Here is a 58,743-nt window from a genome sequence, read left to right on the forward strand (position 1 = left end):
CTGTGCGACCCATATCCGATCATGGTGTGACAGTGTGAACGGCACAAATCTGATATTTTCAAATCCGACCTGGGTCACTTTCGTATGTGGTACTGAATCCGATACATATCTGATGTTTTAGAAAGCGACTGCTGTTTGATGGTCATGTCGCACTAAATCCGTCTTTTACGTCACTGACACAAGACAGACGCCAATTATCAGCGCCGGAGAAGACATCGTGAACGCTTCCTGGCCATCCAGCATAGATGTTAGTGAAACTGTTGGGAAGACCACGTTGGAGAAACGTGAACATTTTATTTGTACTGTATAATCTGCAGATTCTGACAGAAATCTGCAGCTATCCTTTGAAGCACTGCTCCTCTAAAACAGCAATAAGGATCATTATTAGGCCATATGTAAATAACAAAATAACTTAAAGCAAAATTGGGAAACGTAAAGTCCGAAACAAGTTTTTATATTAAGGCCATGAGTCAAACAATACTGTTGCTCTGGGTCTAAACAGAGCGCGTTGTGTGTGACGTCTTCTTTTGCGCATGCGGGCCGCTTTGAGGGTTCACACTAGAGCGCGTTTGCTGTCACATTTTATTTGTAGTGTGAACAAGCAGACATAAAAATCGGATTTGATCAAAAAAATCGTAATTGAGCATTAAAACCTGCAGTGTGAACGTAGCCTAAGAGGCCAAGCCAACTCCTGAAAACAACCACACACCGTGATCCTCCCCCCACCAAACTTTACACTTGGCACACTGCAGCCAGATAAATCCTGTTCTCCTGGCAACCACCAAACCCAGACTCATACATCAGATTGGCAGATGGAACTATAACTGGACTTGTTGCACAGGTGACATCCTATCACAGTACATCACTGAAATTCATTTAGCACCTGAAAGTGACCCATTCTTTCACAAATGTTTGTAGAAGCAGGTGTGCAGACTGCTTCTAGACTTGGCGATGAAAGTGATTGAATAACCTGAATTCAATGATTTGAATTGGTGAGTAAATTATTTTGAAAAGGTAGTGTATCTTTGTTAGATAATTTAAAATACATTTGAATTTAATTTCATCAAACTCTTCTGTTCTTTTTAGAGATGTAGTTTTTTATGGTCATTCATTGATCATTAACTTCACTACACTCCTGGACAATATGTGAGGTCTGAAGACAAAGGTCAGAAAATGTCTTCTCTGTTAATGATCATGCCGAAACAGCACTTTTTTTTTTTTTACATGTTTAAACATTGTGTCGCATAAATTCTGCTGATGTGTTGTTGGTTCAGTGAACTTGAGTATCTTACCAAGGAGCTGTCTGCTACTTATCTCTGTCTGAACAATATTTTACAACAGTTTTCAATATTCAAATCGGATAGATCATTTTCCAGGCTATAAGACTCTTGTAAAGCAGTTTAATCACTGAACCTGCTGTGCCACTTTTAACTGGCACATGAACTGCAAAGCCTTTTTATGGAGTTCATCGCTCACTTTCAGTCTAGTATTTCAGGAAATTACTGCACTGGTTAGCACTGTCCCTCACAGCAAGAAAATCCTTGGTTCAAATCCAGGCTGGGGCCTTTGCATGTTCTCTTTGCAAACTCTGGTTTCTCCCACAGTCCACTTAGTCCAACTCCTGAGTCTAGATTGACCATAGGTGTGAATATTAGTGCAAATGGTTGTCTGTCTTTATATATTCACCATGGATAGACTGACAGTTTGTCCAGGGTTAGTCTGTCTGTTGATGTGTTGTGAGGTCAGTGAACTTTCAGTGCTTCAGACAGCGACCTGCTTGTTACGTATCTCTGTGCAGATACAACACGGTACTCCAGTTTTCATTATTCAAATTTTATTTGAATAACCGCCATCATCACCACTGATACCACCACTATGTCTGGATAGAAAAGTCATATAAAACATTTATTTATTTATTTTTAGATTAATTTAAGAAACTGTCTCTAGCAATGTCACTTTTGTCAGCATTGTGAATGCTGAAGAGAAAATTTTGGCTGTTAAGTCAGGAAGACTGAGTTTACCAGACATCTGCAGCCAGCTCGCCCTCTCTGTTTCTCTGTATTTGAATACAAAAGAGCACAATGTCATATCTTTAAGTGTATATGTTGCATTATAGTTGAAGTAGGTGACAGGTGAGTTTTGGAAAGTAATAATATATTTGAAAAAAACAAACAAACATACTGCTGTGTTGAATTTCATCGTATTTACTGTTGGAGTGAGGAAAGGAATGCAGCTTGATGGTATGGATTACAAGACCAGACCAGTAACCAGTAGTTGATAGGGCTGTTAGGCTGAAGTCCACAAGTCATATAGATAAGCAGAAAATCCTTTACTTTGTGAAAAACAATCTATATGTTTGCTGAGTCAGTGAACGTTTTGTGGATGCAGATTGGATTTTCTTCTTCATGAACCTTACCAGTCACCAGCTTCAGATGATTTTAACTGAAGACCAAAACTAAAACATAAGAAAGTGAAAATGATTGTAAATCAAAAGATAACAAATAATTATTTTAAAACATATTTGAGACACTCCTTTGTTGTCTGTTTCTTATGTTTTATTCCAGTAAGTCCAGAGTTGCTGTGGAGCACACACAATTTTCTTGTACATTCTACAATGACAATAAATAGCTGTTCTACCTTTTATGTTCTATTATACTACTATTGGGCTCACAAACAGGAGGCCATCTTGGCCTGCAGGTTTGCTCTCATGGAGTTTCTCCAGCTCCCCCTCCTCCTAACTTGGCCAAAAGTCACAGTAAAACCGTAATGTTTGTCAGAGGTGGGGTAATCCGAGCCAAAGAGTTCATCTGAGTTAAAATGGATGGGAAACATTGTTGAAGGCAGTCTGGGTGTGTATAGGCAGGAGAGGGCTGTGAACCTGTAAACCTCTTGCAGAAATCACTAAGAGTTCATTTGTTTTGTCCAGGTTGGCCACTGGTTTGACCTCCAGCTTCTTCCTGCGGGTGTCTTTGCATTTCTTCAGGTTCACCTTTAAGTTTGGCTGCACTCTACTCAATTGCCAAGGTATTTCAGTTCACTAGTGCTTGTTGTTTGCCAAACAAAATACAGTCAGCCAGCAGTGGCATTGAAATTAAACGCTGATAAGAGGCTCAGAATCCAAGGATAACAGTTTGCTAAATTATCTTTTGAAATAATCAATAAAACTTTGCTTGGTGAAATGCTCTTTTCATTTTAAAAATATGGGAAAAATACAAAAAAGAAAGGATTGTCAGTCCTTCTGTCCTGTTATTGCAACTGGCAGTGAGGAAAACTCTATAATTCTTGCCAGAAGTGTTGCAATTGGAGGTGGTAAAGCATTAGAGAAGAACGAATACTAACCGTCAGAATCCACAGGAGCCTAACATATCTGATATTCACTGCAATGCTATTTTTTGCTGGACTAAATTCTTGATCCAAAAAAATGTTCCTGTTTTTCCTTCTCCAGGAAACAATGAGGATTTAGTTTGCCTGGTTGCTGCTCTCTGTCGATGGACTGTTAAAACCTGTAAAGATGCAAAATCAATAACCCCCTTATAAAAGGTTTAAGAGACAGCATGTAGATGCCACAGAGACTAAGGATAACTGTAATGCATGAATATTAAAGAGGAATATCTACAAAGAATGTAGCAAATCTAAGTATATCAGTCTATTTATCCTTAGTGATGATGGCACAGTCAAATTCATTTATAATGGTGGTGGAAAATTAGATCAAAATTGTTGTATGTATGTATTGTTGTATGACTAGGCATGGGAATCGAGAACCAGTACCCAGGTTTTCAATTGAATTGTTAGTCTGCCTGCCTATTGATTCTGCTTAGTTCCACTTGCACTTGCACTACAATTAGCTGATTTCAGTTTGTGTACCGGAGAAGGAAAATAGTGGTGCAGTCTGTAGCAGTGATATGCACAGTACTTTAATTTTTATTGCACTAAAGGACAAGAGCACAATGGTACACTGGAAACTGCAACGCACACAGAAACAACCACATTATGCTGCTAAGAAAACTTCTGCTCTTCATGCTAACACAAAGCTAGCCAAGAACCCAGGGTGACATTAGCAGCCAGACCTTGCCCTTGACGGTGTTGAGTGTAATGCGTTACTAAGTAATGCGTTACTGTAATTAAATTACTTTTCCACTGAAAAAGTAGAGTAACTAATTACTGTTCATTTTTAGGCATTTTAATTACAGTTACTTACAATGTACTTGCGTTACATTGTAAAATAATTAAACTTGCTGAATATCATTATTTAATTTCAATAATTTGTCCTCTAAACGTAGAAGTAAACTCTGCCGCTTTAACATCGCTGTAGTGCAGCTGCGCGTCATTTCGCGTCAGTTTGCTGCACAGTCATATTCTAAAGCGGAAGCTGTTGGACTCGACTGAAGCGAGTGGCTGTTTTTTGAAATGGACATATTCCCGTGTCTTCACTTTTCTGAAACAAGCAGACAAGAACATTACAGTAATATGTAAAAACTATTTTTACTCATGCTAAAACTGTTAATAGCACGAGTAATCTACTGAAGCGCCTGACACAAGAGCATAGACGAACACTTCTGAGTGATCCTTGTTCATCATCCACGGTTAACTCCGCGGCAACTCCTGCTAAGCAGGCAAAACGTGATTTTACTTCAGCAGCACAGAAAGCGTCTCAAGGTGAGCTTAAAAAAATGATTGCAGGCCACATTGTGGAAGAGATGCTACCGCTGCGTACTGTAGAGTCTCCGTCTTTAAAAAAAATTATTTATTATTACTTTGGAGTTGAGACACAAGATGAACTTTGATGGAAAGTTTATTGCACTTAAAAATTTAAGAAAAAAACAGAAAGAGAAAACTTCCACCGCAGAGACAAGCTTGCTTGTCAACACTGGTTGCAGGCAGATTCAAGTGCCGGTCCATCTGCTAGTGAAGAAATATCTAATATGTGTAAAATATGCCTTAGTAAGAGGCACTTTTATGTCAATTGATCATAGCACAGAAACAGTACTTGCTTGATGCTCTTGCATCAATGCCCTAAAGATCAATAGTGACTTACAAAGAGTTTCAGTTTAAGTTCTGCTCGATCTCACTGTTGCTTTCAGCACTGTTGACTGTCGCATTAGAATTCAAAGGCTTCAAAACTTTGTTGGTTTAGCAGATCAGGTTCTTGCTTGGCTCTCATCATATCTAAAGGGTACTTTTTATATTTCAATTAAATGATCTGTGCCAATAAAAATTTTCTCGTTTGGCTCTCGGCGAAGGCAGTCGCACTTTTCTCCTCTCCTCCTTACCTTATCTTCCCTGCTTAGCTTCTCTTGTCTCGTGTGTATTACTTTCCCTGGAACACTCTCTCACAGTCTGTTCTCTAAACCTAAAAGAGAATTATGGATTTGATCAACTGGTCTCTGAATGCTATTGACACCCTTTAACGAGAAGTCTGGGCTCGGGAGAGCCCGAGTGCCCTGGAGGGACTTTCCCTGCCGGATACATGATGGACGGGTGGCAGAGGATCGTGTGCCTGGTGGGACTGTCGATCGAGGACGCTGAAGATATCTACCTATGCGGAACCATGATAACAGGGTTCTTGCTGATCGGAGCTGGCTTGGCCCTGGCTTATCGGAGAATTAAGAAAGCGGAACCGGCTGTTCAAACCCCCCCAAGGCTGCCCGCTGGGATTGAAACGATGGGACGAGGCGCGACTTCTCAGAACGGGCTCATTGAGTGCAGCATGGTTAAGACCTTGGAGAAGCTTACGGCCAGTGTTGGTCAAGTTACTTGAAAAAAGTAATCAGTAACTAATTACTGATTACTTCCCCCAAAAAAGTAATCCCGTTACTTTACTGATTACTTATTTTCAAAAGTAATTAATTACTTAGTTACTTAGTTACTTTTTTAAAACACGATTTACAACCTGAATAGGTGATAAAGCGATAGATCTTTCAGCCCAATTCTACTTTTTCTGCATAATCCATCATACAAAATGTAATCAAATGGAAAAGTCTCTTTTTTTTAAACTTGTTTTATCAGTTTTAATCTTTTAACTTTATGCATCAAGCAAAAATTAAATTATCTGCAACATTCTCTGACTGGAAGAAATTAGTTTAACATTTAAACCTATTTTCTGCACATTCCAGCACATAAAATAAAATATTTTTTGTGTTTACACTCAGTCTTTCAAATAGATGCAAGTAAAACACAGCAGAAAATAAATAAAATCAAAGACTAGCGGTCCTGTTGCTCTATTTTCACCTGTAAAGCAGGAGCGGGGTAGGCGGAGGTTTACCCTGGTGCAGGTGTGCCGCAGCGCAGTTGAAGAATCCGCGAGTTTCTCTGTGAATTTCCCATTACCTCATAGCGCACTCGGTGCTTGCTCGGAAGTTTAGGGGTTTTTTTCCGCTGTAAAAAGAAGTTTTCTTCCCACGCACAAGGGACGCTAATGTTTTTGTCACTTTTTATGGAATCAAACTCAAAATAAGGTCAGTACTTAAATGCTGCACGCTCATACTCTCTCCGTACTCGATATATACTCCATTGTTGATCTGCACACAGCTGTTGTCATGAACGTCGCTTACGTCACTGTCATGAGACATTCTCGCAAAAAATAACGGTTTTAGTAACGCAGTAAGGCAGCGTTCCTACGGGAAAGTAACGGTAATCTAAATACCGTTTTTGCAATAGTAATCCCTTACTTTACTCGTTACTTGAAAAAAGTAATCCGATTACAGTAACGCGTTACAAGTAACGTGTTACTGCCCATCTCTGCTTACCGCTGCCGTGAATACTCAGAATAACACCTCTGAGCGAAAGTTGGATTACATCGTAGAACAGCTCACTGCAGTCGTGAGTTCTCAGAATCGGCTCTCTGAGCACAAGAATGCCAACACCACAGAGCGCAAGTTTGATAACATCATGGAGAACAGGGCTCGCAAAATCGCTAGCCCGACGTCCCGGGGCTAGCGATTTTGCCAGTCGGGCTACCAAAATCTATCTCTGCCCTGCCCGTCGGGCTATCATAGGAAGGAAAAATATATGTCAATGGTTTTGCATTCTTTCGGAAATGTAGCTGGGTAATTATGTCATTGGCATCGGTGAGCCACTGTCAATATGTGACATATTGAAATCGCGTTTGAATTTGCGCTTGTTTTTTGCTTTCACTTTGCAATCGCCCGAACTGTGTATAGAGAGCGACAGCACTGATTGGTGAGTGACGATAATTTGCGCACCAATTCCTCTGACATCGTCTTATCAATCGTTAGCTTACTATCAAACATGACAAGTGAAATCTCCCGCAGCTTAAACATGTGAGAGGTTGATCGCGCAGAGAATCGCTGAGCGTTATGTGAGTGCGTGTGTAAAAGCAGCAGGATATATATTTTAGTTCTGCTGAGCCAAATAAGACAGGTCAGGGTGAAGAAGTGACAGCCAAAGAAAAGCTTACCACAAAACGGAAAAGTTATGACAAATCAGACTATAAGGCAAAAAGAAAGTGCAGCTTTATGGTTTCATGGACAAAAGAATTTCTGTGGCTGCGATATGATGAGCTATATAACCAGGGCTGCACATAAGTGGTCCGCAGGTGCGCATTCGCTGTCAAAATAAAAAACGCGCACAAGATAAGAAGTTGCAACGGGTGTTTGCGTACATACGATTTCCTGGAGGAGGACAGACATTTGTTTAGAACTCTTAAAGATGTCGAAGAAGCTCCTTTAAGCAATTACTTTGGTGTTCCTCCACCTCCAAAGAAATGTCAGAAGGAGTCCGAACCACAAAAGAAGCGCGTATTCTCGGAAAAGTGGTTGCAGGAGGTGAGCTGGCTTCAAACAAATGATGAACGCACAGAGATGTGGTGCAGAATGTGCCGTGAAAATCCCACTCTAGCGGACAAAAACAGTGCCTTTTATATGGACGCAAACGCACGTTGCAACTTCTTATCTGGTGCGCGTCTTTTATTTTGACAGCGAATGCGCACATGCGGACCACTTATGTGCACCCGTGTAAATAACATAATGTTCTGCCGGGTGTGTTGTTGGTTTTCCCTCAATTTGAGTCGACAAGCGCCTTTGTTACTGGGACCAGTAATTTTAAGAAAGGCCCCCATTAGAACCCATGAGAAATGCAAGAAATGCATTACTGCTCAGTCTGCAATATCTTTCCCGGAACAAACACCAATTGCAAATAACATACTAAAAATAAACCTGAAAAATCTGTTTAGAACAGCGTACGATGTTGCACAATTTAGCAGTCTTTGCAAACTTCAAAAAGCAAATGGCCTCGATCTTGGTTCCACTTGCCTCTTACCCGTGACTTCAGTGGAAATTTCAAATTCAGGATCTGACACAGACTGATTCATGTTCTACACAGTTCTTACAAGTTCATAGAAATTTCTGTTCAATTAGAACCAAGTATTTGAGTTGAGTAATTGAGTAATTTTTATAGCATAGCATAGCATAGCATCTTTATTTAAAACGCACTTTACATCCAACAATGTTGACCAAAGTGCTACAAATATAAAACAGAGAGGAAACATTATACAATGTTGTAATTTGTGTTTCAATAATTTTTTCATTAATGTTTTGTTTCCGTTACAATATTATACTTTAATGTATAATATTGTAACGGAAACAAAACAGGAAACAAAACATCAATCAAAAAATTGCTCTCTTTTTTATTCGGGCTACTTAAATTTATTTTGGGCTACCAAAAACTGAAGAGTCTCTGCCCAAAGGGCTACCAGGGATTTTGAAATTTTGCGAGCCCTGGAGAAGCTCGCGGTTCTCCAACGGGAGATTGAGAGACCAGTGTCAGAGTGTTAAAGAACAGCTTTGAAATTCTCATGAGCTGCTCGCATAAAAGAAAACTCAACAACATCAACAACATCAACATCATAATGTGGATATCCCCTCGGCGCCAGCTGTGGGCTCAAGGCTGGAGCCGAACAAAAACTCCCTGATAATGACTGTGTGTGGACTGTTCTTCCCACTCTATGCAAGGCCACCTGGGTTGGCTGGTAGACTGTTTACTTAGCCTGATAGGGCGAAGGACACTGTCTCAGCTGAACTATGGACACGCACACACATACACTTACACTGATAAGCACTCACACATCCCCCCTCCCCTTCCAATGCCTTCAATGCTTGTTGGCTCCTGGGAACACGAGGCGGGTCTGGGCCCGTGCTGGAGAGACGGCGCAGTGGCAGGATGGCTGCTGTGTTGCCTGGGATTACTCCTTATCCCCTACCCAACCCTGTTGCTGGTCACGTGCTCTATAATGTTGTACTGTGGACATTTATGTGCTTTCTGTGCAGAGGAGTTTTTTTGTTTCCTGTTCTCATGCGGTCCTCCTATAGCCCAGCATGAGCAGAGGTCTGTTTTTTCCTCTTGTACTTTCCCATTGTAGTGTACATTTCAGTGTTTTTTCTGTACTGCAACCGTTCTCTGACTTGTATCCCCATGTGATGTCTGTGTTGTGTGTGTAAGGTCGGGGGCGGGTTGTTGGCCTCTGGGTCTTTGTTGTGACTATACCCCTTGATTTCAATAAAAAAAAATGGTAAAATGACCCTCAAGAGAATCATATTAATACATAAAAGGTTTTTGTGTTGCCAGACTATTACTGAGAGGTATAGAAAACATCTCTTACTTAAATTTGTTTTATTGATTTTTTATTTTTTATTTTTATATTAATAACTAAAGTGACATCCGTGGTGTTGCGGGTCAATTTACGGCCATAGATATTTACATAAAGAGAAGCAATAGAACTTTAATATAAACTGGGGGAAAAAAGGAAAAAAATCCATTCCTCCTTTGTTTTGGTTATAGTCGTGGGTAATTGTGGGCTTTTTATCACTTCCTGAAGGTACAGCTGCGTCTTTGAAGTTCTTGTCTGAGGTCATAGCTGGTAAAAAGAAAAATTGTCACAAGTGATATTGTGACCCTACAGTCCATATTGAGGACCACACATTTTCATGTTGGAGGTGGTCTCAGGGATGCCACTCGCAGCTTTGCCTGTGTAAATCTGTAGATCAGAATAGAATGGAATAGAATAGAATAGAATAAAATAGAATAATCATTTAATTGTCCCACAAGGGGAAATTTGGTTGTAATAGAAGCAAGAAAAACACATATACAAACAAACAGTACTCAGGACGCAGAACAGAAACATACACAATTTTTACATATTTACATCAAGGACAATAGTTACCAAAAACAGAGTACTGTACACTTATTAAATATAAATAAAATTAAATACAGATAAGAGGCAAACCCAGGTGGTAGTGTGAATCGTTCGATAAAATAGTGCAAGTTACAGCGCAGATGTAAACATCTATGTTTGTTGGGAGCAGTTTGGGTTGTACAGTCTGACAGCTGCAGGGAGGAAGGACCTGCGGAAACGCTCCAGATCTCAGATCTCACTCAGGTCTCTCTGTTGTCAAATCTGAGGACTCTTGATATCATTTGAAATGTCTGAAGTGACGTTGTTGCCCGTAAAATACGTCTGCCTGTCGAACCGTCCCATAGACTATTAGTGGCCTCATTGCAGCATCTGTACACTTCAGCAAGAAGAAGAACACCAATGAAAGCATCCAGCTATTCCTCATCAACGTCTTTCCACGTGTTGCCATGGACTTGTTTTTTCCTTCGAGGTCCACCATAGTAATGATGATCCTTTTTAGTGACAATGGCATAAATTGCTCAAAACATGTCTTGATGTTACTGACTCTGGTCAGTGCAAACCTTTTGATTCCAGGGGTCACTTTGATGACGTGTGCAGCAGCTGCCCTGCCATGTACATCATGAGGTACTGCGCTCCAAAAGATCTTACCATTTTTGGACTTGAATCTTTCAGCAGGAGCAGCTTCAGCACCAGCGACCTCCTCCTCTGATCAGATGTGTCTGTGTCTTCTGGATGATACTCCACATTGTCCTTCTCCTCAGAAACCTGCTCATCTGAATTGCTATGTTGTTCTGTGTCCTCTCTTTCATTTTCACCAAAAATATGATTCAGAACTTGGCTCACTGTAAATGTTCTTCTCATTTTTGAATGCTGCAAATTGTGAATGTGCACTCTCGAAGTCAAATGGCTGATGAATTCATCTCACATGTCTTGACATGCCTGTCTTTGTTTGTTTTTGTGCAGGTATACTGTACTGGAAAAACACGCAAAATGAGAATCCCCTAAAGCTCACATGATTAGGAAAGGAGCTGGCTGTCAGTGGGTCAGCTGACAGTGCACTGGACAGATTTCAGTTTTGGCTCTAATTATTGCTTTATACTCATATTATCATAACTGGGTGGAAACCGACCCTAACAACACAAAGGTCATAATTTCAACTAGAGCATTTTAGAATTTAGTGAAAAGATGTTTTTTGTTTTATTTTGTAGAAATAGAGGTTCCTGACAATGTCAAAAAGCCTTGATACAATAAACACATTTATGTGATTTTTTTTTATGCATTTAAAATTTAAAATGGGTCGGTGCTGACCCTAACACAAGAGGAAGGGTAGCCAAGGCAATACAACAATATAAAACTCGATTACTAAAATCTAATTATTTCACAAAAAAGATTTAAAACAGTTAAAAACACCCCTGGCCAGGGGAACACACAGTAAAAGCATAGAAAAAGTAAAAAGCACAGAAAAAGTCCAGTGGCATCAGCCACGGCATTAAAATCCACTAAAATCGGAATGGGCTAAAGAAAACCAGGCAGCCCTAGGCTGTCCTGTAGTGATGGGTCGTTCGCGAACGAAATGGCTCTTAGAGCCGACTCTTTGAAGTGAACGACGCGAGCCGGCTCCTTATTGGGAGCCGTGAGGGTTTTTTTTTTCTTTCTCTCACCCTCTCTCTCGCCCTTTTTTCCGCTAAACTCCGCACACGCGGCCTGTACTTTGCGCTGGGCAGAGGGGGGAGGGGCATTAGTTACACTCGCAGTAGCACAGGAACAGAGCCAGAGAGAAAAAGAGCAAGGGACAACAACGTCACATTAGAAAGGTATAGTAATCATCCACTATTTTCAGTTGCAGATGATAAAGGATTCAGAAATCATGCAGGCCCATATGACAGAGAATGTGCATCTTCTTTTTGGTTTAATATTTTAATTTATATTTAATTGTGTTGTGGTTTGCAGTGTTTTGTGTTGTTTCATGTTAAATTTGTTTAAAAGGAAAAAGCTGAAAATTTAAATAGTTAAAAGTTTAAAATGTAAATAGTTGATTTTTGTATTATATGATTTATTTATTACATTTTATGTGGAGTGAATAAATAAAGTATATTTATGGTGGCCCTTAGAGACAAAGCACGTACAAACTCCAAAACACGTACAAACTCCTAAGCATGTACAAACTCCAAAACGCGTAAAAACTCCAAAAAGCGTAAAAACTCAGATGCACTTACAAACCCCGAAGCATGTACAAACTCCAAAACACGTAAAAACTTAGAAGCACGTACAAACTCAGAATCACGTACAAAAGACAACAGAAGTGCTCCAGGATGCTAGGGCGCAGTGTTGAGCTTTTGTTACCTCGTGGCTACACAAGCCAGAAAGTATCAACAACCGGATTTGGTGTGTGGTAGTAACAGGTAAATGAACTTTTTTTTTTTAATTATTTGAATAAATATGAGTGCTTGTCTATAAATACACAAACAATACACACATGCTTTCAATTGTGTAATTTAAGTGATCTGGGTAGCTCTGTTTTGGAAGTTCAGTTAACGCTAGAAATGTGTTTTGGAGTTTGTATATGCTTTAGAGTTTGTACGTGTTTTGTCTCTAGGGGCCATATATAAACATATATAAATAAAACCACTTTTTTTACATTAGTAATTCCTTTTCTGCATAATTTTATATTATTGTTAATGATAAATTAATTAAAGCAACAAAACAACCTGAAGAGCTGGTTCGGAGCCGAACGAGCCGGCTCTTTTTAGTGAGCCGAGCCGAAAGAGCCGGATCTCTAAAAAGAGCCGGAAATCCCATCACTACTGTCCTGTGGTTTGTGCTTTGCTCCAGAATACTGGAAGAGAGAGGGGGCAGCGACAGTCACTGTTCTTTCCAGTGAAAGAGCAGCGACAGTCACTGTTCTTTCCAGTGAAAGGGATTTCTTGTAGCACGGTCTGTCTCGGGAGTTCCCCCGCAATCCAGGCCATCCATTGCCTCTTTGCGACTTTGGAAACATGAACAATTTTTCTTCCACGAAGGAATCCAATAAAAACCGATCTCTTTACCCGTCGGCTTCCCGTGGCTGTCATGCGACCAGCTATAGCAGTTAATAATACAACAGCTTCTTGCCATTCTTTGTGTCTCTGTTTATCTCTGTGTGACTGTTGTCTTGTAATAGCCCACGTGCACTAGCCACTTGTACCTACAATCCTTTGCGGTTTTACCCTGGAAATGATGTCGCATTTTCGAATTCTTATAGAGTTCGAAAGGATTACTGTAGACTGCCATTTCGCTAACTTTGTGGAACTTAAAAAGCTACAGAGGATCATTACCGGACTGGATAACGACAGACGGACTCCAGATAGTCACTCTGTGTGTCCACGTCGCTCAGAGTACCTCTGGCAACGTGAGAAACGAAAAGTAGCTGTGGAGCACGTGGAGATCACGGACCTTCCTCATCTTTGTGCTACTCTCGTGGTTCTGGGTCATTTTGGCCCAGCTTTTTTTGTTTCTTATATTTTGGTGTTTTTCTGGATTATGATTTATGTTCTGATTCTTAAGTTGTGCTGCTTTGATTTTGTATTACGGGTTATATTCTTTCAAGTCTGTCTCTCTGTGTCAAGTCCGCATCTTTGTAATTTGTTTCTTGTTTTACTTTGAAGGTCCATGTCTTATGTCAGTGTATTCATTTTTACTTCCCCTGTCTTTTTAGCCTAATTTCTCCCAGCTGTGTCTCCCTCTTGTTTCCCATTCCCTGATTACTCCCCTGTGTATATAAGCCCTGTGTTTTCCTTTGCTCTCTGTCATGTCTTTAATGTTGCTACTCTCTACATGCTGTATGTTTTGGCTCCTGTTTAGTTTCTCTGTTACCATTTAGTCTTTAGCACTTCTGTTCAGAGTTTTGTTTTGTGTTTTTGTGAGTTTATTTATAAGGAGTTTTTTCCCATCAATGAAACTGCATTTTGAGTTTAACCCCCGGTTTTGAGTCCTGCTCTTGAGTCTACCTTTCCCGCTTGCTTACCACACAGCCTATCATGACAGCTACTGCACTCAGAACAGCTGCTTCTGAAGGAGCTGAAAACAACCTGTTGCCTGGAGTAATGTGGTGGGAGTTGCACGTTTCACAAAGTACTGAGTTAATTTATTTTTTTCCTCTTTGAGTGAAGAACTTCTGGTTTGGAGATCTCATTGGATTGCTAGGTTTTTTAGCCTTAATAGAGGCTTGCAACATAGGATGTATTTGCAGGTGTTCCCGGAATCTATCCTACCTCAAAAAACATCCTACCTGTTGTTTCTGCGCAGACGCTGCGCATGCGCACAACACAAAACATTAACTTCATTTTTTTTTCTCACCCAACCGGAATACTTGTTAAGGTTGGTGTTAGGTTTGGGGCCTGTGGAATCACAATAATCACTGGCAACAGCCGTCTGGCCACTGTCGCCCATACCTCACCCCATGTGTCACATTAGGCTGCTGTCACGTTTATTCTAACAAATAGATGCGGCATGTCTAATGAGAGATTTAAAGACACTTTTTTTTCTTCTTTTTTTTTAACCCCACATGGTACATTTCTCGCTTTTATTGTCATGCAAAGAATTACAAATAGCAAATAACAAGTATCAATACATTTCCAAAGGAGCACTTTGATCTACGTTCAGGCCCTCCGTATGCTGGGTTCGTAGCCTGGAGATCCACATCCTCTCCTGCCTCTTCCTCTGGCCTTCCGTCCACGTCACACAGGCTTGGAGTCCCATTATGCTCAAGTATTGCAATGAATGCATTTGAAAGTACAAAATCAGCGGGGTGTTCAGTCTGTTTTCCCAATGCTATAATTGTGTTATTTTAATCTGTGTAGTAGTCTTTGTCCCCTCCCTCCCACATAAGATGGAAAAATTTAGAAGAAAAACCAGTAACAAAAACTAAACTAAAACCGTGATATTGACTAATCACTGGGTAGGGGAATGGGGTCCGTGAGGGAGTCTTAGGGCTGTCGCGGACCAAGGGGAGAACCCGACACCGGGTAACATCCAGAGCAGGAATGTGAATAAGATGGAAAAAGGGAGAGACTAAACACAAGGGAGGGGGGTGGGGGCTATGCCCATTTAAACTCCTGGTTGGGGTTAGATTTAAACCCCCCTTGTAAGGTGTCGCCCCTCTCTAGGTCAATCTAGGCTAAATTAAAGTAAAAGAAAGAGAGGGAGGGGGAAGAGGACAACTGAAAGACTGTAAAGGGAAGATGGCAACCATCTCATTTCTACACCATTCCCTGATGAGGTATGCAGGAGAATAAGCTAACGGCATTCCCTGTATTAGGTTCAATCTGAATTAAAATTTAATTGTAGCTCCCTGCACCAGTGTTTAAACAGTCGTTCCGCCGTTTCTTGAGTCCAATGGATATTATCCGTTACAGTATGGAATTGATCCTCGGCTAGTCGACTTATTACGGGCAAGTGGTTTACAGCAAACTCATTCAAAATGTCCAAATTTCGTTTTTGTTCCTGCGGTAAAAGATGTGAATAATTTATCAGTGGAAAGTAAATATCTGCGTTGGGAAAAACTGACTGAGCTTTTCAGTAAAGCATTCGAAGTTGTTTTATAGATGTTTTGTGTGGATCTTGGTCTCTGTTGTCAATGCCCACCGACAGCACCACCAGGTTTACTGGTGGATGTGTAGGTGTTTTCTCCAAGATCTGGTGGAAGTGATAAAATGACACTCCCAGATAGCTGTTGATCTGAGTCTCTCCAAAACAATGTGTTGGCATACAGTTCGAATTCGAGTCCCCTAGGAACCAAATTGGTTTATTGCTTCTAAAATGCCAATCTATGACCTTCTACCCTTTATGGGCCTTGTGAAGTTATCTTAGTGACTTATATATCATATTTAACCTGAGTAGCGAAAGACCGTGCCGGGAGTTCACTGTTCTCGCCCCGGCTGGCAAGCTGGTGGGAAACAGACATCTCCGAAAATGTTGGAGAACGTGATGTCTTGATAAACTGAGCAGATATTTAAAATTTACACAGCTACATTCTCGTCTGAAAATATCTTAAAAGTTTATTTTGTCAACCTGAAAACGTTATAAGAGTAAAATTGAAACTAAGTAGCTGCCACCATTGTTGGAAACTGGAATTGGCTTGGTCGCGCTATGAATTCTGGGATAGGTTGGGCCACGAAGGATACACCCGACTGTCACTACACGATCCAGACAGGAAACCCAATCTGTACCACGCATGTGTGAAAGGCATCTACTTCTGCTCGAAGCATTTTACGTTAGTTACGGGTCAGAGTATCTGTTAAGATGTTAACAATATTAAGCATCTCTTAAAATGTTTGCAATAATGAAACATTTTGATATAATATACAGGGTGGGCCATTTATATGGATACACCGTAATAACATGGGAATGGTTAGTGATATTAAAGTCCTGTTTGAGGAAAGAAAGAGGGCCATGTGACACATAACAAAAGCCATACATAGTTTAGCTTTACTAATCTATTCTTTATGCTTATTCTGTGTAACTTTTTAACTATTCTAACAAAATAACTCTTTTCCCCAAATCTTTGTGTAAAATAAATTATTTCTTTTGTAAACACTGTTTTACAGTGTTTTTTCTAACACTCAAACGGACAGATTCAAATTTCTCACTGTTTGTTTTGTTGAAGACCTTTGTAAGTGGGAGACCTGAGTGCACACACTGTGCATCTCCCCGCCCACTGGCGCAAGCTCTCTAGAGCTCTTTAGTGGACTTCAGTATATAAATCACTGACAAAAGAAAAAAGAACAGGAGCACCTATGAGGAGAAGCAGACGGGGTCAAAACGAGCTGAAGCTCTCTTTTCTGCTGTACAGGTAATTACCCCCATTTGCTTTGATATGATTTGATTTTCAAACAGTGTAAAAATGAAGTTAAGCCAGGTTAATGTTTGTTTGTTCTCAATGTAAAGAGTGCAGGTTATTGGAGAGTGGATGAAACTGTGTCTGTGAAGCACTCCTTCACTCCCAATATTGCGAGTCTTATTTCAATATTGTTTTCATATATGTTACAGCTGTGTTTGCACTAATATTAATAAGAGCTGCTGTGAGAAAAGTACTACAGTGAATTTATAGAAACAGCATTTGCTGCAGAATACTTTAATAATTAATTTGTTTTTCTGTTGAGCTCTGATGATGCTTTGATTTTTAAACATTTGTTATGAGGTGGTAATATCAGGGGTGGGTAATAGTGGGTTAACTGCCCTCTTAAGGGACAGCTCCCATTAAGGCTTAAATATCTGGGACACTCCACCATTTGGTCTTACAACTGAAGAAGCTTCTCCAATGAGAGGTGAAACATCTTCAAGAAAATAGAAGAAGTCCAGTCCCTTTGCTTTCCCAGCTCCTTGGATTACTATGACTATAAATGAGATCCTATACAGACGGTTGGTTGGTTGGTTAACCTGCAGTGGGTCAGGTACAAGTAGGTCATCTGGAACAGCAACTGATGAACTATCTGAATGAAACACTCTGAAGGTGATGAATGATTACAGTAAATCCATTATAAAACTGAATGGGCAACATCAGATGGCACACTTATTCTGAATGAAAACTAAAGATTATTTAAATATAAATCAATAAAGACAGGCTTTATCTACATATGCAAGTAATCATGCCAGATTTGACACAACTACATGAAACATACAACGCAATGCCCACATGACTGACCAACCATTTCAGCTGTAATTGGGAACCTAAGCCTTCAAACAACTCTGAAAGGTCTGTGTGAGTGGCCAGTAAATCTAACTCATGTCAGATTAGGTATAAACCTCACATTGCTTTAAACTCCTGGAATATCTGAAAGTCAGCAGTTTTTAGTGTTTGGTCACTTGCCAGTAAGGATCTTTGAGTTCATGATCTCCTTTCTACACACTGGTTAGATTTCTTGCTTTTAACTGAAACATGGTTATAGAACAACTACAGTGTAACTGTAAAGTAGTGTTTGTGTTGAAAGAGGTTAAGTGTTAAATTTATTGTCTAACAGCTTTTTCCATTTGCATAAAATGCAAAAGCATCTTTTTGAAAAAATAAACAGCAAAATTGAAACTTTGGACAACATGGAGCACACGAGAGGGGATTAACATTCAAGGTTGTAAATGCACAAAAGGGAATAAAGGAAAGTGTACATAACTAGGGAACAAAGAACATGTGAAACTTTTCAAGAAAATGATACAATAGAACTAAAAGAGGGCCACAATCCACAATACTGGATACAGACATCATAGAAATCCACCATTCTTGAAATCAAAAATCCTAAAATGCTTCTTCCTACTCTTTCAAAAAAGCTTTTTTTTGTTTGTTTGTTTGTTGGTTTTTTCTTCAATTTGTTTTCACATGTTAACAATAATGCCACCTTACTATACTTAATTTGGGCTAAGTGTGAGCTATCCATTTTCATGTTCCTCGCAGTAGTCACTTAATCTCAGAGATCCAGTCTTTAGATACTCATTGACAACCAGTGTCTACCTTTTGAATTCAGCCCCAGTAAGTCGTGAATTGTATAATGCACAGTGTTGTTAACTTGCTTGTAGCTATGAGTCCAAATTAACTTTAATTTTTAAATGTTTAAAGAATCTTCTTCTGTATGGTTGTAACAACAATCACATTCAAAACTGTAACTGTGCAGCTACCTTTTACTTTAACATTATTCTATATAAAATTATCTAGTTTAACTGATACATCACTATGTTTATTTTAAGTGCATTACTAACACACTGTATCACTATAATCAGACTGGCATGTTTTGCATTCCATATATGACCAATATCAGGCCTGACCAATATTTGACAGGGAGACTGCCTCTTTTTGAAAACTGTCAGTAATTTGTTTTTCCCCTTGTCGAATCAGAATTGAGGGTTGGAGCAGTTTCCTCAACCACATAGCAGGATCAGAGGACTTCTGAATATTAATTTCTCTCTCAGCGATGGCTCTCCTGCACAGTGTCCTCTCTCCGGTCCTCAGCTGGACTTGTCTCTGTTCACTAACGTACATATTCAGTACTGGACTGGTTGCTGCGGTTGCAGTTTTGACTGTGAGGAAAGTCTGGTACTCTCACAGGCTGTCATGCTTCAGCAAACCACCGGCAAACTCATGGCTGTTGGGCCATCTGGGCCAGGTACGATACACAGGCATGTTCTAGTTTTATATTTACGTATTTATCATCTCTACATCATAAAAGCTGTAGGGTTCATGTACTTTCTGTTGCGACACAATAAATTTCCTCTTTGATTACTGATCTTAAGGTCTTGTTTTGTGATAAAATATGATAGATACGGGGCAGAGAAGAAGGTTTCCAGCTGATGGATGACATGGTGAAGACATACAAACACTCCTGCTACTGGGTCCTTGGTCCTTTCTATCACCTGGTCAGACTCTTCCACCCTGACTATATCAAACCTCTGTTAATGGCACCTGGTAGGATAAAACACAAACAGACCACATTTCAAGAGTTTTTGTTCTTCTCTTACATCATCCATCATCTATTTCCTTCAGCCAGCATGACGGTGAAAAATGGGCTCATTTATAACCACCTACAGCCTTGGCTGGGTGAGTCAAATATTTCTGTTTTTCTCATCTGTGATTACATAGTTTACAGGATGTTCCACTAACTCTGTTTCTCTTTTGTCTCAGGACGCAGTGTGCTGATCAGTAATGGCGAGGTGTGGTCTCGCAAAAGACGACTGCTGACTCCAGCTTTTCATTTTGATATTTTGAAGAGCTACATTACCATATTTAACTCCTCGTCTAAAATCATGCATGTAAGATTCACACAGCCATGCACAGAACTGATTCCATGACGATTTTTGTTTCAAGTAACCATTTAGACAAGCATTTGATCCAGTTTGATTTGTTGCTTTTTGGTAAAAGTGGTACAACCATGAGGAAAATTAGCTTTTTAGTTTTCTCTGTAGGTTCTAAATAAGTCATCTAGGTTGATTTCTAGTGTCATTCAACAAAAACAGCTTTATCAAGGCACTTGATGTTGTAAGTCAGGGATGCGTGGGCTGTTGTATCATTTTTTATTTATTTATTTTTCCCAATGTGGATTGTTTTAATTTTTTTTTTTTTTTAATAGCAGATTGTGTAAAAACAGGAACTTGTTTATCCTTTTTGTAATTACTTTAATGGTATTGTGAAAGGAAATGTGGACAGGTCTTTGTCAATAGGAAAGCCTATAAAACCCTGCTGTAACATAAACATCTTGCAGTGTCAAGGCTGTGAGGGCCGTTTAAGCAAAAGTACAATATCCAAATACAGGCCAACAAAGAAGCGGATAAAGATTTTATAGAGTTTTTCACACCAGGAGAAAAAGTAGAGGTGAGTCTGGGAAAACAACACAGGAGTTTCTTCCAGGTTTGGAGGATGAGTTTATTTCTGCCCAGTGTTTGAGTTTTCAGATAGCGTAATTTTGCCAATAGTGAATGTACTGCTCACTTGGAGTATGAGGGAGGGTTTTACAGAGGAAGCGTTTGCATGCTGGTTGTGTCCACAAGGTGGCAGCCATGGCAGGGTGAGCAAGCAGGTGGTTAATGCAGGATGATCCAGGTAGAATGCAAGTATTGACCAGCATACTGACAGACTATAGCGCATAACCTTTAGATGAGTCAGATGGTCAACAGGTGCGGTGGCTAAAGCGTGGGAAACCATGGAACTCCACCCCAAAGGAGTAGGATAGTACCAGCATGGCTTGACTTTAAGATGCTAGAAGGAAGAGAGAAAACAACTGACTCGCACCCAGCCGTGACATACAGAATTGAAGAAAACTCCAACAATCAACCAACTTCCTATGAGCGAGCATTTTCTGACAGTGCGAAGGAGAAAATCTATTTTAAAACATCAATAGAAGTCTGTTACAATATTCCAGATTCCTGAGAATTCTGAAATAAAGGAAGAATCTGATAAACATTCTAAACACCCAAATATAGCTTACAAACTACTGCTAAATGTCAATTATGAATTAGTTTTCAATTATGCCAAAAAAAGCTCTTTTAAACTAAATGTGTCTGTAAGATTTGTAGAATTATATTTTTATCATCCCTTTCTCCTCCTCCTCTAATCTGCCTTCTCCACTGCTTTCTCCTCCCACATCTCCATCTGACTCTAAACCAGAGTTCAGCTGCTTGAAGTTGAGGACAGCATGAATGACGCCCCAAATATGATTTTGTTTCCATGCAGATTCTCACATCTTTGTCCCATTCCTCCCTTCTTGTTTCTGTTTTCAGGACAAGTGGTGCCGACTTGTGGCAGAAGGCAAAACTAATCTAGAAATGTTTGACCACGTCAGTCTGATGACTCTGGACAGTTTACTGAAATGTGCCTTCAGCTACAACAGCAACTGTCAGGAGTGAGAACAGCCACTTATTTCAACTGATATCTTCTGGGTTTTTTTGTCATGGTGTTCCTAAGAAAATTGTCCCTCCAGGTCTTCCAGTGAGTACGTGTCAGCCATAGTGCAGCTCTGTGACCTGGCAGGACAGCGGCAACACAACATTTTACATCATTGGGACTGGATTTACTGGAAGACTCAGCAGGGGAAACTGTTCAAACAAACCTTAAATATTGTACACAGGTAATGCTCTGACCTTCTGATATTTGTGTAGCCAAGTTATACAAGTTATGTAGGAAGCTGCAGGGATCATTAATTTTAGTCTGCTGTATTCTGGTTTGCAGATTCAGCAGGGATGTGGTTCAGAAGCGACGTGCCATTCTGAAAGCACAGAGGGAGATAGTGACACAATGTGAAGTTGCCCCGACATCACAGAGGAGGACAGATTTTGTGGACATTCTGCTGCTGACAAGGGTAGGACAGAGGGACTCGGAGGAGCATCATAGTAGTAGTAATAAAATAAACAAACAAGAAGGGATGATAATCCACTTCCAGAGCCATTAATTTGATCAGTTCTGAAATGATCACATGGAACTGATATGTGTTTAGTTTTGCTTATATAAGACATAGGACATCCACTTTCACAGTGCATTGAATAAGCCTGTATTAGTGTCTATTTATCATCATCATCATCATCATCGTTTATTTGTATAGCACTTTAAGAACACACCAGGCAGACCAAAGTGCTGAACAACACAGATCAAAACAACTACCAAATTAAAAATACCATAAAATCATTACATACAATAAAATAAATAAGAAGGTGTCAGTTTCCTACAGAGTTAAAAGCCAGGGAATAAAAATAGGTTTTCAATCTGGACTTAAAGACCTGCACTGATGACGCTTGTCTAATTTGGATTATTTCTATTATCTAATTATTTAGCATCACACAGCTTTATATAATAATAAAATAATAATAAACTTTATTCATAAAGCACACTAAAAAACCAAGGGTATACCAAGGTGCTTGACAAAAATAAAATAGGAAAAGGGAGATGGGAGGGAAAAGAGAAAGGACCTGGCACGTATCAATTATAAAAACCTTGACAATCATAAGATATAAAAGTAGTTCACAAGCATAACGGATAAAAATGTACAACGCACACCAAGTGTTAACTAGGTGGAAAGGCAAGATTAAACAAATAAGTCTTCAGCCGTGATTTAAACAGTGGCATAGAGTCAGACGTCCGGATAGCAACAAGAAGGTTGTTCCATAAGACCGGGGCAGCTACAGCAAACGCGCGGTCACCACGAGACTTCAGCCGAGAACGAGGTTGCTCCAGAAGAATTTGGGTAGCAGATCTAAGTGCTCTGACAGGAGTATGTAACCTGAGAAGCTCATTGAGGTAGCTCGGCGCCAAGTTATTAATGGTTTTGTAGGTGAAAAGTAATATTTTAAATTGAATACGGTATTTAATTGGAAGCCAGTGCAAGCCAGCAAGAACAGGAGTGATGGAAGAAAACTTCCTGCTACCTGTCAAAAGGCGTGCCGCCGCATTCTGGACAGTCTGCAATCTAACGAGAAGGGTGGAGGAAAGGCCAATGTAAAGAGAGTTGCAGTAGTCCAACCTGGAAGTCACGAATGCGTGAATGAGTTTTTCCAGGTCAATGTGCGGAATATAGCGCTTAGCCTTAGAAATGAGGCGCAGCTGATTAAAACTAGACCTCACAACAGCAGACACTTGCTTGTCAAATTTAAGCGAGCTATCCAGTAGTATGCCCAAATTACTGGCATAATCAGAAGGAGAGCTAGCAAAAGGCATCAGAGCAGCACAGAGTTGGTCGCGGGGGATTTTACTATCAAACACCACGATCTCCGTTTTCTTTTCGTTCAGGACAAGAGAATTACTCTTGAACCAACCTTTAACCTCACGCATGCATTCACGAAAATAGTGAAAAGACATAGCAAGATCGTCAGTAATCTCAAAATAAATCTGTATATCATCAGCATAGCAATGAAAGGCAATATTATACTTCTCAAAAATTGCTCCAAGAGGGAGCAGATATAGCGAAAAGAGAATAGGGCCTAATACAGATCCTTGAGGCACACCACAGCGTACAGGTACCGAGGAAGATGAGAAGTTGCCCAAATTAACCGAAAAAGACCTGTCAGCAAGATAAGATTTAAACCAGTTGAGGGCAGTGCCTCTTATACCCACAGTATGCTCAAGTCTTAGTAGAAGAATGTTATGATCAACCATATCAAAAGCAGAGGAAAGGTCCAATAAGACCAGGACCACAGAGCGTCCAGAGTCAGTGCTTACAAATAGGTCATTGAGAACTCTAAGCAAGGCCGTTTCAGTGCTATGCCGTGGCTTAAAGGCAGACTGAAATTTCTCTGCAATGTTGTTCGCGTCTAAGTACGCCTGAAGCTGAGAGAGAACTAGTCGCTCCAGGATCTTGGACAGAAACGGAAGCTTAGAGATTGGTCGATAGTTCAAAAGATCATAACAATCAAGATTCTTCTTTTTCAGAATAGGCTGGACTACAGCATGCTTAAAGGCCAGTGGGACAGATCCAGAGAGTAGAGAAAAATTCATTAAGAATAAAATGCTCGGTCCAATTACATCAAAGCAGCCCTTAACAATGCGTGATGGGAGAATATCAAACACAGCATTGGTGTTTTTCAGTTGATCAACCAGCTGCTTCAGAGTCGAAAGCGACACGGGCTCAAATTGATGAAAAGTTGAATTACACTCAGAGGAAAAGACGGGATAAGAGGCAGACGAAGAGGAAAGCTTAAGGGATGAAACCTTGTCTAAAAAAAGAATTTGAAAACGCTCACAAAGAGCTTGTGAATACAGTAAAGGCATATCAGGACAGGGATTAACAACAGAATTAAAAATTTTAAATAGCATACGGGGGTTGTGACCATTAGCCACAATGACTTTGGAAAGAAAAGATGCCTTAGCCATTCTAGCAGCAGTTTGAAACTGTGAGCGGCTGGTCCGTAACATATCATAAGAAACCTGAAGTTTATCTTTTTTCCACCTCCTCTCATCACGGCGACAGACACGTCGTAAGGCACGTGTAGTATCATTTAGCCAGCAACGAGAGTAGGTTCTAGGGCGCTTCATTTTGATGGGAGCAACAGAATCAAGAATAAAAGAACAAACAGATAACAGGATATTAGCACAACCATCAACCGAACAGAGAGAACAGTCATCAGGTACAGCCAAATCAGAGGTAGATGAGAATAATGATAGCAAAGTATCAGCATAACCATCAGATGAGCGAACTGAGCAGCAGTCAGGAATTATAGGCGCCAAATCTAAAAAAGACACAGCAAACTTTGACACAGCTTCAGAGCTGAGTATGCGTAGCGGACGAGAAAGAGCTCCAGGCTGCAGTCCAGTGGCAGATAAGCCAATATCAAAGGAAATTAGAAAATGATCTGAAATCCCAGCGTCATTTATATCCTTAATACAAATATCCAGGTCATACGTAAAGACCAAGTCCAAAATATGGCCTTTAACGTGGGTTGGTTCATTTACCCATTGAAGGAGGTTAAAAGAGTCCATTAAAGCAGAAAGTCTTTAGCAAGCAGGTCATCCTTACAACAGATGTGTATGTTAAAATCACCAAGAATAAGAACAGAATCATATTTAAAAAGAACGGAACCCAAGAAGTCGGCAAAGTCCGAGATAAAACACTTGTTATATTTGGGCGGTCGATAGACCAACACACATAAAGTGGTCGTGGAAGCAGTCATCTCCAATAACTGGACTTCAAAACTAGCAAAGTTAGGTGAGGAAAGTTGCCGAACATTATATACGTTTTTAAAAACCGAGGCTAAACCACCTCCCCTACCAGAAAGCCTCGGTGAACTAAAAAAGGCACAGTCCAAAGGAAGAAGTTCAGAGAAAGGAATGAGCTCACCAGGGCGAATCCAGGTTTCTGTAAGGAATAAAACATCAAGGCCAGTAGTAGAGAATAAGTCATTTAAAACAAAGGTCTTATTTACCAGCGACCTGACATTAAGCAGTGCCATCCGTGGCCAGGGTACTAAGTCACCTCTAGAAGCACGAGGCAGAGTGCATAGATTGCTTCGACAAACTCCCCGTCGGCGCGATGTTATCCAAATCCGAGTAGGAAAGCGTGTCGCAGAGCGGGCAGATGCTTGGTGATCAGCCGGGTAAATCCAGCGACAAGTAAGCAGTTTAGCGTCCGGGCAATCCAGGGAGGAGGGAAAAAATGATGGCGTGTCCAGATTAACAATATATCCCACTCCAAGTCCACAGGCACTGGAGCAGTTCATGTCAAACATACGTGCAACCTTAGCGAAATGGTGTAGGGGCTAAATTGAACTTGGTCTCAGAGTGAGTAAATAGTTAAAGGTGGATTTAAAAAGGGAAGGGAAGGAGAACATCTAAAAATGTATTGCATTTTTGGGACTTTATCAGTGTTACTGATGTCTGTGTTGAAGGACGAAGATGGACAAGGCCTAACAGATGAGGAGATACAAGCTGAAGCCAACACCTTCATGTTTGCAGGTGAGACGCTACAAGGGTGTAGATTTGGCATGGAGGGAAGGGACATGTCCCCACCAATATTCAGCGATTATTGAATTGTCCCCACCAATAATTTGATCTCTTCGAGTAAAGAAATCAAACCCGATAGAAAGAAAAAAAAAAAACGATCTGTCAACGTCTCATTCACCCAGCGGTGCAGAAAGAGTTAAATTACGTTCTCTACTGAAGTCCTACGTCATGTGACAAATATGGCCAATGTGATTGGCTGTGCCTTTCAGGGAGCTCTGTTTAGTTTTAGCAGCGGCAAGCCTGCGCTGCGAGGAGGACGGCAGCAAAGAGGAAGAACCTGGATATAAGAAAGTGTTTTTCAAAGAAACCTGTAACTCACTTAAAGTCAAGTTCACTCATAAAATGTGTCCCTCATAATAACGTTACAGGCTATGCTAGGCTTTGGCCCACATCAGTCTAAAACTGTATGCAACCATGAACGTGTTTTGGAAACTAAATGCACAACAGGCAGCACTATCAGTTCTCTCAGTCTCAGAGCAGCATTTCTAATTTTGATTGAAACTGTCAAAGAAAACGGCAGCCTCGAGCAAGCCAGGATATTAGTTTACAGAGGCTGTTAGAATTACATGTCTAACGTTAAATGTTGGTGACACAATAATTTCATCCTAATGGTACTGACATATTCGTAGGGTTAATTTTTGAGACAAAATATTATGAGGTAATCTTGATTTTGCAAATATTCCAACCAACACAAAGCTCAGAGAGTAATGGTGACACAAGATCACAGGTGAAACTGGATAATGACCTGTTGGTTCATGACTGTATTTGAAGCACATGTGTGACTGCATGTATGTGGAATGTCTCACTGTTATTCATCAGGTGACAGAGGCAGCTCTGCCATGTTGTAGCTCAGACAGAGGTGAAGAGGCGAGGTCACAGGTGACTGACTGATGATTTGGTGCTATAGATTAACTAGTATTTATTATCATGACAACTGTTAGGCTGCTGATGTAAATTGATTCATTAGTGTATGTTTGACAAAGAATCTGAATTGACACGTCTCACTTTTTATGTGGCACGAATCAATGTGTTATTTTATCAGGTGGCAATATGTCCTAGTGCAGTCAGAGGGGAGGAGCCAGGGCCAAAGGTGAGGCACATCAAGCACAGAATAATACTTTTAATCTGAGGATAAAACGCATGTACTGAGGTTAAAAGAAGCTTCAGTGCTCTCAGAAGACTAAAAACGTGACTAAGGTCAACAATGACTCAAATGAGATTAAACAATGCTGCTGTATGTCCACCAGGAGAGACTGGACAGTATAGATGGAAAACCAATATGCCAGCAGTTTATCTCAGTTAACGAGAGGAGCAGGCATGTGTTTGGCTCCTTCACATAGTGGACATTGAGTTGTTGTGTGGGACACCAGTAGTCCATGTCTGTTGCTGTAACAGTAGTTCATGTTTAGGATAAAAAATCTCAGCTCACTGATCTGATCGGGGCAATAGTGCCTAAAATGTTGCATAATTTTGCTGAAAAATCTTTTACTTTGTGGTAATCTGAGATGAGTAGTTTTATGGACAAAAACCACCAGGTCATTCAGTGTTCCCTTAGTGCTAATGTATCAGAGATGTTGGTGTAACTGAAGTAATGTTGTTAAGTCCTTAAAGTCATATTCTTTTATTGTCATGACTCTATTTTTATTTTTGTATGATACCTGAGTTATATGGATTATGGCTGAAGTAAACTAAAGTCTAAAATACTTTGTCAGTCATTTGTTTAATAGTAATTTAACATTATATAATTCACATATAAAACTATGAATTGTAATTTTAAATGGTTTAAAAGCATGTAGAATAGCATATGTAGGCAAGTATATTTGAAGCTATGAAGCGCCTTGAGGCGACTTTTGTTGTGATTTGGCGCTATATAAATAAAATTGAATTGACTTGAATTATATTTCTCCTTTTTTATCAAGAACCAAAGACAAAAAGGGTGAAAAAAAGAAACAGGGCAGGGTTCGGTGGTTGAATCATCCGTCCCCACCAATGCCAAAACCAAATCTACGCCCTTGAGACGCTACTCTGACACCAACTTTTGTGGTCAGATGTAAAAATGACAAACTATAATGTTAACGGCTGCTGCTATACACTAGGATGAGTATGTGTCTTTAGAGCGCATAGTTTGTTGTCCTTCAAATGTTTTAACAGTTTGCAAATCTTCCTTCTTCTTCTGCAGGTCATGACACAACAGCCAGTGCCATCTGCTGGACGCTGTATAATTTAGCACGCCATGAACACTATCAGGAAAAATGCAGACAGGAAGTGATGGACCTGTTGGAGGGACGAGATGGACATGAAATCCAGTGGTCAGAAAATACAAATGCCAACAACATTATTTGCAGTTTCAAATGTTTATATATGAATATTATCTCAGTGCACTGACATATCTTAATTTTCAGGGAGGATCTGTCCAACCTTCCCTTCACCACCATGTGCATCAAAGAGAGCCTCAGACTGCACTCTCCTGTGCAGGCTGTATCACGGAGTTACACCCAGGACATGGTGCTGCCAGGAAATCGAACAGTCCCAGCGGGTCAGAGTCAAAGCTCTCTTTCAAGGTTTCTAAATAGATTTTAGAGGTTAAAGAGCTGTGTCTCGTCATGAATCATACTAAACTTTATTAAATGCTTCATTTGTGAGACCGTATGTTAAAGGATCACACCAACAGTTGGTGACCAATAAAGATTGATGCTGTAAAGGGAAACTTCTTGTGAAACAGGTACAGTCTGCCAGGTCAGCATTTATGGAACACACCACAACCCTATTGTTTGGACAAACCCAAATGTAAGTACTTGGTGACATAATCTGCATTTCTGCTAAAATGTGTCTATTGTGTGTTTAACCTTTCCCATTTGCTCTCTAACCAGGAGTTTGATCCCCATCGATTTGACCCAGGCAACAAAATGAGCCAAGCTTCTCATGCCTTCATCCCCTTCTCCTCAGGCCCCAGGTTCAGTTTTAGCCTTAATCTAAATAGTACAACTAGGAAATGGACTGGTTAAAATATAACAAATATCTCTTTACAGGAACTGCATTGGTCAGAAATTCGCCATGACAGAGCTTCAAGTTGTAGTGGCCCTGACCCTTCTCAGGTTTCGACTGACCCCAGGGGTGAACCCTGAACTCGGGAGCAGCAGAGTTCGCCGTCTTCCCCAAATCGTCCTGCGTGCAGAGGGAGGCCTGTGGCTGCAGCTGGAGCCTCTGAACACACTCAGACTGAACAAACAGTCAGAGGAATGATCCAACAAGTGGAGTTTTTGTCTAAATTTCAGGAGCAGGACCACACCTCATCCACGCCTCTTTCACTCTTCAGTCAATATATGCTCCCTAAACCATCATCGTACATTGTAACTGAGGATGTGGTCCCAGCTAGTGAATATAATATTTAAACTTAATTTTTAATCCCGAGTCAGGAAAAGATCAGACACAAAATGAAATTTACTGCAGGCAGTAACCTGTGTCTGCAGTAAACTGCTCCCACTTTTGTGTTCTTATGTAATATAGCTCAAACACAAAAATAAACAAATCTTACACTGATGGCACCTCTCAGACACTAATTAGCTTTTTGATTTTGAGTTTTCACACATTCACATTAGGAGTGAAATCTTGACACTCACTTAACAATGAAACTCAATCTTTAACTCAGCCAGATAAAACTTTAAATCTTCTCTAATATGAAGAGAGAGAATTAACAACAGTCTTAGCAACTCTATGTGTTGGTAGCACAGTTGGGTTGTAACTTTGATGTGCTCATATCTCTAAATAGAAATAAAACTGATCTTAAGACACAATTGAATTTCAGGTGGGTTTTTTTCTTCCAGAAAAAAAATTAACATCTGTAAACCAAGAAAGAAAGAAAGATTGCTAGATTAAAAGTTTATTCTATATTCCGTGTGATTTATACAAATTCTTCTGCAGTCAACTTTCATGTTCGTGGAAGGATAATTATCAATTTGCTTCCAAGCTTCACGATGCAGTACAGCTGGGAGGATCTTCCACATTGTCTTGGGGGCAGCTTCTCTGTGGGCCCACTTAGTCTCTGACAGCTTCTGACAGCTTCTGCAGCTCCAGTGGGCGCTGCTCAGGTAACAACTTCTCCTGCATTTTAATAAATGCAGAGTGTTGTTTAGACAAGTTGGCCACAAAAGTGTAAAGCTTTTCAGTTAGGTTGAAAAAGCTGACAAAACATGTTTGATTTTGCCTTAATCTGGTTTTGGTAGAGAGTACAATGTGCCTGACAGTGAACTATAAGGCCTTTGGATTTTTTTTTTTGGTTGTTTTCCTGACTGAAGTCCCTTAAAGTGCCCCATCTTGTTTGCAGCCCCATCATAACCTTGACCCCGGATGTTTCAATCTTCAGATTATTTTCTTCCAGTACAGCCATTACTAGCTTTTCAACAGCATCTCCAGTTGCTAACTCCAAATTACACACCTGAAGGAAGTGCTCCTTGATTTCCATATTGTGTACATATCTGACAACAAAGGAAACCTGCTTGGTGTGAACACCTCTGTGGTTTCATCCATTAATATAGGAAAAACACACTTCTTCAATCTCAGCTGACTGCAGGAAATCCTGCAGTCAGCTGAGACTGAAGAAGTCACTTGGATGAGTGAAAATAATCTGAAGATTGAAACATCGCTTCTCCAACTGAAAATGTCCAGATGAACAGAATCAACCTTTTGGGATTTACTAACCTGGATGATTAAGCACGCATCAAGACGTTATTTTATTAATATTTTTAAAATGATAGCAGCGCAAACAAATGTTTGCAGCACAAACGTAGCACAAACCTTTGACATCAATTTTGTTTGATTCCATTAATGTGTGTGTGTGTGTGGGGGGGGGGGGGGGGGGGGGCTGGTTGACCTCTGATGACCTCTAGAAATTTTTATTAATATGTTTAAAATGAAAGCGGCACAAAAGAAAATTTTTGCAGCACAAACGTTTGATACCATTTTTGTTGGATTTGAAGAAGGTGGGGGGGGCAACTTCACTCACATATAACAAACTGTCTCAGAAAGGATATTTTAGTAATACAACATTTTACAACTTTTAGTGATAACAGAACAGATTCATCACATCAAGCCACAAAATCTTCTAAAACCTGTCCGTGGCCTGACTCCTCCCCCACAAGGATCAAGCTTAAAATTATTATAAAGCCTATCATAGTGGGCAATCACAATGAATCCACCAGATGTCACCAAACATGACTGTGTTGAAAAGCTTTAAGTAAAGAACCTTTTTCAGTACAAGCTTCAGTGCTTCAGGAAGCTTCATTTGGCCATTATTACCGATGGATTTGACGAGCAGGGGTGGAGAACTGGGGAGATGAATCCTGAATGGCATTTTGTCCACTCTACCACTCTCAGCCCCATGTGAGAAACTCACTGTAATGAAAAAAAGAGAAAGGAAAAAAATCCGGATTCTCCATTGTGCAGCATGAGATTTAACTTGCATGCAACACCTAGTGACTTATTGAAAAGCTCATGTACAGATGTTCATTTCTTGAGAATATGAATGTGAATGATTTTCCACAAATGGCTCCTTTCATTGGCCAGCTTTAGTTTTTAAACCAACTGGTAGACCTGATACCAAATGTGTTGCATCCCTTGGTGACCTTGTGTTCTCTCCAGTACTTAGAGGTGGTAAACAGGGTCACAGCAATTAAGTCTAGTATTTTAGGCTGCTGTTATCATACACTGTAAGTGGGTAAGCAATGAATGCATTCAGGATGTGCTGACAAGAAAGCCCCTCTCTTATACATCACCTGTAATATTTTTGTTTTGGTTAGTTTTAGTTCAGTTTTTAATACTTTAAAAACTTGGATCTCAATCATGACCATCAAATCAAAGTAAAAACATGAGGACATTTTCTTATATAAAGTAAATCCTCAGAGACAGCATCTTGGTTTGATTGTTGGTTTGTTTTTAATTACATTTGTTTTTTTTAATGGAGTATATGAGAAGGGTGCATAGTGGCATTTAATCATAACATAAAATTACAGTTCCAATTGGTAAATAAAGCAAAAAGCAAAAAAAAATAAAAAATAAGACATGCAGGAAACGCTATCTCAGACATGTATATTTGTGGGTACAGAAGTAGAGCGCATGGGGATTTTTCCTATAGTTGCGTTATTGTGTTGAAAGGTCATTATGTCATGATCATTAGTGCACAGGTAATCCTCCACATTTGACTACAACTATTCTGTTAGTGAGAAGCCTGCCCTTATACTGACATTTGGGTTTCCTGGCTCCATCATTTTTTACTTCACATATAACAATACAAAACTTGGCTATACTCTCTGTCATGCCACTCCTGGGATCATATCTTCCTTGACCATTACAAATGGCTTTGACCTGTTCGTCATCACTAAGGATGAACGTGTTAGCATCCTTACAACTGTTGTCAACATTGTAGATCTGTTTACTTTTTATTTCTGCATCACATTTTTTCACACTCATCCTAGCATCTACATGCTGTCGTCTAAAGTTTTCATAAGGGGTTTCATTCTGCCGCTTCACAATTGGTTTGGTTTGAAGATTGGCTGGTTTTGAGAGTCCAGTGGCAAAGAGCAGCACAAGCAGCAAACAGGTAAACAGGATCCTCATTGTTTCCTGGAGAAGAAAAAACAGGAACATTTTCATGATTTAGAATTTAGAGGAGCAAAAGTAAACTCAGTTAACGATGAAACAGCACAGAGGAACAGGACCAGATCATTATTCTTATGCCTGCATACATCACTGCTGGACCGGTAATTACTGTTTGAAAATCAAATATTAAACCAAACAGTGTGACTATGACGCTAAAATCAATGTACCTCATATTCTGATACTGTGATGGTCCAGTCGGGTTAATGTTTGTGTGGCCTCAGTGTAAAGACTAAAGGTATATAGAATACCTGTGTCTGTGAAGTCCCACCGTTATGCCATCTGCACTTTGGTCCCGCTATCGCTGTTGAAAATGATTTGTGCATCTACATCGCTATTTATAGTTCAATATGTGGCCGGAAGTAAGGTGTGCTCTGAGGTGCATCTAGCAAACTCCAGTCATCATTTAAAAACAATACTAACAATTTTCCTTTATTAATATAAACACATCAGTCGATAATTTCTTATTCCTTTTGATGTAGCCGTTTAAATGATTAAAGGATAAGATCCCATCAATATAACAGCTTCCAAAAGTTATATATCAAAGCCAGTCTCATTTTTGTTCTTTCACAAAGATATTATGGCAATATTATATTATTATAATATTGTGGTGTTTGCTGGAAAGAACTTTGATCTTAAAAATATATGAACATACCTGTATAGCAGTTCATACGTTAAGCAGCAGTTTAGCTATTTATTAACAACACATTTAACAACAAAAAAGCCTTTTGAATGACTTTCATGGGTGTTGGAATTTAGATTGCTGTGTTTATGAGGTTTACCTAAAGGCACCAGGAATTCACAACTTTAATTCACATACATTGAACTATACATGAGAAAATGACAGACCACAATCAATAATCTTAGCAGTCACAGCTAAATATTGTCTTCATATATGTAAAAGCTGTGTTAGCACTAATATTGATATAAGGTGTAGTCACAAAACTACAACATTCTTGCCAAAGTTAATTATAATATTAGAAATGTATCATTTAAACATTTCCCAATGACGACACTCACCATGTTTTTTGATTAACTGATGAGTGATTGGTGGGTTAAACTGCAGGTGTTCAGGCACGAGTCAGTCTTGTGGAACAGCAGGTGGTGAAGATGACTTCAGTCACTGAAATGCTCTGAAGGTGGAATTAATGTTAAAGTTTATTTAATGATAAATTAATAAAGATTAATAAAGAAATTTAGTTATCTCTCTTTCTTGGTTGTATGAAAAATAAGCTTGTTGCCTATAAAAATGTAAATAAAATAAAAAATTAATGTACATATAAAAAGTTCTTACCAAAAGAAGATTGAAGACTGAGCAGAGATCAAGGCAAGTGCAGCGCGCTGTTATTAAATTCTACCTGAGCAGGAAAAAATAACACTTGGCTCTGGGGGCTTCAGTTTTCATACATTTCAGTAGCGCCACCTTAATCATTTGCATCAATATCTACATCATCAGCCCACCTGTTCTAAGAAACTTGAGCACTTCCCTGTTTGTGGTTCAGAAGCATACTGCAAACATAATGTCAGGAATAATGTCCACAGCATGCTGATGCAGGGTGTCATTCATGGCAGGATTTATGGTGTTATTATCGTGACGTTACCGCGGGAAAAGCATTTTTGCAGCTCAGTGTTGAAGCTGCAGTTCGCAACAAAGGTTTGCATGTTTTCGCTGTAACATGTGAAGCTTAGCACAATACTATATTTTAAACTGTGTGACATTTGCCAAGTATAAAAGGTCTTTTATTGCGAGTTTCCCTCGCTTACGGCCATACCACCCTGAACACGCCGGATCTCGTCTGATCACTCCACTGAGTGAGCAGCGGCGCCCTCTGCAGTTTGTGTGTGGAAGTGCAAAAGCTTACAGCACCTGGTGTTCCCAGGCGGTCTCCCATCCAAGTACTGACCAGGCCCGACCCAGCTTGGCTTCCGAGATCAGACGAGATCGGGCGTGTTCAGGGTAGTGTGGCCGTGAGCGAGGGACTGCTTCACAAACAGCCTTTTTATACATGCTGTGATGACACAGTCACGCTTACGTTTTTTTAATGTCCTGTATATACGTTGAATTGTCCAAACCACAAAACTGTTGGACTTCCAAATGGTCCTAACACACTGTGTGCTCTCTGTCACTTTAACACTGTGCTGTGAGAAACTAACATGTGTTATTATGGTGACGTTACCGCGGGAAAAGCATTTTTGCAGCTCAGTGTTGAAGCTGCAGTTCGCAACAAAGGTTTGCATGTTTTCGCTGTAACATGTGAAGCTTAGCACAATACCATATTTTAAAGTGTGTGACATTTGCCAAGTATAAAAGGTCTTTTATTGCAGGCTTCCCTCGCTTGCAGCCATACCACCCTGAACACGCCCGATCTCGTCTGATCTCGGAAGCTAAGCAGGGGCGGGCCTGGTCAGTACTTGGATGGGAGACCGCCTGGGAATACCAGGTGCTGTAAGCTTTTGCACTTCCACACACAAACTGCAGAGGGCGCCGCTGCTCACTCAGTGGAGGCAACTTCAGGAAAAGCTTCATGACAACGCTCCTCATTGCATTTCGCTTTTGTGCAAAACAAAACAAAAAAAACAACAAGAACGAAATATTTAGGAAATACACAAACTCATTTATTCTGTAAATGTGGAAAATGTCTGTGGCTAGTCCGTCTGGGCTCAGTAGAGAGGAACTTGTTAACCTTGTAGCGTGCAGCGGGCGCAGTGTCAACCTGACACCCATGTGCAACCAGTTTTAACTCTTATTGGCTGCCGACTGCAGTCCCGAAGAATACTGAATAAATGCGCATCAGTGTGCTACCCTGAGCAGGGAACACGATATCATGGAGTTTCTAACATGGAGCAAGGTGAAGGTGACGCTACTATGCAGGACCGCCCCTGCTTAGCTTCAGAGATCAGATGAGAACAGGCTGGTATGGCCGTAAGCGAGAGGCTTCCTCGAGAACGGGGTTCATGTAGATACTGTAACCCATTTATTGGGATTTAAAAAACAATTTAGAGTGAAGGATATTGATTAGTTTCTACTTTTTTTAATAGCTGCACATGACAGCACAGTTATAATGCATACTTAATGCTGCAATATTCACGTCATAAACAATTGTGAGTGTTTGCACAAAAACATCTACAGGTGCTCTGTGCATGTACAGTGATATTGATGTAACGCTTGAAGAATTTGACATTACTACATCAGTGGAAGAGCTCTTTGCGCAAGACTCACTAACCATCCTATTCGAAAATGAGCTTAAAGAGTGCCTCAGATCCGTTTCAACATTTAAACTGTCATTTGTGTGTTGAAGTGCAAAAGCTTACGGCACCTGGTGTTCCCAGGCGGTCTCCCATCCAAGTACTGACCAGGCCCGACCCAGCTTGGCTTCCGAGATCAGACGAGATCGGACGTGTTCAGGGTGGTGTGGCCGTAAGCGAGGGACTGCTTCAGAAACAGCCTTTTTATACATGCTGTGATGACACAGTCACGCTTACGTTTTTTTAATGTCCTGTATATGCGTTGAATTGTCCAAACCACAAAAATGTTGGACTTCCAAATGGTCCTAACACACTGTGTGCTCTCTGTCACTTTAACACTGTGCTGTGAGAAACTAACATGTGTTATTATGGTGACGTTACCGCGGGAAAAGCATTTTTGCAGCTCAGTGTTGAAGCTGCAGTTCGCAACAAAGGTTTGCATGTTTTCGCTGTAACATGTGAAGCTTAGCACAATACTATATTTTAAACTGTGTGACATTTGCCAAGTATAAAAGGTCTTTTATTGCGGGTTTTCCTTGCTTGCGGCCATACCACCCTGAACACGCCGGATCTCGTTTGATCTCGGAAACTAAGCAGGGTCGGGCCTGGTCAGTACTTGGATGGGAGACCGCCTGGGAATACCAGGTGCTGTAAGCTTTTGCACTTCCACACACAAACTGCAGAGGGCGCCGCTGCTCACTCAGTGGAGGCAGCTTCAGGAAAACCCATATATGCCTCTTAAAATGTCAGTATATTTAAAATTTAAAATGTTTTAACTTAATTTTCACAGTACAGTGAAGATAAACATTCTTTCCTTCCCATCCCTAATTGCTGCCTTCCTCCCGTTACATCACACCACCACATATGCAGGGCCTTGGGTGTAGGTGGGTCAGTTTTTTTCCACAACTGAGACAATCTTATTACTTAAACTCTCATGTTATGTACATATAGGGCCTTTGTGGTGGGCACACTAATGGCATCCAGGGAGGTGTCTGTTCATTGAGCCTCACCTCTGGTGCCGGTGCCCATTTCTCAATATGAAATTGCATGTAGACATTGAGAGTTCTCGGGAAAGGACACGCTGACACCAACTGTTGTCTGGCAGAGGGTTGTTGGCTGTCCAGTCCGGATCTCGGTTGGGTTGCTGCTCTGCTGCTGCAGAGACTGGGACTGTCTGCTTGTCTCCACCCCAGAGTAAAGGGAACCATCTCCTGGGTCTGGGGCTGGATTGCCTCTGTGGGGTTTTGGTTTATGTATGGGGAGTGTGAGTGTGTGCACTGCATCCATTTCTGTGTTTCCATGTTGGGTGAATGTGAGAGTATTTGTATATGTGTGAATAAGGGTGGGAATGCATGTTTGTGTCTGTGTGTCTGTTTGACTGTGTCTCAGGTCAGGTCTTAGACTCCACCACTCTTAGAACATCCCCTCCTACGGTGGTCCCTAGAGACAAAGCACGTACAAACTCCAAAACACTTGCAAACTCCAAAACACATGCAAACTCCAAAACGCTTGCAAACTCCAAAACACTTGCAAACTCCAAAACACATGCAAACTCCAAACTCGGTGTAGCCTTCATGGCCCAACATATCCCAGACTTCATAGTGCGGCGGTGGTGTGGATAATTTTGCCGAAAAAAACGGCGGAAGCGGAGCGGGCGAAGAGTAAACTTTCAGAAGTAAGTACTGAATATTATGTCACTTATTTATGCGCAAATGTTTTTATAATGAAGAACATTAAAACGTTACTGTTGGCCACATGTCAGGAAAGTTATGTGACATTAGCGATGTTTGTACTAACTTGGTTTTAAAGCCTTTACTTCAAAATATACGCCGTTCAATAGTTGACTTTAATCTTACAGAGAATGTGATGATTTTGTGGATAATTAAAGTCAGTCATATATCCACAAACACAAGCTGAAAGTCAGTGATGCTGCTCGGTTTGCAGTCCTGAATATCACGGCACAAGCAGGATTCATTGCACTGTTAATGTTAGCTATGTTATATTGCTGCCTCTGTTCGGTGATGTCGAGCCAAACGGACTTTAACGTGTGTTTGAACGAGCTGACGGTTCACTGGTTAAGCTGAAAGAAAGATGCTTTAATCACAGCACTCACACATGTGTCCACTGTACCATCTGGGAACTCTTCTTGTTTAGCACTCGTAATAACACAAACACTAAATCCTCCTTCTTTTGTGCTGTTTTGTAGCAGTGTTTACACCTGAGACTGTCACCTGTCTGTCTGTCCTGCACTCTCTCTCTGTTTCTTTCTCTCTGATTGTGGAATAAAAGTATGAACATGTATTTATAAGTTACACTTGTGTTTGAATCCTGCAGCTTATCACACATTTGATTTCCATGTGTGACAACTGCAAGTGTCCAGAGTGAGGACAGACTGAGGGACCCACTGCTGCACATCATCTGTGAGGCTTTGCACCCCTGATGATCCACCAGGACAAACTCAGCAGTGTATGAGGAAGAGGAAGAGGAGGAGGAAGAGCCAGCAGCAGCTGACAGATGGAGAGAATAAACAGACTGTTCCCTGTTTGTGAAGAACTGCTAGAAAAGTTTAACACAACTAATTGTCTGTCCTGAATCAGTCTTATTAGGTAATGTTCAAATAATTTGATCATCCCAGTGTTTTCAGTGTGGGAGAAAGTACTCAGGGCCTTCAAGTTACACACTATGAAAGGCAGCAACAAGTTTAATGTTCAGAAACCTAAAGTATGTATCAGCAGCAGAATGGAGCTAAAAATAAATGTTCTCTAGCATATCGAGACTATCTCTCCACACCGTTACATATTCCATATGTACGGGGTACGACCCCCTTGGTCGTGGCGTGTGGATATTTCTTTAAGACACCCCGGCACGCCCGGCTACGCCCCACAGCTTACGTATAAAACAGCTGTGCAGACGTGACACCGGTGATCGTTGATCTCCACTTGTTGTGTGTGTGTGCGAAAGAGTGCTTACCTTGAGAGTATTGTGTGTGTGCGTCTGCTGGAGCGTGCTTCGGCATCCTCCGTGGGCGATGTATTTCTCCCTTCTAGGTCCCCTGGTAGCCCCGGTATTCCCCTGGTGTCCCCGGTATTCCCCTGGTGTCCCCGGCCTGTTGGTCCGGCTGTCGGCTAGCTGCGGCCCGCTCTCCTTGGCGTCTCTTGCGGGGAGACTCGGCGCTCGGAGCGGGTGCTGTCGCCTGGGCGCCGGGTGGCTTAGCCTGTGGGCTACGCGGCAGCTCGCAGCATCGGCTTGCTGTGTGACTGCTGTCAGCTGGGCTGCTGTGTCGCTTAATCCCGGTGGGGACATGGCTTGGCATCGCTAGCGTGTGCTGTCGGCTAGGCTGCTGTGGGGCATACCGTGGGGGGGTAGCCACTTCGGCGTACTGGCGTGCGCTGTCGGCTGCGCTACTGTGACAGCATAACACATAGGGGTAAACGGTCACACGGAGTAAACAGCTTCAGTGTTGCTATCGGCTAGCTGCTGTAGCGCGCTACACAGGGGTCACGCGGCTCGGCGTTGCTGTTACGCCATCGCCTGCTCGCTCGGCTCTGCTGCGGCTGTGTGCATAAACGCCGACAGCAGAGGCTGTGTCCCACTCTTCCCTGACAGTGAGGTGTGTGAGAAAGATCGCTTACCTGCCCTGCGGGAATAAACAATGGGTTTGGATTTCAGGCTAGGGCGGCTAACTGCTCGCACTTCCCCGTTGGTGTGTGGCCCCGCCCCTTGCTAGCCACGCTGTATGGCGGGCCACGCCTCCCCGACTTGCCTTGAGTGTGGCATTCCTATGCCTTTGGAGGATGGGCACGAGCACTGTGTGCTGTGTCTAGGTCCTGAGCATGCTTTGCTGGCTAGGGAAACCCCTGCCTCGTGCATGAATTGTTTTATTTTGCCCGAACGGACTAGGGAAGCTCGTGCTAGGTTTTTTTCTGTCAAGCGACCCGCACCTCCCTCATCTCAGGCCTCTCAGGCGAAAGTGCGGAAGGTAGCTGCTGCTGACGTAGAATCTGGTCCCGCAGCTCCATGGGCCGGGTCCCCTTCCTCGTTTGTCGACCTGCTGGGCCCCTCCCATGCCTTTCCCTCCTGTGGCCCCGCCCCTGAGCCTGTGCCGTTGAATGTGGACTATGGGGAGGCGGACGTTGATGAGGCCTCCGTCCTCTCCTCCGATGCCTCCCCCCTGTCTCCCGAGGTGCCCCCTGCTGGTTCCCCTGGCACGGAGTCTGGCCAGTTGAGTTTCTTTCAGCTTTTGGAAAGGGCGTTCCGGGCGCTTGAGCTGTCCCTCCCTGAGGTGCCGGTCTCGGCGCCTTCTCGGTTTGATGACGCTTCACGGCCTCAGCGCTCCTTATCTCAGGTGCCGCTGCTGCCTGATTTTCAGGACCTGGTGTGCACACAGTTTGAGGCCCCCGCGGCCCTGCACCGTTGGTCCCCTTCCTGTAAGCGCTTTTCTGCCATGCATAGCCGGGAGCGCATTGCCTGTGGGTCCCTTCCCCCGGTTGATCTGTCCCTGGCCCCCCTGGTTGCCCCTTCGGGCTCCCTCCTGGGGCGGGCTGCGTGCCCTAATAGGGATGTGAAAACCATGGACGGCCTCTTGGCTCGGCTGCATAGGTCTATGGCGACCCAAGCCTGCCTGTCTAATTCGTCGGCCATATTGTCGCTTCATCTGCGGCATGCAGTCGGTTGCAGGCTACCTCGGGCGATCTGGAGGGCGTGGGTGAGTTGCTGTCCACGTCCTCTCTCCTAGCCTCGCTCATGAAACATCAGGCTATTGCCACGGGCTCTTCCTTGGCTGCTTTTTGGGTGGCGCGTCGCCATCTCTGGCTGTCTCAGTCCCGGCTCCGTTCGGATGACCAGGATTGCCTCATGAGGGTCCCGGTCGACCCTGCGGCCATGTTTGGCCCCGGTGCGGCTCTGCTCCTCCAGCAGGCTACGGAGACTCGCCGTGCTACGCAGGAGATGTCGCGGGGCTTGCGCAAGCGTCCGGTCAGGGTGGGGCGGGCTCGTGCTTCTGTGCCTCCGCCTGCCCCTGCTGCTCCTGCTTGGGGTCCTGAAGATCTCCGGACCCAGCTGGAGGCCTTTCGTAGGCGCGGCGGCCGCGCTCAGGCTCAGAGAGGGGGCCGGGGTGCCAAGGGACAGTCGTCCTCCGGCCGTCCCCCTCCTTCCTGACGTTTCCCCGGGCCAGGCCGCCCTGCCCGCCTCCCTGGCTACAGAACAGCGCAGGGTTTCCTGGTTGGCCCTGGGGGCGGACCCTTGGGTGGTATCTACTAGTGATGGGATTTCCGGCTCTATTTAGAGAGCCGGCTCTTTCGGTTCGGCTCACTAAAAAGAGCCGGCTCTTTCGGCTCCGAACCAGCTCTTCAGGTTGTTTTGTTGCTTTAATTAATTTATTATTAACAATAATATAAAATTGTGCACAAAAGGAATTACTAACGTAAAAAAAAGTGGTTTTATTTATATATGTTTATATATAAATATATGCGGTGGCCCTAGAGACAAAACACGTACAAACTCCAAAACACATTTCTAGCATGAACTGAACTTCCAAAGCAGAGCTACTAGATCACTTAAATTACACAATTGAAAGCATGTGTGTATTGTTTGTGTATTTATACACAGGCACTCATATATATTAAAATAATTTAAAAAAAAGTTCATTTACCTGTTACTACCACACACCAAATCCGGTCGTTGGTACTTGCTGGCTTGTGTAGCCACAAGATAACAAAAGCTCAACACTGCGCCCAGCATCCTGGAGCACTTCTGTTGTCTTTTGTACGTGTTTTGAGTTTTTACGTGCTTCGGAGTTTGTACGTGTTTTTACGTGTTTTGGAGATTGTACGTGTTTTTACGTGTTTTGGAGTTTGTACATGCTTCAGAGTTCGTATGTGATTTGAAGTTTGTATGTGCTTTGTCTCTAGGGGCCACCGTAAATATACTTTTATTTATTCACTCCACATAAAATGTAATAAATAAATCATATAATACAAAAATCAACTATTCACATTTCAACTTTTAACTATTTAAATTTTCAGCTTTTTCCTTTTACAAATTTAAAGTGAAAACAACACAAAACACTGCAAACCACAACACAATTAAATATAAATTATAATCTGAAAACAAAAAGAACATGCATATTCTCTGTCATATGGACCCGCATGAATAAACTTAATCCTTTATCATCTGCAACCGAAAATAGTCGTGGATGATTACTATACCTTTCTAATGTGACGTTGTTGTCCCTGGCTCTCTTTCTCTCTCTCTCCCTCTGGCTCTGTTCCTGTGCTACTGAGTGTAACTACCGCCCCTCCCCCCTCTGCCCAGTGTAAAGCACAAGGCTCGCGTGCAGAGTGAAGCGGAAAAAAGTGCGAGAGAGAGGGTGAGAGAAAGAAAAAAAAAAAAAAACACATGACGGCTCGCGATAAGGAGCCGGCTCGCGTTGTTCACGTCAAAGAGCCGGCTCTAAGAGCCATTTCGTTCACGAACGACCCATCACTAGTATCTACCATGACCCAGTGTTATCGCCTTCAGTTTTGCCGCAGACCTCCCCTGACTTCCACTCCAACCTTCACCTCCGTGGCCGACCCGGGTCAGGGCCGGGTGCTGCGGGAGGAACTGGCGTCCCTTCTATCGAAGGGCGCCATACGGGAGGTGGACGCCAGGGACCGCCGGGTGGGGTTCTTCTCCCGTTACTTTTGGTCCCAAAGCGGGATGGGGGTCTCCGTCCCATTCTGGACCTCAATCGCTATCTCCGGCCCCTGAAGTGCAAGATGCCCAGGGTCCCCAGGGTGCGTCAGGCCATCACTGCGGGGGACTGGTTTGCCACCATCGACCTGAAGGACGCCTACTTCCAGATCCCTATCTGGCAGGGTCACTGGCGGTTCCTCAGGTTTGGGTTCAAGGGGCGGATCTTCGAGTTCCGCGTCCTCCCCTTTGGCATTTCCCTGGCGCCCCGAACCTTTACCAGGTGCATGGATGCCGCCCTTGCTCCTATGAGGCTGCGGGGCGTCAGGGTTCTCAATTATTTGGACGACTGGCTGATCTGCGCTTCCTCGGAAGAGCAGTGTCGCAGCCATGTTGCCCTGTTGGTCTCGCATATTCAGGCTCTGGGACTCCGCCTGAATCTCAAGAAGTCCAGGTTGGAGCCGTCCCAAACCACCACCTTTCTGGGCATGTCCCTGGACTCCGTCAAGGCCTTGGTCTCCCTGACGGCAGATCGCCGGAGGGTCCTCGGGGCGTGCCTGGCCTCCTTCAGCCTCCACTCTCGGGTGCGCTGGGGACTGTGTCTCCGCCTCATGGGCCTGATGGCTGCTACAGTGCAGGTGGTCCCATTGGCTCTCCTGCACATGAGACCGGTTCAGCGTTGCCTGCTGTCTCTCGGCCTCTGCCCGCAGCGGTCACACCTGTCCACCGTGCTGGTTTCCCGGGGCCTGGCCCAGGCCCTGCGGTGGTGGAGGGACCCTGTCAATCTCCGACAGGGTCAGGCTATGGGTCCTGTGACTCGCCGGCTGGTGGTCTTCTCAGACGCCTCTCCAGTCGGCTGGGGGGCGGTCCACGAAGGTTGCGGGGTCAGCGGCCGCTGGTCGGGCCCATGGTTGTCCCGACACATCAATGTCCTGGAGTTGCGAGCCGCGTTCCTGGCACTTCAGCTTTTTTCGCCTCGGCTGCGGGGGTTTCACGTTATTGTCCAGACGGACAGCACCGTGGCGGCTGCCTATATCAACCGCCAGGGCGGGTTGGGCTCTCCTCCCCTCTGCAATATGGCCACCAGACTGTGGTTGTGGGCCCACCCCAGGTTTCTCTCCCTCCGGGCGGTCCACGTGCCTGGACCCCTGAACTCGGCAGCGGACGTGCTGTCCAGGGGGGGCCCATGCCCTGGGGAGTGGCAACTCCACCCGCAGGTGGTGGTCGGGATTTGGCGCCGGTTTGGCAGGGCGGCGGTCGACCTCTTTGCCTCAAGAGCTTCGACCCACTGCCCCCTGTTCTTTTCCCTGAAGGCCGACGATCCCCCCCTGGGCTGGGATGCCCTGGCACACCCCTGGCCCCGGGTCCTCCGGTACGCCTTCCCTCCCTTCTCCCTCCTTCTCTCGGTCCTCTGTCGAGTTCAGACCGAGGAGATGTAGCTCATTCTGGTGGCCCCGCTATGGCCTCACATGCCCTGGTTTTCGGCCATTCCACCCCTCCTGGACGACGTGCCCTGGCCGCTCCCGATTCGGAGGGACCTCCTGTCACAGGCCGAGGGGGCTCTGTTCCATCCTTTCCCGGCAGGGCTGCGGCTGACTGCCTGGCGCCTGAGAGGGAGGGGCTCGGCGCCTTAGGCCTCCCTGCCTCGGTCATTGACACCATGCAGGAGTCTCGGGCGCCTTCCACCAGGGCTGCTTACCGCTACCACTGGGGACTGTTCGCCGCCTGGTGCGTGGCCCACGGACAGGACCCCCATGGCGCGACGGTGGACGCCATCCTGAGCTTCCTGCAGTCCCAGCTGGAGGCTGGCAGGGCCGCCGCCACATTGCGTGGCCTGGTGGCTGCCATTAAGGCTGTTCGCCTCGGTCGCTCAGCCATTAGTGACGCCGATGCCGTCTTGATTTCCCGATTCCTGAGAGGCGCCCGTCGCCTCATGGCTCGTGCGCCGGGGTCCGCGGTCCCCCCCTGGGATCTGGACCTGGTCCTTGGTGCCCTTGTGCACCCTCCCTTCGAACCTCTGCACGAAGCGGGGTTGAAGTGGCTGTCGCTCAAGACCGCTTTTCTCCTCGCTATTACGTCAGCTAGACGAATCGGCGAGCTGCAGGCCCTGTCGGTCCATCGTGACTGTTGCAGATGGCTACCGGACGGTCAAGGGGTGGTCCTTCGGCCTAACCCCGCCTTCCTGCCAAAGTCCCTCTCCGATTTTCACCTCTCCCAGTCGGTTGAGCTGCGGTCAGCCCCCACTGGTCTGGATCGGGAGGCGACGCAGCGTCTCCGGGCCCTGTGCCCCGTTCGTGCACTGGCGCTGTACGTTGCTCGTACTCGGCCGTTTCGTTCCACGGACCAACTGTTCGTCTCGTTCCATCCTGGGTTGCTTGGCAGGCCCCTGTCCAAGCCCTGGTTGTCCCGCTGGGTCGTGGAGGCTTATGCCTCGGCCGGTGTCCCTCTCCCCTTGGGCGTTCGGGCCCGCTCTACGCGTAGTGTGGCCACTTCCTGGGCTTTGTGGAGAGGCGCCTCCCTCTCCACTGTCTGTGAGGCAGCGACATGGTCCTCGGCCTCCACCTTCACACGGTTCTACCGCTTGAATGTGGCTTCCACCCCATCCTTCGGGGACCGGGTGCTGGGTGCCTCTCGGCAGTAGCCTTGCCCCGGCCTGCCAAGCTCCTGCTGGCTGCCCGGGAGCGGCCGATTGTTGCGGTTCCTGCGCGGGACCAGCTCAGGCCAGTCTTGCGCCTTGCGGACTGCGCCTCCACCCCCCGGCTTGGCCTTCGCGTCTGGCTTGGCCCTGACCAGGGTGGTGTGTACATATGTGTATTTGTATATAGTTCTTTGGTCTTCACTCTCGGCGGTTCGGTTGCACTGTCTCCTCGTGGGGTGTCTTACAGAGTTACCCCGTACATATGGAATATGTAACGGTGTGGAGAGATAGTCTCGATATGCTAGAGAACGTACGGTTACGTTGTAACCTTGGTTCTCTTAGTGAGAGACTATCTCTCCACCGTGAGGCCACTCGGAGACGCGTTCCGATCAAACGATCACCGGTGTCACGTCTGCACAGCTGTTTTATACGTAAGCTGTGGGGCGTAGCCTGGCGTGCCGGGGTGTCTTAAAGAAATATCCACACGCCACGACCAAGGGGGTCATACCCCGTACATATGGAATATGTAACGGTGTGGAGAGATAGTCTCTCTCTAAGAGAACCAAGGTTACAACGTAACCGTACGTTTGTTTCAGTTCTATGAAGCTTTGAGTATTTTGGATTAGTAGTACTGCTGTGTTTGTTGCATCATATTGCTGTAATTGTTCATATGCTTTATATATTCTGAGGTAAGTTGATCTATAGTGTTACATCATATTCTATAAGGATGTTATGTGTTTGAGTGAAGATTTAAGGTGATAAGACGTGTAAATAACTGCAACTTAAATCTGTACTGAGGCTCAGTATTTGACACAGAGTTCATGTTCACTGCTGTAATAGCTAATAATGATTAATATAATAACTATAATATTGGCCATATTATATTTACATTACCAAAGTGAGATGACTTTAGTCTCATGAACAACATTAGCTAATTGTTATTTACTAACTAATCTTAAATGACTGTGTTGTGTTGTGTTTTGGAGTTTGCAAGTGTTTTGGAGTTTGCATGTGTTTTGGAGTTTGCAAGTGTTTTGGAGTTTGCATGTGTTTTGGAGTTTGCATGTGTTTTGGAGTTTGTACGTGCTTTGTCTCTAGGGGCCACCGTACCCTCCACCTGGGGAAGCCTGAGATGTTCTCTTTCTCCCTGCCACACTCCTTGCCAGTGGCTAGTGTCTGCAACTGGTTCTCAGGTGTGTACTGCTCACTTCCAGCAGCTGCTTGGTGGGACCTGGGCCCTCTGGCTCTGTAGGGCCCTTGCTGGGGGCCGGGGGGGCTGCTGGCTGATCCCACTCCGGGGCTCTCCTATGCTTGTGGTGAGAAAAAAAACAGGTTGCAGGTAGTTTGTGGTATTCACACCACCTTCAGATCAGCTATAGTGTGATGCAGTGAAAGCACGTCTTTGCGGAGAGTCTCAATTTGAATTAGCTCTCACACACTGTTTTCCACTATTGGAATATTTATAGAATAGAATAGCTCTTTATTGTCATTGTACATGTACCACGGAATTATGGGTGCTCCACAACGACTGTGCAGGAATAAAATATAAATAGTGAGACAGCAGGAATAAATAACAAACAGTCAAAATATATACACTCAAGAGGAATTTATACAAAACAAGAGAAAAACAAACATTGGGATGTCATCAGAAGATGCTCTCTAATGGAAGACATGCATTTTTAGTAAATATGAGTTTTGTACTATTAAATAATGTGGTGAATCAAAACATACACAGAGAAAGACACCACAGTGAAGATTCTGCTATGTTACCAAATAAAATGGAGAAAATGACAGGAAATTCAATAAATCCAGTGTTTCCACAGCACAGCAATTAAACAGGTAAGGAACAGCCCGGTTCTAATCAAATACACTTCAGCAAATCTATAAAAGCATAGAATTGGGCAGTTTGCTGGTCTGGAGCATTCAGGTGTGTGCATAATTATTAGGCAACTTAACAAAAAACAAATATATACCCATTTCAATGATTTATTTTTACCAGTGAAACCAATATAACATCTCCACATTCACAAATATACATTTCTGACATTCAAAGACAAAACAAAAACAAATCAGCGACCAATATAGCCACCTTTCTTTGCAAGGACACTCAAAAGCCTGCCATCCATGGATTCTGTCAGTGTTTTGATCTGTTCACCATCAACATTGCGTGCAGCAGCAACCACAGCCTCCCAGACACTGTTCAGAGAGGTGTACTGTTTTCCCTCCTTGTAAATCTCACATTTGATGATGGACCACAGGTTCTCAATGGGGTTCAGATCAGGTGAACAAGGTGGCCATGTCATTAGTTTTTCTTCTTTTATACCCTTTCTTGCCAGCCACGCTGTGGAGTACTTGGACGCGTGTGATGGAGCGTTGTCCTGCATGAAAATCATGTTTTTCTTGAAGGATGCAGACTTCTTCCTGTACCACTGCTTGAAGAAGGTGTCTTCCAGAAACTGGCAGTAGGACTGGGAGTTGAGCTTGACTCCATCCTCAACCCGAAAAGGCCCCACAAGCTCATCTTTGATGATACCAGCCCAAACCAGTACTTCACCTCCACCTTGCTGGCGTCTGAGTCGGACTGGAGCTCTCTGCCCTTTACCAATCCAGCCACGGGCCCATCCATCTGGCCCATCAAGACTCACTCTCATTTCATCAGTCCATAAAACCTTAGAAAAATCAGTCTTGAGATATTTCTTGGCCCAGTCTTGACGTTTCAGCTTGTGTGTCTTGTTCAGTGGTGGTCGTCTTTCAGCCTTTCTTACCTTGGCCATGTCTCTGAGTATTGCACACCTTGTGCTTTTGGGCACTCCAGTGATGTTGCAGCTCTGAAATATGGCCAAACTGGTGGCAAGTGGCATCTTGGCAGCTGCACGCTTGACTTTTCTCAGTTCATGGGCAGTTATTTTGCGCCTTGGTTTTTCCACATGCTTCTTGCGACCCTGTTGACTATTTTGAATGAAACGCTTGATTGTTCGATGATCACGCTTCAGAAGCTTTGCAATTTTGAGACTGCTGCATCCCTCTGCAAGATATCTCACTATTTTTGACTTTTCTGAGCCTGTCAAGTCGTCCTTTTGACCCATTTTGCCAAAGGAAAGGACGTTGCCTAATAATTATGCACACCTGATATAGGGTGTTGATGTCATTAGACCACACCCCTTCTCATTACAGAGATGCACATCACCTAATATGCTTAATTGGTAGTAGGCTTTCGAGCCTATACAGCTTGGAGTAAGACAACATGCATGCAGAGGATGGTGTGGACAAAATACTCATTTGCCTAATAATTCTGCACTCCCTGTATTATCATCAAATAAATTTGGACACAAGTCACTTTGTATGCACTTGCTAAATACTCAAGTACATCACTCACAAGAGTTCTGCCAGTCCCCGTGTCACCTTTGCATGTTTCATTAAAATCATGGTGTAATGTTTCTCTTTAGCATTTAGCTCGTCCTCCCCTGTGTCTGTAGTAGAATGTCCAACATAGGCTGATACCGAAGCATTTTCCCACTCTGGGTCTCACACTTTCAAAAGCTAATTAAAAAGGCTTTTGCTTCTGACTCAGTCCATTTGCCAGGTGGCAGATGTGACTGAACACATCTTCAAGAGAACTGAAATACAAAACAACACTTCCATGTTCACTGGCCATACCCACAGAACTGCATGCATGAGAGTCGAGTAGTACTGTCAGAATGGACAGTATCCATTCTGAGAAATGACTGCACATGTGCTGCTACACAATGTCACAATACATGGCACACATCTTTTGTGCCATGTATAATACATGTCTGTAGGCTAGTGTCGATATGGTTGATGGTGAACTTATCAAGAATGGTGTGTACAGCTGACAAAACTTCTGCCCATCTACACAGGAACTTTTAGGAAAATGAGGCACACACAACAGACTGGATGAGTTGCTGATCATGTTGCGGTCTCTCAAATCGGTGTATAAATGGTCACCTAAAACTACAGCTCTATCCAGATCGTTTTGTCTCCCTTGAAAAGCTGCTATCAAATGTATGTTTTTAGAGGCTAGCCAAACCTACAGCCATACACTGAACTCCTCCATATTTAAATCCATCATCAGCACGGTGAAATGATCCTTTCACACTCTTACTAATGGAACTGCTATCCTCTGCTCCAACTCCAATGCCAGCATTATCACTTCCAAGGTTGACAGATCTCTTATCAAGTGTAGCTGTAACATTCATGCCAACATCCACAAACACTGTACCACTCTGTCAACATCAGCGTGTCCTACCCTCACGGAAATGCAATTTTGTTACAGATAATTGATTTGTTCAACATTTTACACAGCCGACCATAGAGAAAGGCACGTTAATTGATCATGATTATGTTTTGACAAAGTAGAGAAATCCAATTGCTAAAACTGATGAAGCATTGGACATGTCTAAAACATATGTAGAAGGGTGGCTGGAGCCTGCTTACATTTATCACAGGTAGGATCCAGATCTGATCTAAATCTGGACAGTTTAGTCTTTGACCAGTGTAGTCAAAGTACAATTTTAAACTGAATAACAGTATGATGTTGGCAAATTGAAGATGAATAGATCCTTCTTATCATTTTCAGCCAGTCTTCTCCTGAAATTTCAACATTTAAATCTTTTTCCCACTTTAATTTTAGATGATTGAGAGTGGTTGAGCTGTGTTGGATTAGTTTATTATAGATGTTACCAATAATTTGTTTCTGATCAAATGCAACTTTAAAAATATCATCTAGCAGAGAGACCGGTGGACGAGAGGGGAAGCAATCAGTATGTGAGGATACAAAGTTTCGTAGTTGTAAGTCTCTAAAAAAGTTAGATTTGGTGTTACATCCCCCAGGAGGATGTCTCTTCTCCCTACTAACTCTGTTTTGTCTAGGCTCCACCTCCTCTGTCCTGATTGGATGCTGCTCAGAGTCCAGATAATTGTTAATCAGCGGAGCACTACTTAAGGCCTGTGGAGCTGTGTTTCTGTGCTCTCTGGCCATTTTGATTGCCATACCTGTGCAGGATTGCATGCCTTTGTATCTTGTATGAGCATTTTTGTTTTCATGTTCAGACTGCTTGTAGGGGAGAGCTGCCTTTTGTTTTGACATCCCGTTTTCTCCTGTTTGTGTTGTCAGGTAGGTTATGGTTATAGGTTGTATATTTTGTTTCTTTGGAGTTAGGTAAGTTTCTTTTATTTTTTACATCAGGGATGTTTTGTTTGTTATGTTGGCCTTGGCTCTCCCTGAAGTTATACCTCAGTCTGAACCCAAATCTCATCACCAGCATTAAATAAACCTTTTAAAGTTACCATCTTGGCGCCTCCTTCACTATCCACCTTTATGTTCGTCCCTTCAACCCCCCTAGACTAGCCAGGGGACGTAACATTTGGGTATGACGGTCTGGTGTAAAAATGGTATCCTGTCAATTCAAGACCTTTACATAAGTAACAATTTGCCTCTTTTGAGCAGCTGGTAAACAGGTTCTCCATACCCTCTCTCATTTTGCTGGTAGAGACATACCCAAAAAGTGGTTCTACAAAGTGTTGACTCAGGGGGCTGAATAATTACGCACACCCCACTTTTCAGTTATTTATTTGTAAAAACTGTTTTGGAATCATGTATGATTTCTGTTCCACTTCTCACATGTGCACCACTTTGTGTTGGTCTTTCACGTGGAATTCCAATGAAATTGATTCATGTTTGTGGCTGTAATGTGACAAAATGTGGAAAAGTTCAAGGGGGCCGAATACTTCTGCAAGCCACTGTATTATTTTCCTTTCCCACATAAACAAGTGCTTGGTTCTTTGAAGTATTAAGAATTACTGCTGCAGCTCTTCTGCATGATCACTGCGTATATGTGTGTATGTGCATACACCTATCAAAACTCCCTCTGGTGAACATGACAGGAGAGATGAGGACAAAGAACAAGCTGTTCAATCCTTCTTTAATCTTCTCCCACCTGTTACTACCTAAAATCTCGGTTCTGAAACAGAAAAAAATGTGTTTGTGTGTTTGCATGCGAGACGTTGTCAACAGAATTAATTCTGTTGATTACTGTCTTGGTTGTAATTCTTTGTATAGCTGAGTGTTTGATAAGGTAGCACTTTGTCTGACAGAGGGCAAGCATGCATTTTTCTTTACCATTTGAAGCAGATTTGATGTCTCGGCACATTGCGGGTATATGATATTACTAGTGTGTGTTTTCATTTAAAGGTGTTATTACAGTGTTTGTAGCTCTTATTTTTATCTTTGTTGGGAATGATCTTGCTGAATGATGAAAAAAATATTGTTTCCATGTTTACCACATGTTTTGTTAGTCATGAAGCTCTCCTCAGCCAGCACCTGTGTCTCATCTCTTCTGCTGATTGAGACAGAAAGCTGGGAATGCCTGGCAGCAGGATATGAAATATGCTAATGAACTTGTATAATAATAACCTGTCATCACACATGCAGTGGAAAGAAAATGAAAAATTTTGCAAAGGATTTTGTCTCATTGTAACCTTAATTCAAGACAAAACTGAAATATGTGATTAAATGTTTAAATGTAATGTCTAATTTTCTTTGTTAAAAAATAACAAAGAGAATGTAAGTCAGTGATTTTCAAGTTTAAATGTTTAAACCTTGTGTTAAATCTTGTAAGTGAGATAGGGAGAGATTGGATGATTAAATGTCAACTACTAAATTGGATGTCCAAAATGTGAAGATGTGGGAGAAAGAGTGAGAATGTGTAAAAGTGGGGTGAAGAAAAGAGTCGAGGTTCCTCCCTCTTGTCTTCTGCGAGATGAGCAGTACAGGAGATTGGATCTGAGAGGTTGACAGCTGAAACTTCCAGCACAGATACTGGGGGGGACCGCAGTCCAACCTGTGAATTGATTTTGCAATTTTTGGCTTTTCATCTGCTCATTTTGAAAGATTTTGATTTACATCACTGAATGTCCAACTGATTTCCTGTTGGGTAATTATCATCATCTCGGAAGAAGTGCATCTTTGGATCCATTCGTGCTCATCCTTCCTCCAACCTCTCTTCACCAAAGATAAGAACAAAATCACCATGAGTTCAGAGTAGGTTAGTTAGATAAGTATAGTTTAAATGATTTGACTATTGTTTTGTGACTTTTATTATTTCATTTTGCTTTTGCTAAATTACTTTTTTAAAAATCTCCTTCAATCAAAGTCTAAATTGTGGACATTCACTTTTTAACCTTTTGTGAAACAGTAACAGTAAAAGTATTTATTAGTGCCAATCGCTCTTACAGGTTACCCTACCCATAATAATAAAAATAATCTTCCTGAACGCTTCCTGTAGGTTCCAATGAGAGTCTGGATTGTGGTTGAAGGTATTTTGGACCATTCCTCTTTACAAAACATCTCTAGTTCATTCAGGTTTGATGGCTTCCGAGCTTGAACAGCTCACACCACAGATTTTCAATAATATTCAGGTCTGGGGACTGAGATGGCCGTTCCAGAACGTTGTACTTGTTCCTCTGCATGAATGCCTTAGTGGATTTTGAGCAGTGTTTCGGGTCGTTGTCTTGTTGAAAGATCCAGCCCCAGCGCAGCTTCAGCTTTGTCACTGATTCCTGGACATTAGTCTCCAGAATCTGTTGATACTGAGTGGAATCCATGTGTCGCTCAACTTTGACAAGATTCCCAGTCCCTGCACTGGCCACACAGCCCCACAGCATGATGGAACCACCACCATATTTACTGTAGGTAGCAGGTGTTTTTCTTGGAATGCTGTGTTCTGTTTCCTCCATGCATAACGCCCCTTGTTATGCCCAAATAACTTAATTTTAGTTTCATCAGTCCACAGCACCTTTTTCCAGAATGAAGCTGGCTTGTCCAAATGGGCTTTAGCAAACCTCAAGCGTCTCGGTTTGTGCTGTGGGCGGAGAAAAGGCTTCCTCTGCATCACTCTCGCATACAGCATCTCCTTGTGTAAAGTGCGCCAAATGGTTGAACGATGCACAGTGACTCCATCTGCTGCAAGATGATGTTGTAGGTCTTTGGTGCTGGTCTGTGGGTCGACTCTGACTGTTCTCACTAGTGATGGCTCGCTTGAAGCTGATGCTCCGGTGCGTGTGTCAAGAAAATCAACACACTGCTTCAGAAGCACTGTGTCGAAGCTTGATTCGTTTGGCCAGAGTCACGTGATCAATGACGTCCGAAGCTTCATTTAGAACCTAACTGCTTCGGTATCTGATTCAATGGTTTATAAGCAGGTGAATCATTCGCGGGATTTGTGGAGCGTTTTGATGGTGACAGATAGCAAACCACTGATCATTCTACTGAGAGATTTGGAGCCAGCGAGGAATAGAGGAGGTTCTGTTGTGTGGGAGTATTTTGAGTTGATTTTGGTCGCTCGGGTGAGTTTTCCAGCATTGTGTTCTGGCTGTTTGCTTTTGTTTTGTGCATGTTTATTTTATCTGAAAATGGGAAAAACTTAAAATGTCAAAAATCTGCTTTTCATAATATAAATATCATTAAATAACTTTAGAAAGACTTTGATTTGACTCGTAACATTTGATGTTATAAAAAGATATATTTTATTTTTAAAATCTTAAAATGTTAGTCTACAAAATGTGCAGCAATGTAATTTATTTATTCTCTTTAGCTGATAGTTTGTGGGGCCCAGGTAGACTGTATAACTGCATCTCTACCAGTTTCTCTACACTCCAGCCTCCTCTGTGCCATGTGAAGGGATTTTCCTTAAGGCAGGAGAAATTATCTCCACAAAAAGGAGCAGGTTCGGCCATTGCACAGTGGAACAAATTATCTTCTTAAATAAAAATGAAAAAGGGTTACCTTAAATGCATCATGTTTTTAATTTGCAAGTTCATAAGCATTTTCCCTTTCCACTTCACAATCAATTCTACCCCCAGGTCAAAAATATGTATAGGAAAATTTCCCTAATATAATATTATTTATAAATATACCCATCTAGCGATTAATTGAATAAGTACATGGAGGCAAGACCTCACAGCAGAAGCATACTCCATAATGTGCATTATTATATGTATGTTATATGTAACGTGGTATTTTTCAATTATTGTATTTACCAACATCAAGAAGTCACAAGCAAAGAAAGACCACACCATGGTGCATGTTTAAACAGGGAAAGTTCACTGGTCAAAATTATTTATTAAACAAATAAACCACATTTTTTTTAACCCCAAAAAATAGACGTTCAAAGCAACACAACAGCAGCCTAATATCAGACAGAATTCCACTCTGTAGAGTGGGCAATCATTATGAAGCAGTTGGTTTTATTTTGTGGATTCAAGCTGCTCTTCATATTTTTGGCCACAAGATGTCACCAGAGAGGACTGTGTTGAAAAGCTTCGAGTAATGAACTGTTTTTCAATACAAGTTTCAATGCTTCAGAAAGCTTCATTTGGCCATCACTAGTTCTCACTATTCGTCGCTTCTGTCTGTCCGAGATTTTTCTTGGTCTGCCACTTCGAGCCTTAACTTGAACTGAGTCTGTGGTCTTCCTTTTTCTCAAAATGTTCCTAACTGTGGAAACGGACAGCTTAAATTTGAGACAGCTTTCTGTATCCTTCCCCTAAACCATGATGGTGAACAATCTTTGTCTTCAGGTCATTTGAGAGTTGTTTTGAGACCCACATGTTGCTACTCTTCAGAAAAAATTAAAAGAGTTGGGAAACTCACAATTGACCCCCTTAAATACTCTTTTCTCATTATTGGATTCACCTGTGTATGTAGGTCAGGGGTCACTGAGGTTATCAAGCCAATTCGAGTTCCAGTAATTAGTTCTAAAGGTTTTTGAATCAATAAAATGACAACGGTGCCCAAATTTATGCACCTGCCTGATTTTGTTTAAACAATTATTGCACACGTTCTGTAAATCCAATAAACTTCATTTCACTTCTCAAATATCACTGTGTGTGTCTCCTATATGATATATTTAACTGACATTTTTTATTGTAACAACCAACGATTTATACAGGAAAATAATGACTATTAACAAGGTTGCCCAAACTTTTGCATCCTACTGTAGATATTGACAATAGGACATTGGTGTATGACAGCAATATAGATCCTGATTGTAATTTCTTTAAAGAAAAATAAATGAATGAATGCAATTATTACACAAATTACCAATTTAAAGAGTAAATATAGGTAGAAATGGTATAACAATTATTCACTTTAATAGTAGAAGCCTATATGCAAACTTTCAATCCATCAAAGAATACATAACATAGTTTAAACAGCCATTCAAGGTAATAGCCATATCGGAGACCTGGATAACTCCTGAAAAAGAAGACTTTGAAATAAATGGATATGAATTCCTTCATTTAGACAGGATCAACAAAAAAGGAGGTAGGGTGGCACTTTACATTGATTAAAAACCCAGGAACAAAGATCGAGATATTTAAGGATAGTATGGAGAACCTATTTACAAATCTCAATCAGAAAGGAATGTTTATTTGTGGGGACTTTAATGCTGACTTGTTGAATCCAAATCATAATAAGAGTACAGAAGAATTTACTGATTCCATGTGAAGCATGGGTTTATTTCCACTGATAACAAGACTGACCAGAATAACATCTCAACTCTATTAGATAATATATTTAGAAATATAATGGAAGAAAATATAGAAAGTGGGTTATTAATCAATGATATATCTGACCATTTACCAGTCTTTGCATCTTATAATTGCCATTATAAGGTCAACAGCAATGAACACAAGATTATTTACAAAAGCATAAGAACAGAGAAGACATTAAACTGTCTTAGAAGTTAACTTTTAAAGCACGATTGGAATATTGTATATGAACAAAAAGAAGTTAATAAAGCTTACGAAGCATTTTTAAGAACATTTAACTTATTACTTGAGAAAAAACTGTCCAGTAATTGAAATTAATAGGAAACACAACTATGCCGGAAGACCATCGATGACTAAAGGACTACAAAATGCCAGCAAAAAAGAATACCCTGTATCAAGAATTCATAAAAAAGAGAACCATAGAAACTGAAATAAGTTATAATTAAATTAACAAATATAATGAGAACCTGTAAAAGAGAATATTTTAATTAAAGGTTAGAACACAATAAAGATAACACAAGAGGTATATGGAATGTATTGAACAGTATAATCAAAAATGCATTAAGGAAAAAATATTATCCGGGGTACTTTATAGATGGGACAAGAAGCATTAACAAAATGAAAGAGGTAGTAAATGGTTTTAATAAAAATAATTCATAAATATAGGGCCAAAACTGTCAGAGGTAATAAAGGTCGATGGAATAGAAAGGGACACTGGAGAAGATATTGAAAGGAATAGAAGCTCCATGTTTTTAAGAGCAGTGGAAGAGAAAGAGATTTATGACATCGTTAGTGGACTTAAAAACAAAACCAGTACAGATTGGAATGATATTGATATGGTAACAGTAAAGAGAGTTATTGATGGTATAGTAAAACCATTAAAATATATATTCAACTTGTCTTTTCAAAAAGGGGTTTTTCAACAAAAAAAATGAAAGTTGCTAAAGTTATTTCAATTTACAAAACAAGTGAAAGTATCATTTTACAAATTATAGACCAGTGTCAATACTCTCCCAGTTTTCTAAGAATTCTAAAAATTCTAAAAATAGTCAGTATGGGTTCAGAAACAACAGATCAACAACTTTGGCATTGATAGACTTAAAGGAAGAGATAGCACAATGAATAGATAATAAGAGGTACGCACTCAGTTTTCTTAGATCTAAAGAAGGCGTTTGATACTGTTAATCATGAAATTCTATTTTAAAAAAAAAAACTGGAAAGGTACGGGTTTAGGGGAGTGGTTTTGGACTGGTTAAAAAGCTATTTAGGAAATAGGCAACAATATGTACAAATAAATTGATATAAATCTAATTTGATGCATATTGCTTGTGTAGTACCTCAAGGTTCAGTATTGGGTCAAAAAATGTTTATTATGTACATAATTGATATTTGCAGAGTCTCACAGAATTTAATATTTGCAGATGAAACAAATATATTTTGTTCAGGTGTGGAGTTGCCACAGGCTTTGGAGATGATCACACAGGAATTAAAGATATTAAAGTAGTGGTTTGATATAAATAAATTATCATTGAATCTAGATAAAACCAAATTTATGTTGTTTGGAAACCAAAAGAAAAATATCAAAGTAGAAATATGTGTTGACAATGTATGTTTAGAAAGAGTAAATTAAATAAAATTTCTTGGTGTGATCATTGACCACAAGGTCTGTTGGAAACCCCATATTACTCATGTTCGAGGGAAATTGGCACGGGGTATTGCCGTCCTGGGGAAAGCAAAGCAAATATTGGATCAGAAAGCACTGCATATATTCTACTGTGCTTTACTACTGCCATATATGAGCTACTGTGTAGAGGTCTGGGGAAACACATACAGTAATACACAAACAATAGCTATAATACAGAAAAGGGCCATCAGATTAATAAATAATGCAGGGTATAGGGGTCATACAAATGGACTATTTTTCAAAATGCAAGCTATTAAATTCCAAGACTTGGTGGAGTTTAAAACAGCGCAAATAATATATAAAGTAAGAAATAAAATGCTTCCAAAAGAAAGAGAAGGTGGGTATAACTTAAGAGGGAATTTAAAAATACAAAGTGTTAGAACAACTTTTAAAAGTATGTCTATCTCTATAGCAGGAGTTAAATTATGGAACAGTCTAACAGAAGAAATTAAAGAAAGTAACAACATAAACCAGTTTAAAATGAAATATAAAAAACACATTTTTAACAAATATAAGAATGAAGAAAACAGGGTTAACCCAGGGCGGTAATGTTGTTCGTAATAGTGTTTTAGTTTGTTTGTCTCATAATTTGTGAATCTGCAAATGTTACCACTCAGTCCTTATTTATATGAAAGTAATTATACTGTGGTGGGACTTGTTTATTTGTTTTGTTTATTTATTTGTTTGTTTTGTCTTTGAGGCTAAAATTTGAGGCTAAAATTTAAGGCTAAAAGCAAATTAAATCAATAAGAGGTGAAATTTGAGGGGGTAGGGACCAATAAGTGTATACTTCTGCCGACTCCTTTTCAAACAAAAGAATGGAATGATATTTTGTAATGATTGTGGAGGCACATGTTTGGAATAAAAATGAACTGAACTGAACCTAAGTTTGGTCTCCTTGCCTTTGACCTCTCTTTGCCTGGTTCTGCCAGAAGTTTCTTCCTGTTAAAAGATAGTTTTTCCTTCCCAAGGTTGCCAAAGTGTTTACTTAGATGAGATGAGGTAAAGAACGATCTTTACCTTACAACATCAAGCGGCTTGAGGTGACTGTTATTATGATATGGATGGGGTGGCTGTGGCTCAGGTGGTAGAGCAGATCAGCTACTGATCAGAAGGTTGGTGGTTCGATCCTTGGCTTCCCCAATCTGCATGCCAAATATCCTTGGGCAAGATGCTAACCCCAAGTTGCCCTC

General features: G+C 42.0%; 1 protein-coding gene, 3 non-coding genes and 2 pseudogenes across 6 annotated transcripts; 4 read left to right on the forward strand and 2 right to left on the reverse strand.

Moving 5' to 3' along the window:
- Window positions 1–881: 881 nt before the first annotated feature.
- LOC146360700 (cytochrome P450 4F3-like) lies at window positions 882–29,877 on the forward strand. 3 transcript variants are annotated; one of them, XM_084921699.1, is made up of 16 exons: window positions 882–992; window positions 1,087–1,165; window positions 2,927–3,024; window positions 19,011–19,278; window positions 19,433–19,577; window positions 19,656–19,709; window positions 19,794–19,921; window positions 21,386–21,507; window positions 21,586–21,732; window positions 21,834–21,963; window positions 25,976–26,042; window positions 28,270–28,399; window positions 28,493–28,626; window positions 28,813–28,877; window positions 28,961–29,043; window positions 29,120–29,877. In XM_084921699.1, the coding sequence occupies exons 4-16, from the start codon at window positions 19,087–19,089 to the stop codon at window positions 29,331–29,333; spliced, it is 1,611 nt and encodes a 536-aa protein (XP_084777825.1). In that variant the 5' UTR covers window positions 882–992; window positions 1,087–1,165; window positions 2,927–3,024; window positions 19,011–19,086; the 3' UTR covers window positions 29,334–29,877. The 3 variants fall into 3 exon arrangements, with proteins under 3 accessions (XP_084777825.1, XP_084777827.1, XP_084777826.1); XM_084921701.1 differs by lacking the exons at window positions 882–992; window positions 1,087–1,165; window positions 2,927–3,024 and adding an exon at window positions 8,552–16,979; XM_084921700.1 differs by lacking the exons at window positions 882–992; window positions 1,087–1,165; window positions 2,927–3,024 and having other exon boundaries at window positions 8,552–19,278.
- Window positions 29,878–34,596: 4,719 nt separating this feature from the next.
- On the reverse strand, window positions 34,597–34,715 carry LOC146360701 (5S ribosomal RNA; annotated as a pseudogene).
- A 360-nt stretch (window positions 34,716–35,075) lies between these two features.
- Window positions 35,076–35,194, forward strand: LOC146360702 (5S ribosomal RNA). Its single transcript, XR_014799543.1, has one exon. It is a non-coding gene; the product is annotated as a 5S ribosomal RNA (ribosomal RNA).
- Window positions 35,195–36,046: 852 nt separating this feature from the next.
- On the reverse strand, window positions 36,047–36,165 carry LOC146360703 (5S ribosomal RNA). The gene has a single exon (XR_014799553.1). It is a non-coding gene; the product is annotated as a 5S ribosomal RNA (ribosomal RNA).
- Window positions 36,166–36,525: 360 nt separating this feature from the next.
- Window positions 36,526–36,644, forward strand: LOC146360704 (5S ribosomal RNA). Its single transcript, XR_014799563.1, has one exon. It is a non-coding gene; the product is annotated as a 5S ribosomal RNA (ribosomal RNA).
- Window positions 36,645–42,482: 5,838 nt separating this feature from the next.
- On the forward strand, window positions 42,483–44,298 carry LOC146360705 (uncharacterized; annotated as a pseudogene).
- Window positions 44,299–58,743: the final 14,445 nt, after the last annotated feature.

The sequence above is a fragment of the Perissodus microlepis genome, chromosome 23 (assembly GCF_051167445.1).
Source record: "Perissodus microlepis isolate ML-2025 ecotype Zambia chromosome 23, ASM5116744v1, whole genome shotgun sequence".
Taxonomy (NCBI): Eukaryota; Metazoa; Chordata; class Actinopteri; order Cichliformes; family Cichlidae; genus Perissodus; species Perissodus microlepis.

Excerpts from the sequence above, each read along its gene's own strand:
- LOC146360700 (XM_084921699.1), top strand. The coding sequence starts at position 19,087 with ATGGCTCTCCTGCACAGTGTCCTCTCTCCGGTCCTCAGCTGGACTTGT. Across the intron at positions 19,710-19,793 it reads CCACCTACAGCCTTGGCTGG|GACGCAGTGTGCTGATCAGT; the intron begins GTGAGTCAAATA and ends CTTTTGTCTCAG. Across the intron at positions 28,627-28,812 it reads AAATCGAACAGTCCCAGCGG|GTACAGTCTGCCAGGTCAGC; the intron begins GTCAGAGTCAAA and ends CTTGTGAAACAG.